General features: G+C 44.1%; 1 protein-coding gene across 3 annotated transcripts; it reads right to left on the reverse strand.

Annotated features, from left to right (window-relative positions):
* Positions 1–10,258: 10,258 nt before the first annotated feature.
* LOC122670635 lies at positions 10,259–48,509 on the reverse strand. Of its 3 annotated transcripts, none has more exons than XM_043867579.1 (4): positions 48,489–48,509; positions 36,814–36,917; positions 34,727–34,958; positions 10,259–10,707 (listed from the first exon to the last, which is right to left on the reverse strand). In XM_043867579.1, the coding sequence occupies exons 2-4, from the start codon at positions 36,903–36,905 to the stop codon at positions 10,408–10,410; spliced, it is 624 nt and encodes a 207-aa protein (XP_043723514.1). In that variant the 5' UTR covers positions 36,906–36,917; positions 48,489–48,509; the 3' UTR covers positions 10,259–10,407. The 3 variants fall into 3 exon arrangements, with proteins under 3 accessions (XP_043723514.1, XP_043723517.1, XP_043723516.1); XM_043867582.1 differs by lacking the exon at positions 48,489–48,509 and adding an exon at positions 48,326–48,333; XM_043867581.1 differs by lacking the exon at positions 48,489–48,509 and adding an exon at positions 48,304–48,327.
* Between the last annotated feature and the right edge of the window lie 23,580 nt (positions 48,510–72,089).

A 72,089-nucleotide genomic window follows, 5' to 3' on the forward strand; every position in this document is an offset into this window, starting at 1 on the left:
GTGGAGTTCTCCGTGGAGAAGCCTTTTAAGATATCTAGAGATTGTAAACGATCATTCGAGTTTGTGAAACTGGTAATCATTCCTGTTCGAGATCCACTTCTGCTGCGCCGATCTCTATTCAGGTAAAACCCTAACAGGTGGTGATTTGTTTACACCCTAGTAATTGTTTGTTACATTCTTCTACTTTATTAAAGAGAGGACCTCTAATTTGGAATTGTATCGCTAAGGTGATCCCTATGCTACAATAATTAGCATGCTGAAAAATGGGAGATGGTTCTAATATCTCAATTTGGTATGATCTTAGATTCCTTATTTGAATGATTTAGAGATCCTGCATGTAATTCGATTAAACCTTTTTATTCAAAGGTGAATGAGTATATTCAAAATGGGAATTGGAATGTTAATCTTATTCACTCACTTTTTCCAGTGCATGTGGCATTGTCCATCCTTCATATTCCTTTAAGCTTTAAGTAAAACAAATGTTTTCTCGACAAAAATTGTTGCTAAATGGTTGCTTAAGATTCAACATGGTATGTATGTGATTTTTTTTTATGAGAAATAAAATATGCATTGAAATTAAGAGAAAATGAAGTCCAAATTATTATGCATACATTCTGTTGGGAATAAACCCAATACGCAGCGGAATATGGATCGGGTCAATACTTGTAGTCCATGATCATGAGTAGGGAAGAAACAATTTCAAAATAACATTAATGGTTACCTTAGAGTCGCAAGTGAAACTCCTCCTATAGATAATAGGTCTTCCAACTTGTGCAAACTTGGAGATTGAAAAATCGTTCAACACTTTGAAGCTTGATCAATCCTTGCAACCTTTTAGAAGAACACAAAAGTCACCAAAGCCTCTTGAGTTCTCTAACTCAAGTCTCACAAACACCACTACAAGAGAGGGGAGAGAGAGAAATCGTGGGAGGGGGAGAAAGCACTGCCAAAATTGTGGGAGGCTCCTCCCTCTCCCTCTTTATAGTTTTGGAGATCCTTGGGTGTCAAGTAGCCTCCTTCCATCTTGACCTTGGCTCAATCTTCCATTTTGATGTTTTGTGAATCTTCTAATTATTGCAACTCCAATTTGCTACTAAAGTGAAGACATAGAATCTCAAAAGGGACATAATCTTTCTAAATTATGGTTCATGAGATATTCTCATAATATCTCTTGTCATAATATAAAAAGATATTTAACCATAAATATTTTGTCCTCCCCTGCAATGCCATGTGTCCAATAAACTCTTTTATTGCACATAAGCCCTTCTACTTTATTAATGTCACATAATGAATTATAGGGTATGTACTTTAATGTTACTAATCCCCAATTCATCATGTACGTTGATCGAGAGAATAAGTGATTGCGATCGGATGACCAAAAAACTTCGAAATCAATTTTCAATATAATTTATATAGTAATTTTATATTGAAAATAAATTAATAAAACATTTTGAATAAACACTGGATCTAGATTTAGCTCCAATCAATCACCTTCTCTCTCTTGGATATTCCCCGCGTACGGGCAGTGGATTCCATTTTGAGAATCCTCTTTGTTTATAATGCGGGATCACAAATCCAGTGTACCGGTTTATAGTCCGATTGGACATCAACCATTGGCTTACCATAATCCGTAATGCCACACTGCAACAAATGGAATCTCTCAGGTCAAAGGGCAATCAAGTGGCGGGTAAGTATATCACACACACACAACCAGTAACAATACATAAGATAAACGTACCAGATTCTCATCTATACACGTTCTCGACGTGTACCCACATCCATGCACCGAAATCACCATTTCTCGTGACATGCGATATGGAAACCATATAAACGGGATGTCCAGTCCCATTCCTAGTTCAGACAAGTTTTAGGTAAAGACCTATGGAACATTCTTATAAGCCCAAAAATAATAAAGTATAAAAAATTAAATTCAATAATTTAATAATTCAGGTTTGTTGGACACATAATTCCAACAATCTCCCACTTGTAAATCAAAGCCAATTGCCAACAAAAGTTACACCCATGCTCTCAATATGTTTTTCAAACACTATAGGAGCTAATCCTTTTGTCATCGCATCTGACACACTGTCAGCAGTGCCAACTTTGGAAACAGCTACATCACCTTGCTGGATTATCTCTCTAATCAGGTGATACTTCCGCTGCACATGTTTGTTCCTCTGATGAGCCCTAGGCTCCTTGGACTGTGCAATCGCCCCCGTGTTATCACACAATAAAGGTATGGGGTTCTTGACTAACTCTGGAACAACCTCCAAGTTGGTAAGAAATTTCTTGAGCCAGACACCTTCCTTGGCTGCATCACCAGCTGTCAGGTACTCTGCCTCGGTAGTAGAATCGGCTGTAGATTTATGTTTGGCACTTCTCCACACAATCGCTCCACCACCCATAAGGTAAACCATACCAGATGTAGACTTTCTATCATCCTTTTCAGTTTGGAAATCCGAATCCGTATATCTAACTACTGACAACTCATCATGCTCATACACCAAAAAATAGTCTTTGGTCTTTCTCAAATACTTGAGAATATTCTTGACCGCAGTCCAATGCTCTTTTCCTGGATTGGATTGAAACCGACTCACTATCCCTACAGCATAGCAGATATCTGACCTTGTACACAACATAGCGTACATCAGACTTCCCACTGCAGAGGCATAGAGAACTCTTTTTATCTCTTTAATGTCCTCTAGAGTCTTGGGGCATTGAGATTTGAAAAGTGAAATTCCATGGCGAAAAGGAACATTTCCTTTCTTAAAATTTTTCATGTTAAACCTTGCCAGTATCTTTTCTATGTATGTGGATTGTGATAAGCCTAGCATCCTTTTCTGGCGATCTCTAATAAGCTTGATCCCAAGGATATAGTTAGCTTCACCCAAATCCTTCATCGAAAAAGTGGTAGACAACCACACCTTTACGAATGAAAGAAACCCAACATTGTTCTCTATTAGTAAAATGTCATCTACGTACAATACGAGAAAACAAACCGCACTCCCATTGAACTTCTTGTAAAAGCAGGGTTCATCCATTTTCTGTTCAAAGCCAAACGATTTGACTGCTTGATCAAAATGGATGTTCCAACTCCTGGAAGCTTGCTTGAGTCCATAAATAGATCTCAACAACTTGCACACTTTGTTCTCTTCACCTTTTGAAGTGAACCCCTCTGACTGTTGCATGTAGATTTCTTCATCAAGAAATCCATTTAGAAATGCAATTTGCACATCCATCTACCAAATTTCATAATTGTGGTGTGCGGCTATTGCCAACAAAATCCTGATGGATTTCATCATAGCTACTGGCAATAAGGTCTCCTCATAGTCTATACCTTCTTATTGGGTATAACCTTTTGCTACCAGTCTTGCCTTGAATCTCTCAACCTTTCCATCTATGCCTCTCTTCCTCTTGAAGATCCACTTATATCCAATGGGGTTTATGCCTTCTGGTGGATCCTCCAGAGTCCAGACATTATTGGAATACATTGAGTCAATTTCAGAGCGCATGGCTTCCTCCCATTTGGGTGCATCTACATCTTGAAGAGCTTATTTATATGTATACGGATCGTCATCCGATTCAATGGTAACCATGTAGAATTCTTCTACGGTCTTAGCTTCTTCAGTAAGAAGTGTATAACGTGTGGGTGGTCTTATGGTCCTCCCACTACGTCGCGGCTCCTGAACTATATCAGGCTCAATGGGGTTGATAGTTGGTTCAATTGATGGATTAGGCGTTTCAGGTATAGAAGACATCTCTTCTCTGACAACAGGGTCGCTTCTCTTAGCAATCAAATCTTCTTCAATGAAAGTAACATGCTTACTAACAATGACTTTCTGATTTGCAGGGTCATATAAGTTGTAACCTATTATGCCTTTTGGGTATCCCAAGAATAAGCATCTAAAAGAACGTGGCTCCAACTTACTATATGTTTGTTGCTTGCGTACATACGCAGGACAACCCCAAACCCTGAAGTGTTTTACGCTGGGCTTGCGCCCATACCATAATTCAAACGGGGTTTTGGGTACAGTTTTAGTAGAAACCCTATTTAATAAATAGATCGTAGTCTCTAGGGCATACCCCCAGAAGGATAATGGTAACTTACTAAAGGTTCGAACCATGTCCAACAAAGTCCGGTTGTGTCTCTCAGATACACCATTTTGTTGAGCTGTACCAGGATTTGATAGTTGTGACACAATCCCCTCGGTTGTGAGATATGCTTTGAATTCATCTGATAAATATTCCCCTCCTCGATCTGATCGAATGGACTTGATGCTTTTATCTAATTGTTTTTCAACCTCAGCCTGAAACTCTTTGAACTTTTTAAAAGTCTCTGACTTCTTACGCATTAAGTAGATATTACCGTATCTAGAATAGTCATCGGTGAATGTCACAAAGTACTCATAACCATACCTAGCTTGGATGTTAATGGGCCCACATACGTCAGTGTGAATTAATTCCAACAAACTGTCGGCTCTCCTGCCTTTATTGGAAAAGGGCTTCTTGGTCATCTTTTCTTGTAGGCATGATTCACAGGTTGGGAATGGTTTGACCTTTAGGCTTTCTAACGGCCCGTCCTTCACCAGCCTGTTAATCCTGGCTACATTGATGTGACCTAATCTGAGATGCCATAGGTAAGTTGGACTCACTGGAACTCTCTTTCGTTTCAAATCGATATTTGAAACCTCATTCGTTATCAAGGGTTGTTCTAGAAAATACAAACCAATTTTTGTAAAAATCCAGAAGCAACAAAGATATTATTATAACGAATTAAAAGTCTAGTACCAAAAATAAATACATAACCGTTTGAAACTAACTTTGAAACGGAAATAATATTTCTTTTAAAAGAAGGAACATAGTAGCAATTATTTAAAACTAAAGATGCAGAATCAAATTCTATGCTATAAGTTCTGACTGCCAACGCCTTGGCCTCTGCTCCAGTGCCCATCTTGAGACACACTTCATTCTTGTCCAGTCTTTTTGTCTCCTTGAACCCCTGCAACATATTACAGACATGGACTGTAGATCCAGTATCCACAAGCCATGAGTTAGATGGTCCAATAGACATATTAGTTTCGAAAAGGACAAAAACATTTAAATTACCTTCTGAAGAGGTATCCTTGTCGTCCGACTTCTTTTTCAAGGAAGCCAGGTATGCACGACAGTTATGTTTTCAATGCCCCTCTTTCCCACAAAAAAAACACTTTCCTTTCTTGGGAAATTTCTTCTTCTAAATTTTTCCATTTTTTCCTTTATGGTTCTTACCCTTCTTTTTCTTTTCCTTGTTCTTGGAAGAACTTTCTTTCACCTCGGTGAGGTGCACTTCTGCCTTTTCCTTTTTAATCGCTCTCTCGGCTTCTTATAACATATTACCCAGCTCGGTCAACTGAACATCTAACTTGTTCATATTGAAGTTGAAAATAAATTAGTTGAATGAGCCAGGGAGAGATTTAAAAACGACGTTCCTCTTATACCTCAAGGAGAACTTTTCAAAACCTAAACCCTCCAATTGTTCGAACAGGTTTCGAATTTTCATCACGTGGTTTAAGACCGGAGTTCCAGGTTCCATCTTGAGACTATGGATCTTATCCACCAGTTCGTACTCTATGTGGGTGTCTTGTTAACTATACAACTCTTTGGTCTTAGCCATCATGTCACCCGCAAAAGATATTCCCTTTACAGACTTGACAATCGATTTGTCAATAGAATTCAAAATATACAGTTGGGTCTTTGAATCCCTTTGATGGTAGGATTTGAAGATGCCCACCCTTTCCTTTAGTTGTTCTGTAGTAAATTCAGTAATATCCTTAGTTCCATCTATGTCAGCGGATGGTATAGTGGGAGATTCTTCCGTTAGGACAGAGTCAAGTCCCTCAGCCTTGAGAATGAGCATAATGTTACGATGCCAATCCTCATAATTTGGTCCGATCAATTTTGATTGGGTGATAAGTGACATAAGGGTATTGTTGATTGAGACAGTCATATCGAAAAAATCTACACATGTACAAGTAAGAACACAATAAATATCGAGACCATTGAATTTTGATTTTGGGCTAAAACAATGGTCCTTCATCTTTTTCATATCCCTCCATAATGAAAAAAATATATTGGAACTCACCAATCATTGCATGTAAAACTTATCCTATCGGAGATTATCCCACATAGGGTGATTGGGTGGACTATTCTGTCCGCCTCCTAAGCTTCCAATGTAATTAGCCACTTGAGTGTCATGTCCATATCCTATCGGCTGACACACACTCAAGTCATGTGTATTCCTAATGATTCGGAATGAATCATGGTATCATGAGAGATGGCCCACTAACGCAGTGCCCTCCCACTATCCATATCCATTTCTTATCCAATAGGAGAAGGTGCAGACCGTATGATAGTAAGATCCTCACAACATCCTATCAGCTCTATTATGAGGACCTCATTACTTACCTCTACATCCATCATCAATAGGGAGCCATGAACAAAAATCTACCGGTTAAGATCTATCCATATCACACATGCTTTTAAAAATGAAGGGTAACCTATTGCGCACAAAATATATCGTCATATATAGAAAATGCAACGCACAAGGTAACATATATATAAATTGTGGTTATGGGATGATAAGTTTAGTGAGAATAATAACGTATTATTACTCCCACTAAATCAATAATTATTTAATTTAATGTGAAAAGAATTATGCATCTAATGCATCAACTGATGTATAACAAAATGCTTGCTCTATCCATTGGCATCTCCATGCTTTGTTCTTTGCATCTTCATGCTCCTTTCTATCTCCTTCCATCATCGTATATTGGTCTCCATCTTTCTTTAAGATCTTCAAAACTCCATCGGTTGAACTTACATAAAATAAATAAAATTACAACCTAGTTCTCTATACACTTTTCTTGACAAAGAAACCCCCTTGGTAAACACAATCCACCATTGGATTGCCCAAGGGATGGAGTACATAATTTTATCAAAAATAAAGGGGGGAGAGAGATAGAGGGGAAAGAGAGCACAACGCACATCACATTCCATATTTCACATAAACAATTATTTATCACCATCCACATAGATTTACATATTAAATCCATTCCCATAACCACCAAGATAAAATAAAAATTTTCCATGATCTAGTCCAATAAAGTAATGATACATGTGATCCCCCTTCAACATATGACAAAAATTGGATGAATGCAAATCACCTACTTAACCATTAAGTGTGAGTGCATTTCAAAAATTGAATTAAAAAGTCTAATAAAAATAACTATTTATTTTTCTTTCCTTTTCATATCAATCATAATATAATCAAATCAAAACATGTATCCTCTTATTGGAAAAACTAACAACTTTATTCTAAGATCATGGAGAACCCTATTCTATCAAAACCATATTCCAACCATGAACGTATAAGCAATGCTCTGATACCAATTGTTGGGAATAAATTTGATACGCAGCAGAATATGGATCGGATTAATACTTGTAGTCCATGATCAAGAGTAGGGAAGAAACAATTTCAAAATAACATTCATGGTTACCTTAGAGTAGTAAGTGAAACTCCTCCTATAGAAATAGGTCTTTTAACTTGTGCAAACTTGGAGATTGAAAATTCATTCAACACTTTGAAGCTTGATCAATCCTTGCAACCTTTTAGAAGAACACAAAAATCACCAAAGCCTCTTGAGTTCTCTAACTCAAGTCTCACACACACCACTACAAGAGAGGGGAGAGAGAGAAATCGTGGGAGGGGGAGAGAGCACTGCCAAAATCGTGGGAGGCTCCTCCCTCTCCCTCTTTTATAATTTTGGAGATCCTTGGGTCTCAAGTAACTTCCTTCCATCTTGGCCTTGGCTCAATCTTCCATTTTGGTGTTTTGTGAATCTTCTAATTTTTACAACTCTAATTTGCTACTAAAGTGAAGACATAGAATCTCAAAAGGGATATAATCTTTCTAAATTATGGTTCATGAGATATTCTCATAATATCTCTTGCCATAATATAAAAAGATATTTAACTATAAATATTTTGTTCTCCCCTACAATGCCATGTGTCCAATAAATTTTTTTATTACACATAAGCCCTTCTACTTTCCTAACATCCCATAATGAATTATAGGGTATGTACTTTAATGCTACTAATCCCCAATTCATCATGTACGTTGATCAAGAGAATATGTGATTGCGATCGGACAGCCGAAAAACTTCGAAATCAATTTTCAATATAATTTATATAGTAATTTTATATTGAAAATAAATTAATAAAGCATTTCGAATAAACACTGGATCTAGATTTAGTTCCGACCAATCACTTTCTCTCTCTTGGATATTTCCCGCATACGGGCAGTGGATTCCATGTTGAGAATCCTCTTTGTTTACAATGCGGGATCACGAATCCAGTGTACCGGTTTATAGTCCGATTGGACATCAACCATTGGCTTACCAAAATTCGTAATGCCATACTGCAACAAATGAAATCTCTCAGGTCAAAGGGCCATCGAGTGGCGGGTAAGTATATCACACACACTCACAACCAGTAGCAATACATAAGATATACGTACCAGATTCTCATCTATACACGTTCTTGACATGTACCTACATCCATGCACCGAAATCACTATTTCTCGTGACATGCGATATGGAAACCATATAAAATGGATGTCCAGTCCCATTCCTAGTTCAGACAAGTTTTAGGTAAAGACCTATGGAACATTCTTATAAACCCAAAAATAATAAAGTGTAAAAAATTAAATTCAATAATTTAATAATTCGGGTTTGATGGACACATAATTCCAACACATTCTATATGTGGCTCCTAATTCTAGGTTTTAGTAGCTAGATTATGAACAACACTGATTATTGTCCTATCCATTTTCTTAATGCAAAAAAGACTTACGATGTTACTTCTAGAAAACTGAAGAATTTTGTGTGGCATTTGAAAATCTATCCTAAATTTTGTCTATTCCTATGGAAAGTCCTAGTGGTTGCATCAAATAATAAGAGTCAATTTTCATATTTTCTTCCCATTAATCCCTATTGTAAGTTTTTTGAATAAAGAATTAAAAACCAAGTGGCATATATTTCTATCTTATGAATTTTCTAAAAGAAATTTGGTTGCTGGACCTTTAGGTTTAAAAACTGAATATCTTCTTTCTTCATCTCTGTGAGAACTGTTTAAATCCCTTGTTTCTAACCCTTCTTTGTTAAAAGTAGAGAAGCATAACCTTTTATTAATTCTTGTTATATCTTTTTATTTGGATGACTCGTAATCCTATCGTCTATAGCAAATCAAATCCTAATCCTATAATGATTGTCTAACATTTGCTTTATTCATCAGCAAATGTTATAAATCTTTCTTACAATAATGATTCCTTACTACCATGATTTTCGAAAGTTGTCGGATGGGGGATTTGGTGTTCTTATATATTCCACCCCTCCCACCCACCCCCCAAAAAAAAGTCCATTGTAAGGGCCTCCAGCTCAACGACTGGTTGAGAACCCTGTTTGCAAAAACACGCTCTCGTTTTTTACCATTTTGGAAACATATGGAAAAAAGGCAAACGACAAACATTCCCGTTTTAAATACGTTTAAAACACTTTCCCATTTTTTTAGCATTTTTTAAGACCTTGAATTGTTGAACAGTGGTTGATTTAACTGACCATATCTCTCTCTCTCTCTCTCTCTCTCTCTCTCTCTCTCTCTCTAATTGTTCTAATTCTTTCATTGACTTAAAGATGACTTGAAGTACTATATTTCTCATGATATGACCTACAACTCTAGGTCAATGCACAGACCAAAAAATTGAACTACAAACTTATGCAACTATTGAAAAGGGTTTATAAAGTTATGACTCTCAACTCCAATTGAATATGCATCACTCCATGAGTGTATTGGTTGTGTTAACAACAATTAGCAACACCATATCCAAGCCACATTGCTCAACAAGACTTTGGACATTATGGTGTATGAATTGGGAATTGATATTGGAAAATAGATCTTAAATGATATTAGATGACATGTCTTGTAACTTACAATGGGTTGTGGAAGATTTACGGATTAAATTTGGATGTTACAGTTGTTTTAAAAACCTGTACCATCCATTTTCCCATTTTTATCGTTCTGTTTTTTTTTTTTAACCGTTTTATTTGACCGTTCATTGAAAAATTTTTACCGTTTAAAACCGGTACCATTCGTTTCCCTTTTTTTACAGTTCCCGTTTTTGCTATGGTTGGGAACACCCACAAAAGATCATGGCGCAAAAAATTGACAATAAAGCTCATAAAATGGATGGGCTAATTTTACACCTCACAGAGAATGCAACACAATGTTCAGGCATGAAACTTCAGCACCAAAACAAAAGAGCTTCAACTGTTAAAAAAAATTGCTTTGGATGATAAATTTTGTAACTCCAACTCATTTCAGCTTTGACTTTGCAGAGCTTTGCAGAGGTTTCGCAATAGGGCGGACCGCTGGTGCACTTCTGGTTATCTTCTTCGCATCGTACTTTACAGATGCAAATGCACAAACCAGAGCAATAACCATTGTTGGATATACATAAACGGCCTTTGTAGGATCAGTGTTGATGGGTTTTCCAAGGATCCCTTCCTTTACAAGACCCCAAATGACCAGAAGAGTCCCAAACATGCTCATCCTCCCAGGCTTCAACAGACAAACAAGAGCTCCTGCCACAGAAAAATAGCTGCCTGCAAGGACCTGGTAAAAGAACCAAAGAACACTGAGGGAAATAGAAAGGGGAACTCTAAGGCACTCTCATATGGAAAAAGCAGCTAGACTGGTTTTAATTCAATCTGTATTGTCCTCCATTCCAACCTATCTCTTGTATGTTTATATACTCCCCTCAAGATTTGCAGAGAATTTAACTCAATCAATGGCCACTTCTGGAGAGGGAATTTTGATAAAAATATGCTAACCAAAAAATCATAAGAGAATTGGGTCTCAGAGATGCAACCACACACAATAATGCATTATTGCTCACCCTGGGTTGGAGACTGCTAGTCAACCCATCCACTCTATGGGCTTCAGTTTTGAAGTCAGCTAGTCAACCCATCCACTCTATGGGCTTCAGTTTTGAAGTCAAGATACTTTCCAAATGAATCCCTGTTGGATCCTTCTTTATCTCTAATAAAGGTTCTTAGATTAGAACATCATTTTGAGCATTTTGCAGCCATTAAAATAAACTTGTTTGTAGGAGGGTGGGTGATGGTAAATCCATGATGCAGGGCAGGAGCACATCACCAACTCCCACAAGAAGAAAAAGGGCCATCAACAGGCCCAGCTCAATGGGGATTTGATTCCATAGGCTTAGTTATTTATTTAGCTTTCTGTCTAGTAGTTTAAGTTTTCCTATTACTACTATATGTTCTTCTTCAGTAATGAATTGTAATTAGCAATAGGATTTGAATTCATAGTGTTACTAAGATTTGATTTCATAGTTATAGTAGCATTAAGTTCTAGCTTTTCTATATAAGTTTGTAGAGCCAAGAGATCCAGAGTTTAACCGAAGCTGATTTCTTGGCAAGTGTACTATGTGATTCAACCATGAGTTGAAGCTTGGACAGTGGGAGTCTGATCCTTTGGTGGGAAGCCATTCTTATCTTTTTATACTCTGTTTTCTGCTAGTGCGATACTGATCTGGTTTTCTTCATTAATTGATCTTATTGTTCTTGAAAGTTTATTCTGTGTGAACTAGAATAGTGGTCATCAAGTTAACCTATTAATCTGCATATTCCGTTCTGCTGTTTAACATCATTCAAGACTGAGGCATACTATTTGCGATACCCTGTCTATGAACTGTTTTCTGCCATATCTGTTGTATCACCTGAAACAGATTTAAACCTCTGTTAGGGGTGTTAAAGGGTGTTCTACAACTGACCTTCAACCAGGGTATCTCCCTGATCTGAGGCTTGGTGCTGCCGCTGATTTAAGAAATCTCCTGTTTTTTTTTTTTTATTTATTTTTTTTAACTTTTTATATTTTGATTTCAAGTTACTTTTAATCTAACCATTAGATCTGTTTCATATTTTGGGAATTGGTTAATCCAGTTCAAATGGAAACTTGATTTGAGTTCTATGCTGATCTGACCTTTGATTTGGTTTAATTTGAGATCTCCTACTTATATTTGAATTTCAAATTTGACTAAATCTTCAATTATTTTTAATCTGTTTCATTATTATTTTCTAAAGGACATCTCTATTATTTATTTGTGATTGATTGTCAAAGTTTGATCTTCATCTGAGAAGGTTGATTTTTCTGTTCCATTTTTGGATTTGGGTTTGCTTGGGATCTTGCAAGGGTGTTTAGTCTGAACCTAGGGTTCATCCTACCTAACCCCCACCAAATTCATTTTAGAGTTATGGCTACTCCAAGTACTAACTCTACAGGAGATCAAGGATCAAAACAACAATTACTTGATATGACCAAGAGTGTCTGATACAGTGAATTCTATGGATCAACAGCTGAACAGTGTCCCAGCAAGTTAATACAACGTCATCACAACATCCTACTCCTGGGTACATCTAAAAACACCAATCGACACCAGGCACCATCGGGTACGTTTGAGGATCACATGAGGGCATACTTTGACAACAACACTGGTTTTCCACTAAGGCGACATGATGATTCACAGAAGGTGAAGCTGGAGTTGAAGGAGTATAACGGAAAGCTTGATCTACAACTGTTTCTTAACTAGGTCAATACGATTGATGACTACTTCGACTGGTATGATATGGCAAAAGCTAGAAAGATCAACTTAATCAAAACAAAACTTGTTGGACTGGTCAGAGAGTGGTGGAGATTACAGGAGTAGAGGAATCGGGAGAGAGGCACACATATTGCTACCTGGAATAATATGAAAGCTGATCTCAAGAGCAAAGTACCGTCAACTGTTCTTTGTGTTTCGTCTGTATGATCAACTGAACAAACAAACTACATCAAGGTGCATTGTCTGTGTCTGAATACACAGACAAGTTTGATGGTATGTTGTCACGGCTAGGAAAGGAAGAAGAACCTATGCAGCTGATTATCGGTACAAACTTGGGCTACGACCAGAGGTCAGAAGAGCAATAAGAACTATTGTTATTTGTGATCTTCATGTGTGTTATGATAGGGCATTAAAGGCAGGAGATATACTGAAGATTTCTGTCAGATCTTATGGAAATCAAGCCTGGGACTACAGGTGACCACCAGCTACCACAATATCATCCCAATTCACAAGTAGAACGAGCAACACTTCGTCATATGTTGATAAAGGAAAAGCTCCAATGAATGCAAACAGCGACCCAAAGTGCTATCACTACAAGTATGGACACTTCGCCAAATTCTGTATACAGAAGGAACAAACTACAAGCTGTCCAAGATACTGAGGAAGATGTTAAAATCAATGATGAACTTCTCCTCGAGGATGATATTGACGACCAGCCATCAGATAAAGTATGACGGTGCTATGACAGTTTATGAAGTTAACATGGTTACTCTTATTCTAATTGCTGAAGAAAAGGAAAAAGACTGGTGACGTCATTGTATATTCTACAGCAGAATGGCCAGTGGCTCCAAGGTGGGATCAGATAACAGTGGACAACAGCAGTTGTGTGAACGTTGTTTCACATCTCTTCGCAGAGAAAGCAAAGCTTCGAAAAGAGAAACATCCACAGCCTTATACAGTTTCACTCAATAGAAACACCTTAGAAGTCAACCGAAGGTGTTCAATTCCATTGAAACTGGGTTATTATGATGAAGAAGTCTGGTGCAACGCCATTCCTATGCATTTGACAAACGTACTTCTTGGTAGATCGTTGCTCTATGACAACAATGTCCTAATTGGAGGCAAATCAAACCAGTGCTGATGTAGATTTATTACCAAACTGGGCTTCTTTGCTTATGAATAAGTCTAGGGTTCGTTTATATACATGTTGGGCCTTTGATCCCATGGGTTTCTATGTAATGAGCCACTTTCATGGGCCTAAAACATGGGTAATTCGGTTGCATACGGGATTAGTTGTTTCAGTTTCATACTCAGTATTATTTTGGTGTTTTTGTTCATAAATTGAACCGGTTCAACCAATGGTTCAATATAAGTGATTTTAGTAGTTTTCTTTTAAGTGTTTAGTGGGGCTGGATTATGACTTTGTTTCGAGTCTAATTCAATTTCCTAGTCAGTCTATATTATCGGGTACAATGGGTGGTACCCAAGTCACGTACAACCATCTTCCCTCTATTTTTTTTCTCTTTTGTTTCCTTCTCAAAGTGTAACTCTAAGTTCCCTTTGTAACTATATCTCTTCTCACAACTGATCCCAATATGAATGGGATTTTATCTCTGTAATCTATATATATTGTCAGATTCATTAAATGCAAAATACGCAGGAAAGTATTCTGTAAGCAGATTTTTATATGGTATCAGTTTTTTCTTTTCTTTCAAGCAACACCGTCCTCTATTCATTCCAGCACCACCGTGCTCTACATCTTCATCATGCCTGACGAATCCAACATCAGTGGCATCTCTTCCACCGCCTCTGAACCGATTGATTCTAGTTCTCCATACTATCTCCACTCCTCCGACAACCCTGGCGCAGTTCTCGTGTCGACCCCTTTGAATGGGGATAACTACTAGACATGGCGGCATGCCATGAGGATGGCTCTCTTTGACAAAAATAAATGCAATTTGTGGATGGTTCTCTCCCCAGACCAACAGCTCCTCCTCCTGCTGTTCAGGTTTGGGAACGCTGCAACATGATGGTTCTCTCTTGGATTTTAAATGTCCTTTCTCCCACACTCACTGGTAGTGTTATCTATGCCGATACGGCATCCTCTGTCTGGACCAATCTTGAAGAGCGCTTCTCGCGCAGTAACGCTCTGTGTGTGTTCCATCTTAAGCGATCCATCTCCACTAGTCAACAAGGGACGGATTCGCTTGCTGCCTAGTTTACTCGATTGAAGGTCTTATGGGATGAATTAGCAACCTACATTGCTGTCCCTACTTGCTCCTGTGGTGCCCAGGCCGCGCTCCATTCTGCCGTTCAACAAGAGCGTATTTATCAGTTCTTAATGGGGCTCTCTGATGATATGCTGCCATTCGATCTCATATCCTTTCCATCGAGCCTCTTCTCGACGTCAATCGCAGTTATCATCTCCTGCTTTAAGAGGAGCAGCAGTGTGCCCTCTCTATCATGTCGCTTCCTGACACTGCTGCTATGGTAGCCACACCCGAACAGTGATCCATGTTGCGGATGAAAACCTCCGATGCCCGGTTCGCCCACGGATGAGCCTGCAAAAACCGAGTGAGCGCAAGAGAGCCGGTGTGGCTCCGGCCTGAGACTCTCCGACGCTCAAGTCAGGTCTACAATGCAATAGCGTAACGGCATAGTGAAAGTGAGATGAGCGTTTGAGCTCCGTACCTGAGTATTTATAGAATGGGATGAGGCAGTTGGGAGAGTCCTCTATTGGTAGGGCTCTTCCACGCAGAGCGGAGTAGAGAGTTATTTTCGGAGTCGGACTCTTAATAAGGCAAGAGACTTTGAGGGAGTGTGACTTGATTCTATTGTGGGATCGCGACCGGATTCGTATCCCGTGATTGTCGGGGTGTGCTGATGTGGCCCCGTGATTCCGGGGAGTCGATGTTTACTGCTTCTGGTGAGGCCTCGGCCTCGGACAGCCGTGTCCTCAGGGCTCGGCCTCGTGCTCGGCATATGTGGTGGGGGAGCTCGACTGAGCCCAGCCCATGGCCGATTTGTGGGGGCTCGGCTCAGGGCTCGACAGGTCTGACGCTCGGCCACGGAGCCCGACCAAGCTAGGGGGATCGCCTTCTTTGTTCTGTGTTTGGTGTAGCGCCGCGTACCGAGAGCTCGGCTAGGTCCTCGGCGGGGCAGGTGCTCAGTCACGGTGCTCGGCCAGGCGGGGGAATGAGGTGATGCTTTTCTCCGGGTGGCCGATTTGGCACGGTCCAAAACACCTCGGCTCGGTCCTCGGGTTTGGCATAGGTACGTCCACGTGGCAACTTCTGGTTGGTTGAGGATTCTATGACTCATCACAGGCCCCCCACTCATCAAGGCTCGGCTCGACCTTGATGAGTTCAATCTTCAGGCGTGTGGACTGTTCCTTCCCGAGGCCGAGTCCGAGCTCTTGCCCTGCAGCTACAAGATGTCATAAGGACTGACAGTTGGGGTGTCAGCATGTCACCTCCTGTCATAATGGCTCCGGAATTCGAACCGTCCTTGGATCAGGACCATTGGATCTCCCTCTCTAAGCTCTTCTCGGCCGTTAGATCTGAGCCATTCAGCGGCCATAAATGGGCGAAGGCTTTTCCCCCATTTCTCACTGTTTTAAATCTTCAGAGCGCTCAGCTAGCTCAGAGTTCTCAGCTCTTCCAGTGCTTGGTGCCTTCTAGCTTTTTAGCTCGTCAAGTGCTCAGCTCTCGTTTAAGCTTCATCAACCAGTAAGTCTTCTCTCTTCAACATGTCAGTTGGTAGTGGCCACGAGGGTGCAGTGCTCGCCAGGATGGGCGAGGGTATGAGTCCGAGCCGAGAGCTCACCACCCATTCTCCCATAATAGACTTGCTAGGCTCGACCTCGGATGAGCCAGCTGTGGTGGAACCCCGTCGGGGCGACGATGCCAAAGCCCCTTTGCCCCCAGAGTCCGGCCATGAGCCTCAGCCTATTGCTGAAGACCGAGCCGAGAGCTCGGGATTGTCCTCGACGGACGATGAAGAATCGGATGATGAGAAATCTTCTGAAGCATGGGTCAATTCGGTTGACTCCTCCACGGACGCCCCCAAGCCAGCTGAGGGAAGCGTCGGCACAGTCGAGAGCACGGTCATCGAGGCCGACCTCCGACGATTGAGGGAGACTTTTGCCATCCCCGAGGATATCCAGCTCTGAGCCCCCAACCCCGGGGAGATGGCCTGCTTCATTCGGCCCAGCGAGGTGGCTCTGTATGAGATCGCCTTTAGGTATGCCTTCAGGTTCCCGGTACTTTCGTTGGTAGACCAAATCTTGGACCGCTTCCACCTCTCCCCGGGTCAGCTGACGCCAAACGCGTGGTTGCTGATGTACGGCTTCCACGTTTTCTTCCGTCAGATGGACCGAGCTGCGACCGTGAACCTCTTCTCTCGGCTCTACTATTTGAAGAAGTCCACCGAGAAGGGGTGGTACTATTTCAACCGCCGAAAGCAACATTGCCAGGCGTTGGACAAGTACAAGTTCCTGGACCAGGTGCCGACCTCCAATAAGCACTGGAAGCCTCGGTTCTTCTTTGCCTCCATTCCAAACTGTCCCTTCAGAGCCCAGTGGAAGGAGATAAAGTTGAGTTATGTCAACAGGGTGCTGCCCCTCAACGAGTACAAGCAGGCCTCGTACGACCTGATTTGTTAGTACCCGCCCCTCGACGTCCTGCAACTCCAGGATGAGGGGTTTCTACAGAGGTGGAATCTCACACTGGGTAAAGAATCCAAGTCGAGCTCGCTACTTATGATTTTCCTTAGCCAGATTCTAACTTCTCCTTTTTGCAGTGGTCGGCAAGGTCCCCCAGATGGACCAGGCTCGGCTCAGGGCCGAGCTCCTTGAGGATAGGAGGAAGAAAGCAGCCGATAGGAAGGCCAAAGCCAAGGCCTTGAAGTCGGCGAAGGGCAAGGCCGTCATGCCAAGCCCTAAGGACGCGGTTGTAGGCCTCGAGGCAGAGAAGGGCAAGGACCCGGCGGCCCACCGAGGAAGGGGAAAGGCCGAAGGGAGAAGGGCGAGATGAGCCTGCCGAGGGATCCGAAATGGCCCAAGCTCTCCATCAACCTCACAGGTGGCCACCCTCCCGGAGTCGCCTCGAACTTGGGGATTGCTTGGCTGGCTCTGGGGAGGGCCTCAACCAGCAACACTCCGATCCAGCCGAGTTGGCGCCTCTTCCCAGGGGACTCGGCCTTAACTTCTACCTCGCACGCCAAGGAGTGGCTCGACACGGGTCGGCTCCCCCAGGATAAAGCCATGCTGGAGGGGGTGACCGACCCCAAGCTCCTCTCCACTCTCTTCCAAGATTTTGCTAAGGTGAGTTTCTGCTCGTCTCTTATTAGGTAACATACCTTTTTGGGCTCGGCCTTACTCATGCTCGGCCTGTTCTTCAGGGGTTCTCCAAGGCGGTGGAGACTATGCTGCGGTTCGAGCGAATCCTTAACGAAAATGACTCCCTCGAAGCCCAGTGTTTGCAGGCCAGGAAGGAGGCCAGCGCGGCTATCGTGGGGAGCCGCGAGGCCGTGGCGCAGCTCGAGGCTGCCGAGGCTGACCTCAAGGATCTCAAGGATGCGGCAGCGAAGCACATAGAGGAGATGGAGGTCCTGAAGGGTCAGCTCAGGCAGGCCAAGAAGAAGGCCGAGGCCGACCTAGCGCGTGCCCGTGTTGAGGCAGTGGACGAGTATCTCGTGTCCAAGGAGTACGAGGAGATATGCCACAATCTGCGGAAGCCCTCGTACGAGTCTGGGTACGATGGGGGCCGAGCTGATCTTTTAGCCGAGCTCAGAGCTACCTACCCCGACCTCAACCTCTCTCAGTTCGACGATGATGCGGCCACAGTGGTTAAGGAATTGGGAGACGAGGAGGGAGTGGAGGGAGTGGAGGTCGTGCAGACCATCCCGACTCGCGTCGCTGCCCGAGCCATCTGCCTTGGCCAAGGACCCAAAAGGCTCGCCCACGAAGCTCCCGACTGAAGACACTGTCGAGATCGCCACCAAGGACTCCGCCGAGGAAGCTTCCCCTTGAAAACCTTTTTTCTTTTTACTCTCTGATGTATGTCCCCATGCTCGGGGTTTGAACAGAAACTTCTTTTTTCTCTTCTTTTTTTTTTTTTTGTACTGAGCAGAAAAGGCCTTTTTTGTACCATGCTGAGCTTTTCGACCCTGAATGAATTAAAAGAAACAATTTCTAGAGTTTTGTCTAAGTACTTTTATTCGGTAGTTCTCTTTTCTTTATCTCATTAACGCTACTCTTTACGTCCGAGCGCCGAGGCCGAGCAGTTGACCTGTTCTCTTAGCCGAGGTCAGGGACTTGGCAGTTTTTTGACCATGTTGTACTTGGTTGTCGGCTCAGCCTGGGCGTTCGACTATGCGATGTGAGGAAGGGTCGAGGCCGAGCTCTTGTCCGCCCCCGAACCCTTAATCAGTTCACTGGCTTTAGTTTCCAGCTCGGGTCGGGTGCTATGTTTGGCTATATAGCCGAGCCGTCTTCTTGGCCGAGCTTAATGACGGGAGTTTTTTGTTTGATTTCGGCCTCCGTTCTGCCCTGCCATGGTGGAAGTTAGCTTTGGTCGGCCTGCCAGCCTATGAGGGCTGGTCTTATGACCTTGTTACCGACCTATAAGGGTCGGTCTAAGTGGTCAGCCAATTTATGAGGATTGGTCTTACGGCTTAGTTGCCGATCTATAAGGATCGGTCCTTGACGTCGGCCAATCTATGAGGACTGGTCTTACGACTCGGCTGCTGACCTATGGGGTCGGTCTTCAACATTGGCCAGTCTATGAGGACTGGTCTAACAACTCGGCTGCCGACATATGAGGATCGGTCTTCAACGTCAGCCAGTCTATGAGGACTGGTCTTATGACTCAGCATGTTTTTTACTCGAAACAAACTATAGAATGTGAGAGGAGTCTCAATTTATTGAATTTCAAACTTCAAAGCATTGTCTGAGCTGATTCATAAAAGTGGAGGCCGAAGCTAAGTACATAGTTGCCCGACCAAAGCCAAGCTAAACAAAACACTTTATTGAAAAAATTTCTTCAAATTTTCCGAGTTCCAGGGCCTCAGTACCTTCTTGCTCCTCGGAGTCTGCAAGCGATACGTCCCTGAGCGGATTTGCTTGGAGGCTATGTACGGTCCTTCTCAATTTGGCGCTAGTTTTCCTTTTTGCCTTAGCTGAGATGCGCTGAGTTTTCTGAGGTCTCCTAGGCAAAAGTGTCGTTCCTTCACCCTTTAGTCGTAGTATCCCGCTGTCTTTTGCTGGTATGCTGTGTTCCGTAGTAGAGCATTCTCTCTTACCTCGTCGAGGAAGTCAAGGTTAGCTCTCAGCCCATCTTCATAGGTCTTTCCGTCGAAATTGAGCACTCGATACGACGAGGCCTTGACCTCGACAGGAGTGAAGGCTTCAGTTCCGTACGCCAGCCGAAACGGGCTTTCTCCCATGGGTTTTCTAACTGTCATCCGATAGGCCTAAAGGACGCTCGGGAGCTCCTTCACCCATCTTCCTTTGGCCTCATCCAATCTTCTCTTGATCCCTGCTAGCAGCGTTCAGTTCGACACTTCCACTTGCCCATTGGCTTGTAGATGAGCTACTGACACTAAGCGAAAATCGATGTAGAAGTGTTTACAAAATTCCCGAAAGTTCAGATTGTTGAATTGCGCGCCGTTGTCCGTGATGAGCACCTTGGGTAGCCCGAATCGATAGATGACTTTATCTCGGAAGAACTTCTCCATGTTTTTCTCCGTAATAGTGGCCAAGGGCTTAGCCTCGACCTACTTGGTGAAGTAGTCGGTCGCAACCACCAAGTACTTCCGATTTCTGAACACCGGGGTGAAATCTCAGAGAATATCCATCCCCCACATGGCAAATGGAATGAGGCTCAGCATCAGGGTCAGCTTTGTCGCAGGTCGGCTCGGGACAGGCGCGAACAGCTGACACTTCTCACAAGCCTTTACATACTTCATAGCTTCTTCTTGCATTCTCAGCCAGTAGAACCCTTGTCGAAGTATCTTGTATGCTAATGCTCGGCCCCCCATGTGGCTGCCGCATATTCCCTCGTGTACTTCTGCCAAGGCGTACTCGGCTCCTTTTGGTCCGAGGCACCGGAGGAGGGGAGCCGAGATAGCTCTCTTGTACAGTACTCCGTCGATCATTGTGTACTTCGCGGCTCGGATCTTGACTTTCCTTGCTTCATCTCGACTCTCCAGGAATTAATCGTTCTCCAAGTAGTTGACGATCGGGTCCATCCAGGTTAGCCCGTCTTCTTCAATGTGCTTGTCACTTTCTTCTTGTAGGGAAGGCCTTTCCAAAATTTCAATGTAGACCAATCGGCTCAGATTTGGGAGGTCGGCTTCGGCTAGCCGTGAGAGGGAGTCGACCACTACACTCTCTTGTCTTGGTACTCGGAACATCTCAAAGTGCTCGAGCTCAGAGATCAGTACTCGGGCTCGGCTCAAGTATGTGATCATTCTTTCATCTTAGGCTTCGTACTCACCGTTTACTTGGTTGACAACAAGTTGCGAGTTACGAGTCGCTCCGTAGTTTCAGTCGGTTGACCCCTATAGCTTTGCTAACTCGGAGTCCGGCTAGGAGGGCTTCGTACTAGGCCTCGTTGTTGGAGGCTGGAAACTTGAATCTCAAGGCGTATTGTATACAAAAGCCCTCAGGGCTGACCAAGATCAGCCCAGCTCCACACCCGCCGAAATTACTCGAGCCATTAACGTTCATAACCCATGAATGTTCGGCCTCGAGCTCGGCTTCGGTGTCTTTCGTTGATTCAACATCCCGCACCTCGGGGTCGGGTATAGTGCATTCCGCAATGAAGTCGGCCAATGCTTGTCCTTTTATCGCGGTCCTCGGGCGATAGCTTATATCATATTCGCTCAGCTCTACCGCCTAAGCGATCAAACGACCCGATACGTCGGGCTTATGTAATATCTTCTTAAGGGGCTGATCCGTTAACACGGCTATCGGATGAGCTTGAAAATCAGGCCTCAGCTTTCTTGCAGCCGTTACTAGGGCAAGGGCTACCTTCTCGAACTTCAAGTACCTTGTCTCAGCGTCGACGAGGACGTGGCTGATGTAGTATATGGGCTTTTGTGCTCAGCCCTTCTCCTTGATCAATGAGCGCTGACTGCCACCGAAGTAGCGGCTAAGTAAATTTGGAGCTCTTCCTTCAGCTCAGGTCGGGAGAGGAGGGGTGGATTCTCCAAGTATTTCTTCAAGTCTTCAAAAGCTTGCTGGCATTCTTCGGTCCATTTGAAATCCTTCGGGCTTCGAATGTTCTTCACAGTTTTGAAGAATGGGAGACATTTGTCGCCCAATCTCGACATGAACCGTGTCAGCGCCGCGACTCTTCCGTTCAGCCTTTGTACTTCTCGGATCGTCCTTGGAGGGCTCATCTCTTAAATTGCCTTGATTTTTGCTGGGTTGGCCTCGATGCCTCACATGGAGACCATGAAGCCAAGGAATTTATCCGAGGTTACGCCGAAAGCGCACTTGGAGGGGTTCAGCTTCATTTGGTTCTTCCTCAGCACGCCGAAGGCCTCTTCCAGGTCGGCCAAGTGGTGCTCGGCCTTCAAACTCTTTACTAACATGTCGTCCACGTAGACTTCCATGTTTCTACCGATTTGTTCGCGGAATATGTGGTTTACCAACCGCTGGTACGTTACTCCGGCGTTCTTCAATCCGAATGGCATAACTTTACAACAAAAACTTTCTTGGTCAGTTCGGAAAGCCGTGAAGGACTCGTCCTCCTCATGCAGGAGAATTTGGTAATAGCCGGAGTACGCATCCATAAAGCTCAGCATTTCGTACCCAGCCGTGGCATCTATTAACAAGTCGATCCGAGGCAGTGGGTATTCATCCTTCGGACATGCCTTGTTGAGGTTGGTATAATCAACGCACATCCTCCACTTCTCGTTCGGCTTGGGAACCATAAAGACGCTCGCCAACCAACTCGGGAACTTCTCTTCTCGGATGAACCCCGATCGTTGGAGCTTCTCTACTTCCTCCTTGATCGCGGCTTACCGATCGAGGGCGTAGTTTCTTCTTTTCTGTTGGATCGGTTTTCGGCTCGGATCTACATGGAGTCTATGCTCGGCTATATGCCTCGGTATGCCCGGCATGTCGGCAGCTGACCAGGCAAAGACATCGGCATTTATCTTCAAGAAGTTTTCAAGCCGAGTTCTTTGCTCTTCGCTCAGCAGTGACCCAAGCTGGACCGTCCTCAATGGATCTTTGTCACTTAGGGAGAATGGGACGAGGTCTTCCACAGGCCTTCCTCGTCTCTCAATAAGCTCATCCCGCTGATCCTCAAGGAGGTGCTCAGCACACATTGCCATTCCTCGGACGTTTCCCTTATTTTGCTTGACGAAGGCGGCGTAACACTCTTAGGCCTTCTTTTGATCACCTCGGATTTCTCCGATGCCATTTTCTGTAGGGAACTTCATCTTCAAATGCATCAGCGAGATGATGGCTTAGAGGGCGGTCAGTGATGGGCGGCCTAGTATGGCGTTGAAAGCCACCACCGACCGCACCACCATAAACTTGACTTGGATCGTCGCTTGACATGGAGCTTGCCCGAACATGACTAGTAGGTCTATGAGCCCTTGATTATGGCGGCGGCCCCTGAAAATCCATAGAGGGAGGTTCCTTTCGGCTTAAGGGCGTTGTCACCGAAGCCGAACTGTCGATACGCGTCAAATGACATAAGATCCATAGACGGCCCCGTATCGACCAATACCCGGTGAACGGGTCTTCTCGTTATTTCTACCTGCACCACCAAAACATCATCGTGAGGTAAACTTATACCTTCGAGGTCAACTTTGGTGAAGGAGATCGTCATCTCAGACTTCGGCCTTTTGCTCGGCATTTCCTCAACTCCGACGAACCGCGCATTCGCCTTGGCCTTCTGAGTGGATTCTTGTCCGGGCCCTCCGAGGATGGTGTATATGGGAGCTCCTTTCTCATTTCTCGGCCCGGACCCGTCATCTTTCTTTTTGACTCGGACCTTGTCCTCGTCGCGCTCGGCCCTGCGACTCTCGGACCTCGGCTCAGACTTGTGATCGCGGTGTTCGAGACATTGACTTCCACGTTCCTCCCGGCTCCCCTTGATGTACCGCTTCAAGTGTCCTGCTTTGATCAGCTCAATTTCTCTTTTCAACTGATAACAGTCTTCGGTGTCATGTCCGGTGTCTTCGTGGAATAAACAGTATTTGTTGGGGTTCCGAGATGACCCGGCTTGCATCGGCCGAGGTCGGGGCGGATGTATCCATCGTCTTGAATTTGCATCAAGATCTCCTTGCGCGACGTGTGTTCAAAGGGGTATACTCGGGACTCCGAGCTCGGTCTGACCTTTCGGCTCAGCGATCAGTCCTGGTCCGCTTCTCATATTTTCGGTCATCGGTTGCTGACCTTTTCTTCTCCGCCTTGTTCTCGCTCATCTTCCGTGCTTGGAGCACCTCCGTCATGTTTGCAAACTCGTTGCACCTCTCCAAGAGCTCGACCATGTTTTTGGTTGGCTTCTGGGCCAAGTCCTTGATGAGGTCCATATCTGTGAGTCCATTGCTCATCGTCGTGTGCGCCGTGGCCTCGTCCAAATTCTTGATGTCTAAGGATTCTTTATTAAATCGGGAGACGAATTCTCAGATTGACTCGTCGGGCCTCTGTTTCACGCTGAGGAGATTGACCGTCGTCTTCTTGTGCTTCATACTACTTTGGAACCGCGTGACGAAGGCTCGGCAGAGTTGAGCGTAGCTTGTGATAGGTTCGACGGCAGCCACGAGAACCATGAGGTCGCCGCGCCTTTAAGGTATGACAGGAAAGCTCAGCAAGATACAACTTCAGATCCTCCGTACATGGTCATCATCGTATTGAAGTAGTTTATGTAATCCGTCGGGTCCGTGGTCCCATCATATCGGTCGAATGGGGGTGGCTTGAACCCTGCTGACAATGGCAGGGTCATGATCTCGGGAGGATAAGGGTGCCGCAGACCATCGAATAGGCGTCCAGGGCTGCCTGTTTCTTCAGTTCTTCGACCTGCTCTGCCAGCTGCTGCAGCCTTCTTTCCATTTCGGACTCGGGGGCTCGGCCATTCTGCTCCCCAGCTTGGTGTTGGTCTTCTACTTCCTTCGATCGAAGTCAGCCATTTTGGCCTTCGGCTTAGTGCAAGTTATCCTGTTCAATTGGCCGAGGTCAACCATTGTGCTCCTCGGCTTGGGATCGGCTCGTGCGGTCATCCCTCTAAGGTCGGCCATCGTGGTCGGCTCGGTCAGTCTCTCCCCTTCTTGTCCTTCCTCCCCCTTAGAAGTTGGACCCGCGAGGGCTTCTCTACTGCTCTTCTCGGGGAGGTGGGCTTCGACGCCAGGGGCTATGGCGAGATCTTTCTCCATTCCTCGCTGTCCGTCCTCTCCGAGCCGGTCGAAAAATACCGATCTGCTTGGTCTGCCGCTGGTTCAATCTCTCGCCCTGCTCTTGGGCTCCGACGATGCTCCAGCTCATCCCGTCGAGCGCTCTTGTTGGGGTGCGGGGGAGGAGTTTTCTAACGGGGTGGATAAGACGATGCTGCTCGGCTCGGCCCGATGCTGGCCGCCATTCTGCTGCAAATTCCCCTCAATGAGTGTTAGTGCCAAGGGGGGTGCCGCCGACGGCTGGCCCAGCAACCCACCCTGGGCCATCTATCCCATGAGAGTTCGCAACATCTCATTGGTGCAAAGCACTTGTAGCTGAAGGTCTATAACTTGTCGATTGTTTGTCGGAGCCTCCGGATCCAAATTCTCCGGTAAGGGGGGTGGCGGTGGCAAGTTCAGCCCGTTCGGCTCGACTTGAGTCCGGTCCACTGCCGCCGTGTCTAACACGCTTCCTCCGTTTCCTCCGTTTATCGACGGTACCGGGTTGGCTACGACACCTGCGCTGTGTTGAGTTCCTCCTCGTGGGGGTCTTCCCGTTGCTCCTTGTCGTGAAGTTTCAGGGGGTAGGGTCGCACGCCTTGCTTGCCTGTCAGGTTGCGGCTCATCCCCACGGGAGGCAGAGCCGTGTTGCCCCAATCTTGTTTGCATAACCATTGTTCTTGCTCTTGGGATTGGTAGAAACGACGATGACTAGCTGAAGTCGTTCCCACAGACAACGCAAAAATCTGTTGCGGTTAAAAACCTCCGATGCCCGGTTCGCCCACGGATGAGCCTGCAAAAACCGAGTGAGCGCAAGAGAGCCGGTGTGGCTCCAACCTGGGACTCTCCGACGCTCAAGTCAGGTCTACAATGCAATAGCGTAACGGCGTAGTGAAAGTGAGATGAGTGTTTAAGCTCTGTACCTGAGTATTTATAGAATGGGATGAGGCGGTTGGGAGAGTCCTTGTATGGTAAGAGTCCTCTGTTGGTAGGGCTCTTCCACTCGGAGCAGAGTGGAGAGTTATTTTCGGAGTTGAAATCTCAATGAGGCAAGAGTCCTTGTGGGAGTGTCACTTGATTCTATTGCGGGATCTGGACCGGATTCATATCCCATGATTGTCGGGGCGTGCTGTTGTGGCCCCATGATTTTGGGGAGTCGATGTTACTGCTTATGGTGAGGCCTCGGCCACGGACAGCTGTGTCCTCAGGGCTCGGCCTCGTGCTCGGCATATGTGGTGGGGGAGCTCGACTAAGCCCAGCCCATAGCCGATTTGTGGGGGCTCGGTTCAGGGCTCGGCAGGTCTGAAGCTCGGCCACAGAGCCCGACCAAGCTAGGGGATCGCCTTTTTTGTTCTGTGTTTGGTGTAGCGCCGCGTACCGGGTGCTCGACTCTGTCCTCAGCGGGACAGGTGCTCAGTCACGGTGCTCGGCCAGGCAGGGGAATGAGGTGATGCTTTTCTCCGGGTGGCCGGTTCAGCACAGTCCAAAATACCTCGGCTCGGTCCTCGGGTTTGGCATAGGAACGTCCAAGTGGCAACTTCTGATTGGTTTGGGATTCTATGACTCAACCCACACCCATGCCCAGTACCTCGCGTCCAACATCAAGCACTCCTACCGCCGCTACTGCTACTAGTCCTTCACGGCGTCGCCCTTAGTGCGACCACTGCAAGGTTCATGGCCATTATCGTTCCACCTACTGGATTCTTCATGGCTACCCCCCAGGACAGCAACCGCGCCCTCGTCGCTTGAATTAGCAAGCTCCTCATGGCTGTGACACCTCTGTCTCCCAGGCTCCCACGGCCCCTACTGCCACTGCTGCCTCTACGCCTACTCTCACGCCTGTCCAGATACAGCAGCTCCTCAGCCTTTTAGGCACTGATTCTTCAAGTGCCAATCTCGCAGATACTTCGACCAGTCTCTCCATTTCAGATATGCACTCCCCTTCATGGATCCTCGACAGTGGGGCCTCGGATCACATGACCTCCGATCTCTCTACCCTGGATCACCCTTCCCCCACCCCCACGGCTTCCCCTATTCGCTTGCCTAACGGACAGACCCTACCCTTCACTCACCTCGGTGCCACACGGCTTGGCCCCGATCTCCCCTTATCACCTGTTCTCCATGTTCCCTCTTTTCAATATAATTCAATTTCTGTAAGTAAACTAACTGCCTCACTTAACTGTGCTATCATATTTTTTTCCCATTTTCTGTGTTTTTCAAGACCTGTCTACGAAGAAGCTGATTGGGGCGGGAACGATGCATAATGGCCTCTAATATTTTTCGCCGCCAACCACCTCACCCCTGGTCCTCCCTGTCGTTCGTGATTCTTCTTCTCTCTGGCACCTGCGCCTTGGGTACCCGTCCTCAAACCGTCTCTCTCATTTGTCACCTCTACTTTCTCCTTCCACTTCTAATAAATTAATTACCCCATCCCCATGTGATGTTTGCCATTTATCACGCCAAACACGGCTTTCTTTTCCTTTAAGTACTGGTCGTAGCACTGCACCTTTTGCTTTAGTTCATTGTGACATTTGGGGTGGTTATCGCACCCCCTCTTTGCCTGGGGCACATTATTTTTTAACCTTGGTTGATGATTTTTCCCGTAGTGTTTGGGTCTATCTCATGCGCCATAAATTTGAAGTTTTTTCATTATTTACTAGTTTTTCTCATATAGTGAACACTCAATTTCAATGCCATATTAAGTCTATTCGTCCAAATGATGGTTTAGAATTTTTTTCTCACCCCATGCACCAATTTTTATCCACCAACGGGATTCTCCATCAGCATTCTTATGTTGGCACCCCTCAACAAAACGGGGTCGTCGAACGCAAGCATTGCTATCTCCTTAAGGTTGCCCGTGCCTAACGCTTTCAGGCTCATCTACCTCTCCTTTTCTAGGGCGATTGTGTTTTGACTGCTGCTTACATCATCAACCGTTTCACATTTGTTCTCGGTGGGAAAACCGTCATGAACTTCTCTTTAACCAGGTCCCCTCTTATACCTACCTCCGTGTGTTTGGCTCCTTGTGTTTCGCCCACAACCATAAACCTGGTTGTCACAAGTTCGACCCCCGTGCTATTCGCTGCGTCTTTCTTGGCTATCCTTTTGGTCAGAAAGGGTACCGCTGATATGATCTCCAAACCCACCAAGTGTTTGTTTCCCGTGATGTGGTGTTTCATGAGTCCATTTTTCCTTTTGCTATCATCCCCGCCACCCCTCCGAGTACGGTATTGCCCCTTCCCATTCCAGATCTTCTCCCCGATCCCCTACCCACCCTCCCTCCTACCACCCCTACCGTACCCTCTCCTATCCCTTCCCCTCAATCACCACCCCCCTCTACCCTCTCTACGATGTTCTATTCGTCCTCACACCGCCCCTGTCCATCTCAACGACTATATTTGCACTACGGCATCCGCATTTGTTCCCCGCCTTGTCATGCCTCTTCAACCAGGTACCACGCCCTACCCCCTTCATCACTCTCTTTCATATGCAAATTTATCCCCTTCTCATTTTGCTTTTATTACTACATTATCTACTGACCATGAACCCAGTTCCTATACTGAGGCATGTAAACACCCCCACTAGCGTAAAGCCATGGAGGCCGAGATCCATGCTCTTGAACAGAATCAGACTTTGTCCCTTCAATCTCTTCCTATAGGCAAGAAACCCATCGGCTGTAAATGGGTCTACAAGATTAAGTGCTATACTGATGGCAATATTGAACGTTACAAGGCCCGCTTGGTTGCCAAAGGTTATACCCAACAGGAAGGTCTTGACTATACCGATACTTTTGCTCCTGTTGCCAAATTAGTCACTATCCGCAGCCTCCTTGCTGTCGCTGCTGTGCGTGGTTGGCATCTTCATCAATTGGATGTCAACAACGCTTTTCTTCATGGTGACCTTCACGAAGAAGTCTACATGCGTCTTCCCCCTGGGTATGCGAAGCAGGGGTAGACTCGTTTTTGCAAACTTCAAAAGTCCTTGTACGGTCTCAAACAGGCTTCCCGGAATTTGTTTTCGACCCTGACTCGGTCCCTCCTTGATGCCGGTTACAATCAATCTACGGCGGATTATTCCTTGTTTGTTAAAGCTTAAACCATTACCTACACAACAGTCCTGGTTTACGTCGATGACATCATTGTCGTTGGGTCTGATCCACAGGCAATTCAGGCTCTCATCACCTTTTTACATGATCATTTTCGTCTCAAGGATCTTGGCCGCCTCAAGTATTTACTAGGCATCGAGGTTGCTTGCAACTCGACTAGTATTTTTCTCAGTCAACCGAAGTACTCATTGGACATTTTATCTGATTCTGGTCTCCTTGGCGCCAAACTAGTCAGTTTTCCTTTGGAACAGAATATTCGGTTAAGTGCAGACACAGGTGACGTTATGGTTGATCCTTCTCCTTATCGGCGCCTCATTGGTCGCCTCATCTACTTGACTATTACCCGATCGGACATTTCCTATGCCGTCAACACTCTCAGTCAGTTCATGCACACACTCCGCCAAACCCATATGGATGCTGCTCTTCGTATTCTCCGTTATCTGGAGTCTTTCCCAGGCACTGGCATTCTCCTTTCAGGTTCAAGTTCTCTATAACTTGCTGCATTTTGTGATTCTGATTGGGCCGCCTGTCCTACCACACGCCGCTTTGTCACCGGCTATGTCACTTTCTTGGAGAATAGCCCCTTGTCTTGGAAATCCAAGAAGCAACCAATGGTCTCTCACTCCTCTACCGAAGCCGAATACCGTTCCATGGCTACCGCTACCTGTGAATTGGTTTGGTTATGTGCTTTACTTCTCGACCTTGGCATGCCTTATCCATCTCCTATGCGCCTTTATTGCGATAGTCAAGCTGCCCTCCACATTGCAGCTAACCCAGTCTATCATGAGCGCAGGAAACATATTGAGATTGATTGCCATGTTGTCCGTGAATGCATTCAATCCAGGTGCATCTCTACCTCTCATGTCCCCTCGCGCATGCAACTTGCAGAAATTCTGACCAAACGTCTCGGTTCGAGATACCTATCAGTTTTTAATTTCCAAGTTGGGCAGTCAAGATATTCACGCTCCACCTTGAGGGGGAGTATTATCGAGTACAATGGGTGGTACCCAAGTCACGCATGACTCCCATATCTTCCCTCTATTTTTTTTCTCTTTTATTTCCTTCTCAAAGTGTAACTCTAAGTTCCCAATATGAATGGGATTCTATCTCTGTAATCTATATATATTCTTAGATTCATTCAATGCAAAATACGCAGGAAAGTATTCTGTAATCAGATTTTTATAGTCTAAGTTACCTAATAGGTTAAGGATTGGGTTAGGTCTTTCCTTTTAGTGTAAGAGCCTATTTTTGAGTCTTTTATATAAGATTGTAACGGGGGCAAGAATTGAACACGAATTTTGATATTAATGAAAAGCCTTTGCTGCTCTTCTTCTCCATTGAAGATTTTTGTCTTGTGTTTGATCAAGGCTGGTGGGATCGGTGTTTGATCCGATTGACACCGTGGGTGGTTCGTTGGTGGGATCAGTGTTTGATCTAATCGATACCTTGTGGTGTGAAGCCCGGGTGGTTCTTTTGAAGTTTTCTTCTGGTGTTCTTCGTGCAAGATTCAATTTTTATTCAAGTTTCTCCATTCAAACAAGCTACTGCCAAGGATTCCCTGCAACAACTCATCCCATCCCCAACCTTTCTTCTTCTATTCCTCTTACAGCCCAAACCTAGGATTCCCCCTTTTGTTTTCAATTTTCCCAATACCTAAATTCTGCCCAGACCAAACCAGCCAGCCAAATCGCACCAAACTATGATCAAATTCTCCTCTCATACTAGGGAAAACTCGATCCAAGTTGCTCCCTCATCTGACCATCATAAACCCTGAAAATCCATCTTTTCCACTTTTCCAAAACCCGAAACCCTAACCCTAACCTTGCTGCCGATTCTAATTAAAAGGCCTAGACTTGTTAAACTAACGAAGCCTTCACTGATAGGCTCCCCTACATCAACTTGCCCTAACCCTACCATCAAACCCTACCCCTAATTTCAGAATTTTCACCTATTTCGACATAGCTGGATTACCCTATTCATAGCAGATCCTGGTTATTGGCTTCTAGTTGGTCTCCTACCAATCTAGAACTACATTATGTGCACTTTCACATTTAAGGGTAAAGGAATTGTGTTCAACCCTATAAATATCTCAGCTGAGAAGAGAAAGCAAGTGGCTAAAGCCACCACCAAGGCTGTGAAGAAGTAAGACAAGAAGCTGGAAAAAGGAGAACCTAATAGAACTAAGCTATTAGCACTACCACAGCAAGAGTTCGTACCAGCCTTATCTTGGCATTGATCACAAAGGAAGTTACCCCTACACTAATGTTTGCAAAGCGCATTTGGGGTTTGTTATCTAATTTTGCAGATTTGGTACATGAGGAGCTTCCAGATAAGCTGCCCCCGACGCAAGATATTCAACAAGCTATTGATCTCGTATCTGGATCAGTGCTACCAAACTTGCCCACCTATCGTCTCAGTCTCACAGATCATACAGAGTTATGCGACAAGTAGACTAGTTGCTGCCAAAGGGTTTCATATGGGAGAGCATGAGCCCTTGTGTCATACCAGCCCTCTTTACTCCAAAGAAAGATCATACATGGAGATTGTGTAACGACAGTCGAGCTATCAACAAAATCATAGTGAAGTACAAGTCCCCAATTCCACAACTCGATGATATGAACCCTTGTGTCGTATCAGCCCTCTTTACTCCAAAGAAAGATCATACATGGAGAATGTGTCACGACAATCGAGCTATCAACAAAATCATATTGAAGTACATGTCCCCAATTCCACAACTCGATGATATGCTTGATATGTTATCTGACGCACAGACCTTCTCAAAGATCTATCTAAGGAGCGGAAAACACCAAATCTGCATTCATTTTGGCGATGAATGAAGACAGTATTAAAGACGAAAGATGGCTGTGAGGATCCGCTCTTAGCGCATCGCCGCGTGGAGGGGGTTTGTTGCTGCTCGGTTGGAGAGAGAAGGAAGGCGTCTTCTCGATGTCAATTTATCCAAGGGATGGGGGTTATGCAATTATATAGAATGGAGTTGCAACCTAGGGTTAGGGCCTAGGATCCACTTGGTGTAGCCCTGTGAAGGACTACGAGATTCCGTTTGGTCTGGTCAGAGATTCGGGATAAGTGGTCAGGTTACGAGAGTGGGAAGGTGTTAGGCACCCACCTCGCCCGGGTAAACCGGTCTTTCTACTACATGCTTGTTTTCGAATATTCTCCCTTTTAGAATGTCCTATACCCACATGCTTGGCTAAATAATGATGCACAAACTATTTAAATAAATTAAACTACATTACAATAACTACTATGTACACTACTCAGGAATACTTGAAGTACTACATTGTGATGAAATAAAAAATTAATAGTAGAAATGTATACTTGTACGCTTGAAACCAATGCAACAATGGAAAATGCAATGTGAAAGACGTCTCCCGGCTCAAGTGGAGACAAATGACTGACTTTGCCCTCTGTCGGACAAAGTAATGGCTTTCGGAAACTAATTCAGGATGATTTCAGCAAAGTAAGGACGTCACGGGAATTTAGGAGTTGAGTACTTGGTTCTTGGACAAAACAGCTATGCCATGGAGGGTTTCTGAGAATAGGACGGAAAAGGGGTCGAAGAAGTTGGGTTCGGATAACCCGGACGTCAGACAAGGGGACTAGACTTGAAGGCTCGGAAACGGGATGGGGGAAGGGCCCCGAAACAAGGAAACTGGAAAAAAGGGCAAAAATTGGGCTCTGGGGAGCTCCCCTCTCTCCGAAACTTGGAATGTGCAAATGAGGGGGAAGAGGGGCCATTTATAGGCAAAAATGGGCTCCGCGGTGCCGTGGCGGGGCTCCTGGGTGCGCATCTGCGGTGCCACGTGGCGGGGTCTGCCGCGCACATCTGATTCAGCTTGGGTGAAAATTCTGGGCAGGAATCGATCACCCAAATCTTCCCCACCTGTGTCCAATCCCAGCCAAGCTTTTGTGGGTTTGTTGCCCCCCCCCCCCCACCCACAAGAGGGACACTCAACCAGGGCACTAGTGCCTTTGAAGGCCTGTGCTTGGAGTTATTCAACTTCTCCCAATTCAGCCCTGATTTGCCCCAACTCTACTTGGAGTATATCTCTGCAACCTCTGACTGACAAGCTGCTATTTGGGGGATTTAATAGGCTTTTATTCAGGCAGCCTTCAATCAGAAGAACAGCACTTTAGGGCCAGGTTTTGTGAGTTGCTTATTTTTCTTATTCCAAGCCTAATTCTTAGTTCTGTCAACAATAAATTGAACTTAAGTTGCTGTGATTGTTTGGAGAATTATTTGTTGGGGTTTATCTTATTATTGGGGTTGATTATTTCTGTAGTCAGCCTTACATTAAAAAGTTTGATGATAGAGATTCATATGTATCATATCTTCCTTTACACTTCTACACTGATACCTACTAGTGGGCATCCACTTGTGATTTCTGATGGAAGTTTTGATTCCCAAACAAAGGAAGCTCAATGGGCAGCAGTGATTATCTTCAATAATATATTAATATGTTTTTTTCAGCTATTATGGATAATGCGCATGCAGGATCTCCAGTAGAAGCTGAGGCCAGGGGGCTTCAACAAGGAATTTGTGGAGCAAAGTCGCTGGGTAGTAACGCCATAGAAGGATTGACAGACTCACAAAATCTGCTGGACTGGCTTCCAAAGAGGGATAATGTATCTTGGCCATGGGAAAGTTTATTATTTTGTTAGTATTCATACTCTTTTGAGCTCTTCTAATTCTGTAACTATCAAGAAACAAAGTATGGTAGTTATTGGAGTGGCCCATAAGTTAGCTATATGGGCTCGAAAAAAAAACATTGCGAGGCAATTTCTCAGAGAACACTTTGGATGTATTATCATGTTTTAAGTTTTTATAATTTCATTTAAAAAAAAAAAAACCAAAGCAGCGCACAAAGTGCATATTGATAGAGTTATGAGTCACCATGTGCTGGTAGGATCTCCTATGCCTAGGTCTTTATAAGCCATCTATTCCATCTAATTAAGTTGGAAAACAAATACTGAAAGTTTTACAAGAGTAAATGCTAAGTTGGGTTATTTAGACATCATCATAATAATAATAAGTGTAGTGGAGATGAGGAAGTTGAGATGGATGTGTAGCAAAACTAGGAAGGATAAAGTAAGGAATGACCATATTAGAGTTGAGTCGGGAGTTAACCCAATACATGATATGCTTCGACAAAGTCGTTTGAGGTGGCATGGTCATGTTCAACGGACGGCTTGGGACGCTCTAGTGTGGAAGAGTGATTTGATTCAAATTGAAGGAACTAAAAGAGCTAGGGGCAGGCCAAAATGACCCTAGGAGAAGTAGTGAAAAAAGACATGCATAATTTAGGCCTTGTATCAGTTATGACCTCAAATAGAGCTCATTGGAGGGTGAGAATCCATGTAGCCGACCCCATTTAGTTGGGATAGGCCTTGTATTCTTTTTCCTTTTTGCATAAAAGATCAGTGTATGGCCTGTTCAGTACCTTGGATTTCCTCAAATTAAAATGGAAGAGTGAAAAGTTGAGATGTCAAACCTCAAGGCGCTGGAGTTCAGTCAATGGCGAGGCTTCCTTCACATTTGTCAGGTTGTAGATATTTAGTATGTTATCCCATCTAGGGATGGTCATATTGTTGATCATACCATTAGCAACAGCCCCAGGGTAGAGAAGAGCCTTCATTACAACTACAGGGAAAATATCGTTTGCTACCAACTGTGAAGATGTCACCTCTAATGGTGTGGTACACATTCCTGATCGACATGGGACCCTGTGAAGTGAAAAGAACCAAATTTCATCATTAATCCAAACAAGTAGAACCAAGTTGTGCATCATTTTCCAAATAAATATAAGTTTGTAATAAGAACAAAAAAATTGGCAGGCTTAATGGTATTATCCCCGGGCAGACAGATATTCTAATTGTACTCGATTAGACTAGACTAACTACTAAATACAAACAAGGAAGTCGGTGCATTAACTCTACAGCCAAGGTCAAATAACAATTCATCAAATTGTGAAGCCAAAAGATCCAAGGATAAGGCCGATATGGATTTCATCCAGGAAAATAACTTCTACAAACAAAAGTTGCATTAAGAAAGGTTAACATAATTTTGTGTGGATCAAATAGATGTTTATAGCCACTGGATGGATCAAACCAAGGTACACAACAGGGGAAAGAAAATTTTCTATTATTGAATTAAGATCAATATAAGTGAAAATTTTATGAGTAGAGGAAGCCCATATCTTGGACCGGAAGTGAAACAAACTGGGTAATTTGTTCCATCAAGAAGCATTATATTGCCATGCCTTGCCTAGGATCGGTCAGTGATCAGTTGATGTGGATTTCCAAGATAGGAAGCCTGAATCATAAGGAATGAAGCAAAGTAGCTATATAGTTTGTTTCAGTGATGAATAATGAGAGTTACATCTTGGATCAACTTAAAACTGGTAGGGATGACATTTTCAAAGATAAAAAGGAAGCCAAATCTAAAACAGGAAGGGAAACATTTGTACAGTTAATTTTCAAGAAGATGCTCCACGCTCTACTAATCTGATCCACAAGACCATTATAAACGGAAACCCCAAGAACAAAATCTGCAACCTCGAAATGAAGTCAAGAGATTTCTGCTGCTGGTCCCAACAGAAGGTACTACAGTCCTACAGTTGGTTAACTTAAAGAGCACCAAAGCTGCTGGTCCCCTTCACTTTTCGTTCAAGAAATGATAGAACTTCATTAAGTAGAGAAAAACATGACATAGTTGCTTCGTCGTTTAATTATGTGTTAAATTTCAAACCCAAAAGCCTAAGCTATTATGTGAAGTGGCCCAACTGGTATAAGTCATCTAAGGTCCTGGTTAATCCATAGGGGATTATTCTCAACTCTATGTTGTAGTATTATAGGTGAAAATGAATACACAAACACCCAAATTTTTTGAGAAGGAATGCGACCGGAACAATTTGTGACAATATTTTCACGAAAATGCAGTACATTGGTACTTATAGATGAATCGAATTACAAATAGAGGCACCAATGCAAGGTATCACATACGAAGGAATTCTATTACTTGTGGAGAAGCATGGTTTAACGCTCCTTGCCATCAAAATAGGACCAAAGATGGTAGCTTTCTTAGTCACCTAAGTCGATGGGTAACTGGGTATTGATGGTACTGCACGGAAACTGTACAAGTTAATTGAAACACAATTAATCAAAGAATTAGGAGAATAACCCACAATGCTTGGCTCCGTAAAAATTATTGTCTCGGCGTGAGGGACGTACTTGGTTAACCTGTGTTTTTTCCCGAAATTTAAAGGAAACACAAATCCTCCAAGATGATGGGCACACGGAGTGTATGAAATTAAGAAGCATAGTTATTTTCTAAGTTTCAACAGACAAAATAAAGTAGAATTACAAACTCCGAAGAACAAAGCAGAGGCCCAGATCGTAGAATTTTCGAACTAAAGAATTTCACTATCATGGATTTCAAGGCAGAGTGAAGAAATTCCAAGAGAAAAAGATACTCAGATCAAAGAACAGACAATTATTTGGTTCGGTTTTGTGGATTAAATGCATTCACCATAGAGACAAAGCAAGTCAATGAAGACTAAAGAGAGACAGTGAGACTCACCTGAAGAGAGGTATCTGAAGGATGATGAGGAAGAAATAGATGCGAGAAGCAATCGAGGACATGTTGCCCGCCCATCCCCATGAAGAAGCCATTGAGAGAGAGAGCTTTCTTCCTCTTCTTCGAAGAGACGACCACGATTTGGGAAAGGAAATGATCAACATCTAATAGAAACGATCAATGTCGACTCGGTTTCCTCTAATGCCCGTAATGCCCTTCTCAGTCAAATATTTTCCTGCCGGTCGACTTGCTTAGGTGGAGTAAATAATGGGCGTTCTTGATCAGAAACGTTCTTTGGTGTATCTGGTCTGGAACATTGTTCTATGTATGAAAATGACAGTTTGGTAGGGCTCTCAAGAACTTGTTCAGAACGAAATGATGTTTGGTAAAACCTGTTTTTCTAAATTTGATACTAATTACAATATTGTCATTTTCTTTTAAATTATATAAAAAAATACTTGTAAAACCTTTTTCTCTCTTACCAACCTTAGCATAAGGGCCTTAGTGGATTTGAACCACCATCCCCTTAAAACATGCTCATGTGCCAAGTGCTCTACCAATTTGGGCAAAAGTGATGATAACAGTGAAATATGTACTAGAAATTTATCCTGTTCCTTGAGCCATAGTTCATATTGTTGGTCAAACAACGGTCCAGGGATAAAAACATGGTTCCCTAGGGAAACCAATTAACTGAAAAATTAGGATATTGCACGCCGTGGGTTATCCCATGGTGTCTCATGGTTGTCCCATTTTAATTTTAGGGTTTTCCATGGTCTCCCATGGGAACCCTGGTGCATCCCTAATAGGGTTTCTCCTTCTCTCATGTGTCCCACGCAATTATAGAACACATTAGGGACAGAGAAAATACATCTCTAGTCATCACATGGCAAGAGGGATCATCCCATACTCAAATACGCAGCGGAAATAAATCGATTCGAGTTTCTTTCACATCCTATGAATATTAATAATCAATGAACAGAAGGAATTAATAGAGAACTACTAACCTGGTGAGCCTCAAGTGTTGCTCCTCCAACAGACAGTGGTTCTTCCTCCAATGAGCGTTCCAAGCAAACAGATCTAAACCTCCAATAGTGCTACCAAGGTTCTACACGCCAATCCCAGATGCCCTCAAATTCCTCAGCACAGATCTAAGGTTTCACAAACCCTAACTCTCAAACACAGGTGAGAGAGCAAGAAGAAGAAGAAAGATCACAAGAGGGAGAGAGAGAAACCAAAAACGTAGGAGAGAGAGTGTCCACTCCAAAAACGTGGAGAGCTCTTCTCTTCTGCATTTTATGGTCCCCTATTTATAATAATAGGGTTTAATTAAATCCTAGATAGATTTAATAGAGCCCTAGTGAGAGTCTGACTCTCTCTCTCTCAGTCTGATAGTTCTGTTTAAACTTAAAGTGCTACACATGTGAAGAAGCAGAATCTAATAGGGAAAGTATTAATTAGATTCTTTATTTAATTATTAATGAATAATTACAATTAGCACCAAATCCATTAATTAAATAAAGAGCCAATTAAATTAGCAAATTCCAAATAACTCCCTATATGATAACAATTTATCATATACAACCCCCCCCACTAATCAACACCATCATTATGGAATCTAGGGCATGTACACATATACTGCCAAACCCCAATCCATAGTACATGTCCATATAAGAGCGCCTGTGCATCCGATCGGGTCCCACAAAACTCGATAAAACACTTTATTTGAAATAACTATAAATAATGTATCATTTTATGTAAAATAAATTTTGCAAAACCATTTCCAAAGCAGTCTTGGATCTAGATTCCGATCCGACCATGCCTGACAGTCTCTATCTTGGTGTTCCCCAATCGGGCAGTGGTGATGTGTTGGATAACTCCTTCACTCACAAAGTGTTCACGCATTCCCAGAACACCGACTTTGACTCGCTTGAGTCTCAGTCATTGATGAACTAAAGAATGCGATCACACTTTGCAGTGACAGGGTTCTCTCAGGTACAGGGTGTCGGTGACACATGTCTATCCCTTCCTACATCTGGCAGTAATACATGAGGGAATCAACAAAGTAGATTCTTCGCCAATGCACACATTAAACATGTGAGCACTCGCATTCGTACCCTGACATCACATGTCTAGGCATACCCAATGCGACGACCATATGATAAGGGTGCCCAGCCCAAACCCTAGTCGTGACTACCATTTTAAGTATAACTTACGGACAAATAATGCTCAAAAATTTTATATCGCATGTGACAATATTAAACTAAAATGTATAAATGGTCAATACAAAGGTGAACCGGGTTGAACCGGACTGAACCAGGTTTGATGGACACACACTTGTCCAATAATCTCCTACTTGTACATCAAAGCCAATTCCCCATACATTTTAAACCCATGCCCTCCATGTGTTTCTCAAACACTCCTGGTAACAAACCCTTTGTCATGGCATCAGACACATTTTCAGTTGTGTCCACTTTGGAGATACTCACGTCACCCTACTGGATAATCTCTCTAATGAGGTGATACTTCCGCTGCACGTGCTTGTTCCTCTGATGAGCCCTAGGCTCCTTAGCTTGGGCAATGGCCCCTCTGTTGTCACATAACAAGGGAATAGGGCCCTTGACAAGATCAGGGACTACTCCAAAAATGTTAGGAACTTCCTAACCCAAACACCTTATTAGCCGCATCACATGATGCAAGGTGTTCCTAAAAATAGGGATCGGCTGTAGATTTCTATTTTGTACTCCTCTATATAATGGCACCTCCACTCATTAGACTCGTAACGACTCACAATACCTACTGTATAGCAAACGTCCGACCTCGTACGCAACATAGCGTACATTAGGCTTCCTACTGCTGAGGCATAGGGAATCCTCTTTATCTCTTCAATGTCTGTCTGAGACTGAGAACATTGAGATCTAGAAAGACTGACTCCATGCCTGAAGGGAACACTTCCCCTCTTGGAGTTCTCCATACTAAATCTGTCCAGGACTTTGTCTATATAGGTAGCCTGTGACAAGCCTAGCATCCTTTTTTGGCGATCTCTTATGAGTTTGATCCCAAGGATATAGCTAGCTTCACCAAGGTCTTTCATCGAAAACGTTGTGGATAACCCGCTTTTCTTGATGAAAGGAATCCTACATCGTTACCAATCAGCAATATGTCATCTACGTATAAAACAAGAAAACATACTGCCCTCCCACTGATCTTCTTGTAAATGCATGGTTCATCCAAGTTTTGATCAAAACCAAATGATTTGATTGATTGATCAAACCTGATGTTCCAGCTCCTGGAAGCCTGCTTCAGCCCATAAATGGACCTCTGCAATTTGCATACCTTTCTTTCTTCCTCCAAGGAAGAGAACCCCGCTGGCTGATCCATGTAGATTTCCTCTTGAAGGAACCCATTTAGAAATGCAGTCTACACATCCATCTACCAGATCTCATAATCAAAGTGTGCTGCGATAGCCAATAAAATCTTGATGGATTTCATCATCGCTACTGGTGAAAAGGTTTCTTCATAGTCTATACCCTCTTTCTGGGTATAACCCTTTGCCACCAGTCTCACTTTGAATCTCTCGACCTTTCCATCTGCGCCCTTCTTCCTCTTGAAGATCCATTTACATCCAATCGGCTTGACGCCAAGTGGTGGATCGACTAGAGTCCAGACCTTGTTGGAATGGATCGAATCAATTTTAGAGCACATTCCTTCCAGCCACATAGTGGCATCAACATCCTTTAGAGCCTCAGAGTATGTCATCGGATCATCATCCGATTCAACCGATACCATGTGGAACTCTTCCACTGTTTCCTCTTCGATTAGAAGAGTTAGCCTGGTGGGTGGTCTAATAGTCCTCCCACTGCGTTGAGGTTCCTCAGGTGTTGGTATTTCAGCGGGTATGTCAGTTGGTCTCACTTCTGAAAATGACGTTTCTGAGCCATCTGATAGCTCTTTTATGACTACTGGTTCGGACCTCTGGGTCATCATTTCTTCCTCCAAAAATGTGATATGTTTACTTACAATGACCTTTTGGTCAACTGGGTCATAGAAATAATAGCCTATCGTGCCTTTGGGGTAGCCTAAGAAATAGCATCTCGAAGTCCTGGATTCTAACTTGTCTGTCTGTTGCTTTCACACATGTGCTATGCAACCCCATACCCTAAGGTGTTGAATACTGGGCTTTCGCCCTTTTCACAACTCAAAGGGTGTCTTGGCTACAGACTTAGATGGAACCCTATTCAAGATATATATCGCCGTCTCTAAAGCGTACCCCCAGAAAGAAAGCGGCAGCCCACTATAAGTGAGCATCGTCCTGACCATATCCAATAGGGTCTGATTGCGTCGTTCGGATACACCATTTTGTTGTGGTGTGCCTAGATTAGTTAGCTGACTAACTATCCCTTGGGATATGAGATGTTCTTTAAACTCATCCGATAGATACTCCCCTCCACGATCTGATCATAAGGACTTAACGCGTTTATCGAGCTATCTTTCGACCTCGGCTTGGAATTCTTTGAATTTGTCAAAGGCTTTCGATTTCCTACGCATCAAGTATATGTAATCATATCTAGAGTAATCATCGGTGAACGTGATAAAGTACTCATACCCATATCTTGCTTGTATGTTTATGGGTCCACACATGTCAGTGTGTATCAACTCCAATAGATTTGTGGCTCTAGCACCTTTATTGCTAAAGGGTTTCTTGGTCATTTTGCCCTGAAGGCATGACTCACAGGTGGGAAATGGTTCCACCCTCAGACTCTCTAAGGGCCCATCCCTCACCAATCTACTGATTTGGTCCACATTAATATGACCCAATCTTAGATGCCACAGATATGTTGAGTTCACTGGAGCTGCTTTCCGTTTCAAATCAACATTTGAAACAACATTCGTTCTAATAGGGCAATCTAGAAAATACAAACCACTTTGCATATATCCGGATGCCACAAAGGAATTATTAAAACGAATAATCAATTTAGAATTAAAGAAAAAACTATATCCGTCCAAAACAAGTTTTGAAACTGAAATTATCTTCCTCTTGAAAGGGGGTACATAATAGCAATCCTTTAAAACTAAACTAGCAGAACTAAAATTTAAAATAAAAGTTCCCACAACCAATGCCATGGTCTTAGCTCCAGTGCCCATCCGAAGACGCACTTCATTTCTTTCCAGGTTCCTTGTCTCCTTGAACCCCTACAAATCATTGCAAATGTGAACAGTGGATCCACTATCCACCAACCAAGAATTGGTCGGTTCAAAAGACAAATTAGACTTATAAAGAACGTGAACATCACATGTACCTTCTTTAGCAACCTCTGTTTCATCCGGCTTCTTATCTTTCAAAGTTGCCAGGTAAGCACGACAGTTTCTTTTCCAGTGACCCTCCTTCTTGCAATAGAAGCACTTGCCTTTGCCTTTATTGCCAGACTTCCCACCCTTGGCTTTCAGGGTCTTATCCTTACTTCCCTTTTTCTTCTTCTTCCCATTTGAAGAAGGCTTTGCCTCAGTTGCATTGACCTCAGCCTTGTCCTTTTTCAAGGACGCTTCAGCCTCTACCAGTGCATTAGCGAGTTCGGTGAGCTCCATCTCCTTCTCGGACATCTTGTAGGACATCCTAAAAGGTGCGTAGGCAGAAGTGAGTGACGCTAAGATCACATCAGTCTTGTATCGCAGGCTGAAATCAGTCCCCATGGATTCCAGTTTTTCAAACAGATTGATCATTTTTATTACATGATCCATCACTGGAGTCCCCTGGGACATCTTGGAGTTATGGATTTGACTCACCGCATCAGAATATGCGTATGTCAACTGCCTGTTGAACAATTCAGCAAGCTTATCCCTTTTATCCCCCAGCAGTGCGTATATCCTTTACTAAGTCTACAACTGACTTTTCCAACGATCCTAGGATATAGAGTGATGCCTTGGAATCCCGCATGAGAAACTCTTGCATCTCTTCATTTGCCTCAAAATCGTTCGGGTCAGGTTGAGGAGGAACTTGTTCATCTAGAAGCGTGCTGATCCTTCAGGATCGGGAGCAACTTAATGCTCCGTACCAATCGACATAGTTTGTACCATTAAGTTTGTATTCACTAATTAGTGTTAACAGGTTAGAATTAACGGCAACCATCGTATATTAATCTACACATGCACAAGTAAATAACCACATGCTAATTAATGACCATTAAAAATAATAAATTGAGCACACACACATCAATGGTCTTTCATGATTTGGGTTTCCCTCATAACCCAAAAGATGAATTGGATACCTACAACCCTTGCATGCATAACTTACCCTATCGGGAGTCATTATACACACCATGGTAGTGTGGACTAAGCTGTCCGCCTCATGGGCTTCCAATATTTTTGGCCACCTGGGTGTCATGTCCAGATCCTGTCGGCTGACATACACCCAAGTCATGTACTTACCTATTGCATTAGTTAGAATCATGGAATCATAAAAGATGGCCCACTGTCGCAGTGCCCTCTCACTATCCACACCCTAACGTATCTAGATAGAGGTAAATATAGATAAATGCGTGACAGAGGTCCTGGCTATGTCCTGTCGGCTTATGCGGGGTTATGTCACACACTTTCTACATTTATCTTCGATAGGAGGCCATGGACATGTCTACCGATTAAGACTAGTCCATATCATACATGTATTGTGAATAAAGAGGGATTAATTAACTCTCACATACATGGATAGATTTAAACAACATAATTAATCAACATTAATTAAAAGTGATTATGGGATGGCGGCATTTTTATCAGAAGCAATTAAAGAACCCTCCCAATAAAAATAAAACTAATAACTTTGGGTGCATTTATCATGCCATGGATGCCACGCGTCGATCATCTCCTCCGCCCGATCACGTCTTCAAAGTAGGTGACTTGCATCTCCATAAGCTTTAAGCGCCACATGTGGATCACCATCTACATGCCCTGGGAGTCCTAACTCTTCTAAAATTACAATGGAAATCTAGAAAAATTCTATACACTTTCCTTTCCATAATAATAAAGAAACCCCGCATGGAGAAACCAACACACCATTTGGGCTACCCATGGGGTGGAGTACATTTGTTTATAAAAAAGAAAGGGGGAAAGAGAGAAAGAGAGAGAAGCATCACATCCACCCATAACCCCATGTATCACATACATAAACAATCCATCCATTTATTAGAATGCCATTCCCATAATCACATCATAATATAATTTTATGTATGGGCATTAAAGTAAGTGAACCAAAAATTAAAACATGGATTCCTTCAATTATTGAACCACCACATCGCATGTGATAACATGTATCCAAGCCCATAAAATTAAAATCGCATTTTAATTGCAAGTGGGTAAAGAGGGAATCTCATCACTCATCATCATCCTCCAAAAACAAAACAAAATAATAAAATTCTGTTTTGAAAAATCTATTTTTTTATTTTTATTGTTAAACTGGAGGGAAAACAAGGGGTAATGTCTTCACTCATCATCATCCTCCAAAAACAAAACAAAATAATAAAATTCTATTTTGAAAAATCTATTTTTTTTTTATTGTTAAACTGGAGGGAAAACAAGGGGGTGCATGCAACCCACTTGCGCAGGCTGCAGTACTGCGCAGCCCATAGGCACAGGCCCACGGACAGCAGGCTGCGCAGCCCACGTACCGCAAGCTTGCGCCTGCAGCAGCAGCCCGCAAGGGGATGCGCACAAGGGTAGGTTCATGGGGAAGGGCGTGCGCAGAGGCTTGCGGCGTGCGCTCCCCACATATAGAACATGATTAAAAAATTTTAAAATAAAAATTAGTAATCACAACCTAATTGGATACATGCTTCAATAATTGGAATAAACAAAACAAACCAAATCCATCATCACATGGGTAGGTTGTTACACTAACAACCTTGTAACTACCCATATGCACATGGGAAGGTTGTTACAACAACCATATCCTAACCACCTATGTGCCAACTTGCATCCCACTCATGATAATCATATTAACCATTAATTATCTAATATTCATGGGTGGGAAAGGTGGCTCTGATACCACACTGTTGGTCAAACAACGGTCCAGGGATAAAAATATGGTTCCCTAGGGAAACCAATTAACTGAAAAATTAGGGTATTGCATGCCCTGGGTTATCCCATGGTGTCCCATGGGTGCCCCATTTTAATTTTAGGATTTTCCATGGTCTCCCATGGGAACCCTGGTGCATCCCTAATAGGGTTTCTCCTTTCCTCATGTGTCCCACACAATTATAGAACACATTAGGGACAGAGAAAATACATCTCTAGTCATCACATGGCAAGAGGGATCATCCCATACTCGAATACACAGCGGAAATAAATTGATTTGAGTTTCTTTCGCATCCCATGAATATTAATAATCAATGAACAGAAAGAATTAATAAAGAACTGCTAACCTGGTGAGCCTCAAGTGTTGCTCCTCCAATAGACAGTGGTTCTTCCTCCAATGAGCGCTCCAAGCAAACAGATCTGAACCTCCAATGGTGCTACCAAGGTTCTACACGCCAATCCTAGATGCCCTCAAACTCCTCAGCACAGATCTAGGGTTTCACAAACCCTAACTCTCAAACACAGGTGAGAGAAGCAAGAAGAAGAAGAGAGATCACAAGAGGGAGAGAGAGAAACCAAAAACGTAGGAGAGAGAGTGTCTACTCCAAAAACGTGGAGAGCTCTTCTCTTCTGCGTTTTATGGTCCCCTATTTATAATAATATGGTTTAATTAAATCTTAGATAGATTTAATAGAGCTCTAGTGAGAGTCTGACTCTCTCTCTCTCAGTCTGGCAGTTCTGTTTAAACTCAAAGTGCTACATAGGTGAAGAAGCAGAATCTAATAGGGAAAGTATTAATTAGATTCTTTATTTAATTATTAATGGATAATTACAATTAGCATCAAATCCATTAATTAAATAAAGAGCCAATTAAATTAGCAAATTCTAAATAACTCCTTATATGATAACAATTTATCATATACAACCCCCCCACTAATCAACACCATCATTATGGAATCTAGGGCATGTACACATGTACTGCCAAACCCCAATCCATAGTACATGTCTATATAAGAGTGTCTGTGCATCCGATCGGGTCCCACAAAACTCGATAAAACACTTTATTTGAAATAACTATAAATAATGTATCATTTTATGTAAAATAAATTTTACAAAACCATTTTCAAAACGGTACTGGATCCAGATTCTGATCTGACCATGCACAAACGGTCTCTATCTTGGTGTTCTCCAATCGGGCAGTGGTGACCGTGTTGGATAACTCCTTCACTCACAAAGTGTTCACGCATTCCCAGAACACCGACTTTGACTCGCTTGAGTCTCAGTCATTGATGAACCAAAGAATGCGATCACACTTTGCAGTGACAGGGTTCTCTCAGGTACAGGGTGTCGGTGACACATGTCTATCCCTTCCTACATCTGGCAGTAATACATGAGGGAATCGACAAAGTAGATTCTTCGCCAATGCACACATTAAACATGTGAGCACTCGCATTCGTACCCTGACATCACATGTCTAGGCATACCCAATGCGACGACCATATGATAAGGGCGCCCAGCCCAAACCCTAGTCGTGACTACCATTTTAAGTATAACTTACGGACACATAATGCTCAAAAAGTTTATATCGCATGTGACAATATTAAACTAAAATGTATAAATGTTCAATACAAAGGTGAACCGGGTTTGATGGACACACACTTGTCCAACAGATATCTGATAAATGGTGATACAAACATCAACCTAGTAAACAGTATTCATCACTCAACTGTCTCAAAAGGCACTACAAGCCCAGGCAGTCTCTTGAGGATCTGAAATTCTAGTTATCCTCCTAAGTCATAACTCCTAAACTTCTATTAGAGGAGGTATCTTTTTCACAAATGGTGTTACAAGTAATCAGCATAAATGTCATAAAAATTGTAGCAAAAAAAGAAGATAGGGAAAAAGAATATAATACTTGCATAATGTTTGAAGATAACTCTGTTTTGAATTTTCAAAAGGATCCAACAGCTCAATCTTGAAAACCACATTGACCCCATCTATACACAATAAAAATTGCTTAAATAACAGATTTCAAAGAACATAACAAAACAGTGCAGCTCAATCTCACAATGAATCTTGGCTTTCTATCTCTCTTCCTCATCACATCTCCATTACTAAAGGATATCTCAAAAATAAAATAAATAAATAACCCTTTAAAAACCAGGAAATGGTAGTGGGTTTTCTTTGGAGTTACCTCAGGTGATGTTGTCTTGTTGGCTATCATGTCCCCATATGGGAAAGTGAAGCCGGAATTCAATCTTTCCACATCAGAAAAACCAAGAAAAGGCAAAAAGGGAAGATCATGTGGGTGGGAGAATGGGACTTTCAATTTGAAAGATTGGATTGCAGTCCCTTCTTTTGGGTCTTTGCCATAACCTCCAATAATGAAGTCTTACAGTTGCAGTACCAGTACCATGGTCACTTTCTTCTCTGTCCATATCTTTCCAGTAAAACCACCACCATTTACAGGTAGTAACAATCTCCCATGTCAATTTGAATTGCATATTTTGGTTTGGATAAAAAAAAATTTTAAAAAAAATCCAAAGACTCTTTGTAGTAGCTATATGATCTAATTTGCATGTCAATAGATTGCTTACATGTTTATGTACATTCTTGGGTTTTTTGATGGAGATGTAAAAGGGTAAGGCGTAGCTTTGTTGGGTTCATTATATAAGACTTCTCTAGACCCTTGGCACCTACTATTGCCACAACTGTTAGGGCAAGAGACTGAAATTTGCTTAGTATCTTGCAAACTATGGGAGATTGTGTAATATTGAAACTTACCTTTTCATGTAAATCCTTGAAATGTATTTTCTCTCCAAGCAAATTAAGGACAATGTAGTACACATAATGAGTGAATTCTATTCAGTCCAAGCATACATAACCAATGAAAAGACACCTTTGCTTTGTATTTCAATTCTATTGAGTTCAAGCATACATAACCAATGTGTTCTTTTAGGACATTGAATTCTTCTATCATTTCCTCACCCAAACACACGCACAAATTTAATCTTGCAGCAAATCATGAACAACATACCCATCACAAAATAAAGCACAGATGTCCCTATTTTTCTGGTTGATTGTTCTACTTGGACAGGTGAATAAAACTATGAAAGAATCTTGAAGATCAGATGAGGGGATCTAGTAGATACTGATAATCAGAGCTAATAGGTTGATTAAATTTGAGAGAGAGAGAGAGAGAGAGAGAGAGAGAGAGAGAGAGAGAGAGAGAGAGAGAGAGAGAGAGAACCAGAATACCTAAAAATCAATTTTGGTCAAGAAAATGGGTAAAATCCACACCTTTTGGGCTGATTCCTTTGAATTTTAGTGATGGTGATCCAATTCCTGAGAAAAATTGGGAGTAAAAGGAATGATTATGTCAGATCTTGGCTATTAAAAACCAAAAACAAACATTCACACAACATAGACGACCGAGAGAGAGAGAGAGTGAGACAGAGAGATAGAGAGCCAGAGAGAGTTGCAGAGACTGAGGGACAAACCCTTGAGGCTGCGATAGAGAGAGAAGAAGAGAGCGAGACAGAGAGAGACAGATAGAAAGAGATAGCGAGAGAGCGCGCGCGCGAGAGAGAGAGAGAGAGAGAGAGAGAGAGAGAGAGAGAGAGAGAGAGAGAGAGACATCAGTGGACATGGCCTCACCTTGAGAGGAAGCTCCTGTAGTTGCAGGTCTCCTTCTCTTCCCCTTCTAACCACAGCGCCCTCTGTAGTTTGAACTTCACAATGCTAAAAAGCCAAGAAGAAATCACGGGTTTTACTCAATTTTTTCCCAAATAAGTTGTTCTTTTTCTTTACAGACCGTGTCTGAGATGGTCTGTAAAGAACGTTCTTTTCATCAAGATTCCCTCCGGTTCATTCTTAAAGACCAAAAGAACGAACCGATTACCCAAACACGATTTTGCACTTTTTTTGTTCTTAAAGAATGAAAAAAATACTAAAGAATTTTCTTGAGACTGTTACCAAATGTAGCCTTATTGAAAGGGGTAAAATACGTCCACCACTCATAACACGACACGTGGACTCAAGGATAATAAGGAATGAAAAGGATATCCCAATATATCCCCAGCCAGCTCATCCTTCCCAAAGTAGAAACCTTATACAAGCCAAACACCTAATAAGGAAATCATACTCGAAATAGGAAACTAGACTACCTGTCACGCCCCTATCCCAAGCTTATGCCATAAGCACAGTCAAGAGGGTGATTAGGATGACACACGTCACCCTAATACCTACTAGGATCAATGACACAGTGTCCCAATGCACAATCACCACCAAGGGCCCACCCAAATAAATACATTTGAGCAAAAAAGAATTAAAATATATTCCAAATCATCATTAGAGTTATAAAGAGCGAAAGCATTTAATTACATAAACAGTTATAGTATGTTCAGTTGTCTAGGTGATAGTATAATAGTTAGTACTGACGTCAGTTGATCATGACATAACTACTCAAAACTATAATAGGTTATTACAGAAAGGGTTTGAAACGGGCACAACGCCCCCAAAAGAATCAAAAGTAGGGGTCAACACCCCAGCAACATCAGTGCCCATAAGCACAATCATCGTAGGGGCAACCATCGCCGTGTTCCTCTGACACGTACTCAGGTTCCTCTGTCCCAATACCATCATACTCCGCCGACTGTACATCTAGACCGGCCAAGTAACCATCACTTGCATCAGAATCTAAAAGTTGTGTACATAAGGGGTTAGCTCCACTGAGCCAGTGAGGGGAAAGGGGAATGCACATACACACAATTACGTATAGTCTATGATGCATGGGATGTTAAATTCATATTTTTCCACCTAGCAAACAGTCTAAGTCATGGTATATGCAACTGTGATAACTCGGGAGACACTGAGGGTCACTTATCCTATCGCCCCAGTGAAGCCTCAATTATCACAAGGGACCTACGCTGGTAGAAGCCATCATGACCACCCAGTGGCAGACCCCGATAGTCGTTACTACCCCTAATCTGGCTTCTCCCACCTTCACAGTCCTCAGGTGCTTCGACTATCCAACACATAAACCCCTGTTGGCAAGGGTCGTAGCATAAGGGAGTATAAACCCTAACCACAGATATACTACATGCATTTCTATTGTCCCGAGAGGTATTCTGGGTGAATCAATGTCCCATTCCATCCAGCACCTGGGTACCAGCACGGCACGATGCATACAGACCAGGAGGGCAAGCATTAATAATAATAAGAATTTTTGGGGCCCCGGTCCTGACAATACTGGCACCGTAACCCGATATAACCAAGTAAAGCATCACATCAACATTACATCAATCATATCCGACAGGGTTTTATATGCAATGCAACATGGCAAGAATGACTGCAAGCACATAAATCATTATATATTCCCTACGATTACACCTATATATGCAAATGCTAAACCCAATGATCACCCAAAACCCACTCACTATTTGCTTAATTGTTGTTTGGCGAAGTTTGGTCAAGTGCATGCACTCCCGTATAGATTCTAAGGTCTGAGAATGCGTGAAAGTACCGTTAGGAGCATATAGCTGGGTCCCACAAAGGGTCCCAACAAAATAAATGAAGTTTGGGTTAAGACAGCAGGAGCGGATGAAGGAACAGAGTCAGACAGTTGAGTCCGGTCGTTGATCCATCCAGGTCATGCCCAAAAATATATATGGAACGGACTCACAGGCGGATGCAGAATATGGATCCGCTCGTGCATCCGTCCCAACCCTGAGACACACCCGAGAGCAATCTAAGCATTCTGGGTTTCGGGCGAATTCATCTTAGGTGGGTCTGCTCGTAACTCCGTCTAGAGGAACAGCCAGGTTAGGCTGAACGGACTAACGGACGGATACACGATAGTGAGTTCGATCGTTCATCCGCTGCCCTCCTTTGAAAAGCTGCGAGGAGCATCACCTCCAACCCTTCATTCATGGATCCATAAGGGTCTTAGGGTTGGGGAGGTGAGCTCAGACCTTCGTTGGAGGTCCAATACCTATGGCTCTTCAAGGAGGTAAGGGGATTTTAAAGATTTAAATCTATTCCCAAGGTCATTCCCAAACCCAAGCTAGGTTTAGATGTTTGAACAACAAGAGAACCATTCAAAGCCATAAATGCATCTAGAACAGGGACTGTGAATCTCCAAGGGCATTATCTAGGGTTTATTGGGTTTTTATGAGAAATCCCCAAGCTAGGTTTCGATCCCAAGAGGATCTTCGAACCCAAAAATGGAAGAGAGGGAGAGGTAGGTGAGGTCATCTACCTCAAGGTTGGACCAATTAATGTCTTCCACCTCCACAGCCTCTCCAAGTTCTTCTCCAAGCCTTTAATGCTCCCACAGCTCCAACGGTTTGGGGGGTAGGTGAATGGAGAAGTAAAAGAGACTTGAGAGTATTAGGCTTGGTTTAAAGACTAATCTCCCCTACTAAGGTCTGTTTGGATTTGGGCTTTTAAGGTTAAAACCCATTAAAGGTTTATTTAGACAACGGGTCCACCCAAATGGCAAACCCATAAACCAAGGGAACCAAGGATGAGACCAACCTCGTCCAAAAGGCTAAAATAGAGTGTCCGAGGCACGGGGTGTGGGTCCCACTCAAGGAAAATACACAAAGTCCAAAGACAGCACGGGCGGACTAATGGGTGGATTCAGTCTTGGTGAGTCCGTTCGTGCATCCGTTGCTGCTGCAAGGGCAAAAACAAAAGGAATTCGATCAGGCTTTGGCCCACACTTCAAGGTCAACTGGAGTAAGGTACAATATCATTCACAAGGTTAATATCTTACCCTTCGGCCATCACAACGCGTCCTTCGTGATCTTGAATAGTTTCCTGATCGTGATACTAAGCTCATCACTGAAGGAGGTATCTAACTATGGGGACACATGGTACACCTTTTGGTACTCCTCACTTCGTGGACTCGTGCTAGGGGGATGATCGATAAAATCACCATCAATAAATCTTCCCCACTGCCCGTTAAGGAACCTCTCCTCCACAAGCAGGCCCGTGAACTGGTCAATGATCTTGTGGCTAGATTTGACCACAAGTGAAAACAACTTGCCAGCGTACACGACAGTAGAATCTACACTTCACACAAGAGAGAAAACATTATTAAATAGTAAATCCGGGCACAGGTGTAACACTACCCATGTTAGTGGCAGAGGAGATCTACTATAACAAGAACTCAGCTCCCTATTAAGAAAAGGAATCCACGCATAGCCATGGGAATTAGAAGTTTTCCACAATCGGACTCTACATATATATTCATCCACTCTCCCAAAAGGAAACTACTATCTTGGGAAGAAGATGTATCAAAGAGGGACTCTCATCACCCCCTTAGACTACCAGACACTCCAGTATAAATAAAGCCTCCTCCATGGAGTAAGGTATGATCAATTAGCTCAATTATTGTAGACTCTTATGAGTTTTCTCTATTATTACTTTTAGCTGCCAGAAAGCTAACTTAGCCATCAGAGAGTTCTCGCCGAAGTCCGCTTCGGCCCTCTTATGGTGTTCTATTCTTTGAGATCCACAAGTTCCTCAACCAGTGTAGCTCGTATCAACCAGAAGACAGTTTTCTGTAGCAACAATTGGTGCCGTCTGTGGGAATGATTGCAGGGCAATTCCATAATCAACAATGATAAATACCAAATCCATCTCTGCGACACCCCCCTGAAGAAGAACCCTCTCAGGGGTGACACTACCACCGGTGAAGGTCTTCGATGTAATGACCCCATCCCAATGGACCATTCAGTGGGGTGCATAACACCGGTGCCATCCAGGATTGTTGACAGAGTCATGATATAAAACATATTAATATCCATATCTTAAATGCAAAGAACATCATCAAAGTAACATTAGCGAAAACATAAAGTAAGGATAGGATCAAAACCTTAAACATTCATCATGTTCATAATATCGTCATGTACATATTGCCAACTATGCAAAGTTATCAATAAGAGATCCCAACCTAAAACACATATAAAAGGGTAACACTGATGGCGAAACTAGGTTCAAAGCCTTACGTACAGTCTATGTCCATAAAGGGTAAACTGTACTAAAAAATTCATTAATTACATCATAAGGTCACAAGGACAACCTTCAAAATGAGAGTTCTTTTTTTATAAAATAGGAGTAAACTCTCGATCAAGTCTGCTCTGGATCTGTGGGTCCCTTTCCTTTGTCCTTGCTAACTTCCTCTGTAATATAAAAATGCATATATCATGGTATAAGCTATAAAGCCCAATGAGCATAATTAAACAATATGTCGTTAATTTACTGAAAGTTGACAGCGTACCCAACCCTCTTTATGAACAATTGTGGCTCTGTAACTTTTATTATATAGACTTGATCTTACATTTCAGCTGCTCTGTAATACCCCAAAATTTGATCATGTGATTGATGCCTTGTAGGAATTCGAGGAGCAGAGAGGTTTATGCTTTCAAATAGTAGTACAGGATTCGAGGGACCGTTAGTACCAAAAGTAAATCATAACACTCAATAAATCCTATTTTTTATGGTCCAATGTGGTTGTTGTGGTATTTATGATTTTAAAATCTTTGGATAACTTTTGAGATAAATTTGTGAAGAATTGTATGTTAAGGGTAGTTTTGTAATTTATCCATTTGGTGATATGAGATTTCCTCAGTAAATTAGGAATTTTATTTTAGAAACAAGATCTAGGCTCCATCATTTGTTACGAAGATTTCTTTTATATATATATACTAGTAAACTTTCATGTGGAGATGCACGTGGGTTTTTGTTTTCATTGTAGAGAGAAAATTTACGCAATGCAGGATGAATCCTAGTACATTTTCCCCCCCAAATAGAATATTTTCATCAAAATATTAGTAAGTGTAGTGTGTTGTAACTGAACCACACATGCAAATTATTTGTTGATAGTACAACCAACGTATGAAGTTGTGTTCAGTTGTGCCCTTTTAAATTTTTACCCAGCAAACATTTCAAATTAATTGAGTAGTTAAAATTTAAGTTTTGCATGAATAATCCATAAGTATGATAATTTGTTACTAATGGTTGCATAACATATAAAAGAGTAAAAAATTCCGTACAACTTGAAATAGGGTGTATGTTGGAATTTTTTCAATAATTGTGTGGACGGTTTTGAGTCATTCTTTGGTTCAATGTTGGCCTGGTTTTTTTGACGGTTTTGGGTCATTCTTTGGTTCAATGTTGGCCTGGTGTTGTGTCAGGAAATCATTCGATGGTCCCTCGAGTGCCGTAACCTGAAAAAGGACCAGGGTGACAAAGGAGAACCAGTGTGGTTCTGGCCTAAGACTCTCCGATGCCTAAGTTAGATCTCTCTGAGCAAACAGATGAATAGTTAGAATTTAAGATGAGTTTTGATAGATTGTTGGGGGTTGATTACCTTCCCTTTTATAGTGGAATGTGGCGGTGTGGAGAGTCCCAGTCGAGGGCGAGTGATTCGTGTAGTTGATAGAGTCCTTAGGTAGCAGGGCTCTTCCTTGGTTGGTGGCCTCCTTAAGGGAGGTAGTGTCCCAGTGGTGTTGGTATCCTTAGCAGATAAACGCTTGTGTGTGGTGATAAGGTCTTTGATGTTTAAGTCCGTTAGGATGACGTGACTCGTAGGCGGTGGCCTAGAGTCCTTGGGATGGTGGATATCTTATTGATGGCCGTGGTAGTGGCTTAGTATTAGATCAGGGTCTAATGTGTGGGTCCGCTCTGCACCCGAGGTCCGTGCCCATAGGGGGTCTATGTCCGTAGGCCATACCTATAAGGCCGGGCCTGTCAGGCCGCGCCATTGAGATTGCGTTCGTGCTGAGGCCACGTCCGTGATGAGGCCACACCCGTGATGAGGCCGCGCCCCTGATGAGGCCAAGCCAGTGGGGCCACGCCTGGAGGTCGCGCCTATTGAGGCTGCGCTCATGAGGCCACTCTTGGAGGCCGCGCCAGTGTGCGTGTTTACGGTTCATGTCTAAGCTGTTTCTCCTCTGGGCCTGGGACAGCCCACCCCTTGGACTGGGACATGTGGCAGCTCATGATTGGTCCGTATGAACTTTGGTTCATCATTTTCCCTCCACTCTCTTGGAATGAAGTGCTTAAGAGAGTAACGTTTTCATATGGTGAGGGGCTCATCGCGAATAAGCTTCTCTTGAAGGGTGTACCTGTGAGTCCTTTGGTGAAGTGGGAGACGTCATGGGTTCAAACCCCTCTCTTTACACCTTTTTGTTTGTTTTTTGTAGGTATATATATATCTTCGTTCCTCTCTCTTCCTTTTACACTTTTCACTTCTTACTTTTTCTCATCATCTCTTTCTTGCTTTTTGCTTTTCACCTTTTTTGAAACCTTTTCTCTTTATTGCATTTAGCCTTTGCATTTTAGTGCCCCCCAAGTGTTTACTTTTGGGTGGCTAAAGGATAGTGTGGCCTCTTGTTGGCCTTCTTGTTCTCTCTTGGCCATTAGCCTTTGCTTGGCTTGGTAGCCTGCCCACTGTTGCCTTTGGTGCTTGTGCTCATTGCTTGTGTCTCAATGTCACGTCCATCATGGCCACGCTTATAGCCCGTGCCTGTTCAAGGTCTCACCCGAGGCCGTGCCCCGTTCGAGTCTGCGCCTACTCTACCCATCCAAGTCTACGCCCGAGGCCGCACTTATTTGTGTCTGGGCCTGAGGTCGCACCCGAGGCCTCGCCTGTCCGCCTGCTTAAGGCCACGCCCGAGATCGAGTCCGCGCCTACTTGAGGCTGCGCTCGAGGTCGAGTCCGCACCTGCTCGAGGCCTTGCCCGAGGTTGCACCCGTGGTCCTCCTTCTTCTCGTGTGGAAGCCTTCTTCTCTATCATCATCATTTTTTTTATCCTTCTCATGTATTTGCTTGTTGATTGTTGCAGCTTGTCTTCTCCCTTTTAGCGCTAGCCACTTGTCTTTGGGAGATCACTCTTTGAGTAAGTAACCTATTCCATTATTGTTCATGTCATCTTTTAGGGATTCTGATCTTGCCACGGTCGTGGTTGGGTCTTCTAAGGAGCCTTCCTCGGGGTCACCTTCCCCTGTGGGTACCTCGCCCTCATTGCCTTCCCCTACTGCTAGTGATGGGGAAGAGGGACCTTCCAGCGACCCTAACCTTAGCAGAGGTCCTAGCACTTCTGGGGTGGCGCCTTCTGCCGTTGACCCTGCTAATAGATTGGGTCATATCTCCAGTGTTATGACCCCCCTCGAATTTGGCCTCCCTTCGTCAGGAGTTCCATATTCCTTATGAGGTCATACTTTGTGTCCTCGGGCCCGATGATCGTGCCTTCTCTCATTGAGGGAATAAGATATGTCTTTACCACATTTTCTTCTCCCATGGCCTTCGTTTTCCTATTCCCTGTTTTGTTGAGTTGGTGTTAGACTACTGGCATCTCACCCCCGAGCAGGTATAGCCCAACTCCTGGAGGGTTATTTTGGGCTTTTATGTATTCTTTGCTCAGATGGGGCGTGCCGCCACCGTTCCCCTGTTCTCGTACTTTTACATGTTGAAGAAGGGGGATGGCGGATGTTACCATTTTGCTTGTCGCACCCTTAAGGGACCCTATACCAATTTTGAGCTCCTCGAGGGGATCACCAGTTCGGTGAAGTCTTGGAGGGATCGCTTCTTTTGTGCTATGGTCCCCCGATGTTCACTACAGACCACCTGGGAGGTTATTGACCTCAAGAGGTGAATCGTGGTCTTAAGTTGAGTAACTTTGAGGGCGACTCCCTCAAACGATGTCTGGGACATGATCCATTCAACGTCTAGGAGCTGGACTCGGAGGCCTTCCTGTTTCTTTGGAAGCTGAGTCCTGGTAAGATTATTGACTTCTGTACCCTATCTCTATGCTTATATCTTTCTTTTAGTGTATTCGCTGCTGACCTTGTTTGTTGTCTTTATTTGGCATTACTATGCAGTGGAACTGCGACTAGATATTGGCGTCTTCCGCGCCAACCTGCAGAGGAGAGCTGCTCAGGGTGGTTCATCTATTGGTGCTACGGGTGCGGGCACTCTCGCGATTCCTAGACCTTCCTCTGCTACGGCTGTGGGTGCCGAGCAGAAGTGGATCCTGACCCTCCTGGTACTACGAGGACCTCTTCGTGAGTTAGGATCCCCAGACTGGGTCTCGCTGCTGCAGTGCTGAGGCCTTCCACCCCCCATCTACCACAGTACAGGGGGTGGCTTCTTCTTCTACCGGTATAACCGTCGATCCGCCGACTCCATCTCCTTTGGTGCTTCCCTGGGAGCTCCAGGAGGGTGCAGTCTTGACATGTCGGGGTGTCTCCCAAGAGTGGCTAGACTTGAGGAGGCTTCTAGCAGAGCATTCGGCCTTGCAGGGGATGAGTCACTCGGTTCTGGTGCAGTCCCTTTACCAGGACTTGGCTTCGGTAAGTCACGCCTTCCAATCTATTACTTTCCATGTTATTGTGTGTCGGAGGGCTTCTAATTATCTTACTGTTTACAGGTCCATCATCGCACTACGGAGGCGGTACTTCATCTCAAGAGTTTTACCTTCCAGGAGATCCAGCAGACTCACAGGCTGCGTAGTATGGAGAGGGAGCTCCTGAAGCATAGGGTCGCCAGCGAGGAGGCCGCTGCTCGTAAGAGGAGGTTAGTTGATGAGCTCAGTATCATGTCTTCTCAGAGTGCGACCATGGAGGCTGAGAGTTCAGCTAGGATCAATGCTTTGGAGGACAAGCTCCAAGGTTTGAGGCAGAGTCATGAGGCGGATTTGGTCGAGGCTGGCAGGCGAGCCATGGTAGAGTATCAGAGGTCCTCGAAGCTCATGGATCTGTTCTATGAGCAGAACCAACGGATAAATGATGCGGGGATCCAGGACTTGGCTGCCTACGTGCTTGAGGAGACCCCAGGTTATGACTTCTCTTGGTTTGCAGGTGTAGCGGTGTTGACCTCAGTTGCTGCTGTGGCTATCAGAGCCCCTACGAGGGAGAGCACTGTGACGCCTAAGGAGGGTGTTACTCGGCCTAATGAGGGCATTGTTCTTGCAGAGGAGGGCGTGGCACACCCGCCTGAGGCTGAGATGGCTTCTCCTCCCGAGGAGGATGTGACTCCTCCAGCGGAGGTTTCTTGACTTTTTGTATATATAGCATGTTGAATTTATGAATTCTGAACTTTGTGATTATTGCGACCTTCTTCTCTTATTATGTGCAGTTGAATTCATATCTTCTTTATGTACTGTTCCTTGTAGTGGATATGTATGGTCTATCAACCTCAGTAGTTATTTGATCTTGGTGACCTAGAACTTTAATGATTCTCAGATTTGGTTGATCTGTGGGCCTCACGCCTTGGTGGTCTACGGACCTCGGTGGTCTACGGACCTTTATGGCATTACGCCTTGGTGTGGTGGAAGTGATCTGATTGATGGGTAGGAGTAGACGAGTATACCCAAAATCAACTATTTACTTCAAATCATAAAATTTCAAATTATCCTTGAAAACTGTAATGTAACGAGTGTATCATGGCTGACATCTAACTATGCTACTGCTACTACTGGTGATATTGCTGCTACTGGTGATACTGCTGCTTTTACTGGTAGTACTTCTTCAAGTGTTCTGAGTTTCAAGTACAGTCTACCTTCTTGCCCCCCGAGTTTTCAAGCGGTAGGTCCCTGGACGTATCTGCTTGGAAACTATGTACGGTCCTTCCCAGTTGGCAGACAACTTCCCTTCTTTTCGTGGCTATGATGCACTTGCCCTCCTTAGGACTAGATCTCCCTGGTGGAATAGCCTTTCTCTTACTCTGGCGTTATAGTACTTGGCTATTCACTGCTGATACGCCACGTTCTTTAGGAGTGCCTTCTCATAGTCCTCATCTAAGAAATCCAGGTTTGCTCGTGGTCCGTCATTGTAGGTGCGCTCGTTATGGTGCAGTACCTTATGGGACATTGCGAGGACTTCCACTGGTGCCAGTGCCTCTGTCCCGTATGCTAGGTGGAATGGGCTCTCTCCTGTGGGTGTCCTTACTGTGGTTTGGTACGCCCACAGAACACTTGGTAGTTCCTTGACCCATTTTCCTTTAGCTCCTTCTAGCCTTTTCTTAATTCTGGTAACATTCTGTTTGCCACCTCCACCTGACCATTGACCTATGGGTAGGCTACTGAAATAGGCCGATAGTCAATATTGTAGCTCTGGTAGAATGCTCTGAACTTGGGGTTGTTGAACTGCTTCCCATTGTTTAAGACTAGTATCCTTGGTACCCCAACCCTATAGATGACATCGTCATGGACGAACTTCTCTATTTCATTCTCTGTTATCTTGGCCAATGGTTTGGCCTCAACCCATTTGGTGAAGTAGTCTATGGTGACCACCAAGTACTTGCGGTTCCCAGATGCTACTGTGAAGTCGCCTAGGATGTCCACCCCCCATATGGCAAAGGGAATGGGGTTGAGGATCGATGTCAACTTGGTGGCGGGTAGATGGGGTACTGGGGCAACCAATTGACATTGCTCACAAGTCTTGGCATATTGTATTGCCTCTTCTTGTATCCGTGGCCAATAGAACCCTTGACGGAGGACTTTATAGGCTAGAGCTCTTCCTCCCATGTGGCTTCCGCATATCCTCTTATGGACCTCTACTAGGGCATACTTGGCTCCCTTGGGTCTTAGGCACCGGAGTAGTGGTGCTGTGACCCCTCTCTTGTACAGTACTTCATCCAGGATGGTGTACTTTGTAGCTCTCATCCTTATCTTTCATACTTCGATCTTGTCTTCTAGTAAGGCATCATTTTGTAGGTAGTTAAGTATAGGGTCCATCCAGCTAGGCCCCTCCTTGATCTCATTGACCTGGTTCTCCTGATATGTTGGCTCATGTAGTACTTCAACTTAGACGACACTGGCCAGGTTTCGGAGCTCATCATTGGCTAGCCTAGACAGGGCATCGACGGTGGCATTCTTAATCCTGGGAACCCGAACCATCTAAAACTTCACGAACTCCACGATCAATGCTCAAGCACGTGCTAGATATGATGCCATTTGGTCGACCTTCGCCTCATACTCTCCATTCACTTGGTTAACTATAAGCTGGGAGTCACTCCGGATGGATAGGTGCGTGACTTGGATGGCTTTGGCCACCCGGAGTCCAGCCAGTAATATCTCATACTCTGCTTCATTATTGGATGCTGGGAAGGTGAATTGGAGAGCATACTAGATTCAAAATCCTTCGGGGCTAGTAAGTATGAAGCTAGCCCCACTTCCTGTTGTGTTACTTTAACCATCCACGTACATCTCCCACGATCCTCGACCATGCTCCTCTGGTTCTTCTACTTCTGGCTCAATCTCAGATAGGGTGTACTCAGCGATGAAGTCTGCCAGGGCCTGGCCTTTGATGGGCATTTGTGGCTGGAACCTGATGTCATGCTCACTCAATTCTATTGCCCAGGCAATCAATCGTCTGGAGATGTCAGGCTTGTGTAGCACCTTCTTCAGTGGTAGGTCAGAGTGTACTATGATAGTATGGGCTTGGAAGTAGGGCCGTAACTTTCTAGCTGTGATCACCAGTGCATAGGCTACCTTCTCAATCCTTGTGTACCTGGTCTCTGCATCAATTAGGACATGGGTGACATAATAGATGGGTCTCTGTATCTTACCCTCTTCCTTTAATAGTACTGCATTCACAGCGATCGGGGTGGCGGCTAGGTAGATCTGTAGCTCTTCATTAGGTTTTGGTCGCCCAAGCAATGGTGGATTCTCCAGGTACTCCTTCAACTCCTCAAATGCTTTCTGGTAGTCCTCCGTCCATGCAAAGTCTTTTGGGCTTCGGAGGTTCTTCAATGTCTTGAAGAATGGTAGGCACTTGTCTCCTGACTGTGACACGAACCTTGAAAGGGCTGCGATCCTTCCATTCAACCTCTGTACTTCTCTGACCGTCCGAGGTGGTGCCATCTCTTGGATGGCCTTGATCTTGGATGGGTTGGCTTCTATTCTGCATACTGAGACCATGAACCCTAGGAACTTCCCTGACATGACTCCGAAGGTGTATTTTGCGGGGTTTAGTCTCATCTGGTTCTTTCTTAGTACTGTGAATGCTTCTTCTAGGTCGGTCAGGTGTTGGTGGCCTTGGATGCTTTTCACGAGCATGTCATCCACATACACCTCCATGTTGCGCCCAATCTATTCCTCAAACATCTTATTGACCATCCTCTGATAGGTGGCCCCTGCGTTTTTCAATCTGAACGACATAACGCAATAGCAGTAGTTCTCCTTGTCCGTCCAGAATGCAGTGTAAGACTCATCATCCTCATGCATGAGGATCTGGTTATACTAAGAGTAGGCGTCCATAAAGCTTAGCATCTCATGGTCGACAGTCGCATCGATCAGTAGGTCGATCCTGGGGAGTGGGTACTCATCTTTTAGGCATGCATTATTCAAGTCGGTGTAATCGACGCACATTCTCCACTTCCCATTGGGCTCGGTACCATTACCACATATGCGAGTTAGGTGGGGAACTTCTCTTCTCTGATGAACCCCAATCGGCTCAACTTCTCAACCTCTTCCTTGATAGCTGCCTGTTGGTCCAGGGTAAAATTTTGCCGCTTCTGTTGAACAAGCTTCCTGGTTGGGTCGATGTGTAGTCGGTGCTCTACTATGGATCTGGGTATGCCTGGCATGTCAGAGGTCGACCATGCGAAGACATCCATGTTTGCATGGAGGAGGTGCCCCAGCTCTTCCTCTTATTCATTGCTCAATAATGAGCCAACCTGTACGACTTTAGAAGGGTTGTCCTTGCTGAGTAGCCATTAGACGAGGTCCTCCACCAGTCTCCCTCTCTTCTCTGTCAGTTCATCTCTCTGGTCGCTGACCAGGTTCTCCATGCACAGTGTCATTCCTCGGGTGTTACCATTGTTTTTCTTGATGAAGGTGGCGTAGCACTCTCTGGCCTTCTTCTGATCGCCTCGGACTTCGCCTACCCTGTTATCAGTGGAGAATTTCATCTTTAAATGGAGTGGTGATACGAATCCTCTAAGGGCTATCAGAGACGGTCGCCCTAAAAGGCCATTGAATGATACCACGGACCTGACGACCATGAAGTTCACTATGATAGTCACTTGTCGAGGATGTTCTCCAAAGGTGACGGGCAGCTCTATAGTACCTCTGATGGAGGTGGTGGCACTTGAAAACCCATGGTAGTAAGTTGGCTCTGGTTTGAGTTGATGGTCCCTGAACCCGAATTGGCTGTAGGTTTCTAATGAGAGCACGTCCACGGACGCCCTTATATCTATCAGAACCCTGTGTACTGGTCGGTTGGCTATCTCCACCTGTACCACTAGGGCATCTTCATGTGGAAAGCTCACACCTTTCAGGTCTGCATCCGAGAAGGAGATTACCGTCTCGGTCTTAGCTATCTTGCTCAGCTTCTCTGCTACTCCCACAAACCTGGCATGGGCTTTGGCCTTCCTGATAGACTCTTGCCCCGGTCCTCCTATTATGGTGAGGATTGGGGCTCCCTTGGTGCCGCTTAGCTCTAGTACATCTCTCCTCTCCTTTGTGGCTGTCTCTCTCCCTATCTCGATCCACCTTCCTTCCTTCCCTTCTTGGTTCTTCTCTTTCTCAATCACGACCTCGATCTCCTTGGCCATCACGTCTCCCTTTTATGTATTTGTTCAAGCTCCCTGCCCTCACAAGTTGGTCTATCTCCCTCTTCAGTTGGTAGCAATCTTCTGTGTCATGCCCGTTCTCCTTGTGGAAGAGATAGTAGTTGTTGGGGTTGTGCTTCTCAGGTCCTGCTAGCATGGGTCGTGGCCAACGGAGTAGGTCATGATCTTGGATCTGCATAAGGATCTGGGACCTAGTGGTATTTAGGGGTGTAAACTCTGGGCTGCTTGCTCGTTCACTCCTTTCTGGGCGACGGTCGCTCTTTCCTGAAGGGCGATCACCCTTCTCCTGTTGATGCTCGGTCTTTGACCTCTTACTTTCTTTGCGATCATCCGGTGCTGACCTCTTGTTATCCTATGGCTTGGCCTCGATCACCTTCTTTCGAGCTTGCAGTACCTCGGCCATGTTGGCGAACTCATTACATTGCTCCAGAAGCTCTTTCATGGTCTTGGTCTCATGATGTGCCAGGTCTTTGATCAAGTCCAGGTCCCTGATGCCCCTAGCCAAGGCTGCATGCTGGGTCTGGTCGTCTAAGTCTCGGACCTCCAGGGACTCCCTAGTGAACCTGCTGACATACTCCCTGAGGGACTCCCCCAGGTTCTGTATCACATTCAGTAGATTGATTGTGGTCTTCTTCTGCTTGACATTGCTCTGGAAGTGGGTGATAAACTGCTCGCATAATTCTGCGAACGAGCCTATTGACCTCGGTCGTAGTCGAGAGAACCATGATGTAGCTGTACCCTTAAAGGATGCAGGGAACGCTCGGTAGGAGACCACATCCGATCCCCCATATAAGGTCATCATCCCATTGAAGTAGTTGATGTGATCATTGGGGTCTGTGGTTCCACTGTAGAGTTTAGAGGTGGGTAACCTGAACCTGGATGGGAGTGAGGCAGACATGATCTCTTCCAAGAATGGGTGTGGTCCAGGGATTGAGTGTGTCTCACGCTTGGTCTGCTTCTTCAATCCTTCCAATTTCTCATCCAACTCTCAGAGTCTCTTGTCTAGTTCTTCATCCTGTGACTGTCCCTCACGTCTGGCTGGTCGTTCACTGTGATCTCGTTCTCGTCCTCTTCTTGAAGTCCCCTCCCGCTTTGAGTGTTGACGGGATGGTGAATGGTCACGTCGTGAGGAGTCCTGGCATGAACGTGAGGGGCTTTCTTCTTGGAAGGATTGGCTCTACCCTGGCACGTAACTCCCCCTAGTCGACCTTGGAACACCGATCTCCTAATTGAGCCTTCTGGACTGGGTACCACAGATTGGTGCGATTGTGTTCTCCCACGGTCTGACCGTACTGAAAGGTCCTCTATTCTCCTGGGATGTTGGGAGGGGTCCCCCTGCTGCATGGTGTGCCTCTCTGACCTATCACCCCTAGGAGGTGACCTCCTAGGGCTCTGCTCTTGTTGAGGGTTAGGATATGCCCTACGATGATGGGATGTTGCGCACTGCCTCAGGTAGTCATGGAAGAGTCGTTGGTCATTGAGGATCTACTGTTGCAGGTCATTGATCTGACCCACAACCGCTAGTGCATTAGGATCATGTGCTGGCTCCACGGTTGTTTCCACAGCTGCTTCAGGGTTGAGGTTGACTACCTCAACTTGTTGGTTCTCTGGGACCTCCCTCTCCTGAGAAACAGGGTCATTGGCTCTGCGATGTGAGCTCTCTAGAGGAGGTGATCCATTCCCTCGTAGCATTGTTGGTAGAGGGAGCGGTCTACTTACCCCGTGGTGCCATTGAGTTGTGGTGATATTGAGCTAGTAGGTACGATGGCTAGCATCATTCCCACAGATGGCGCCAATCTGTTGCTTCAGGAAATCATTCGGTGGTCCCTCGAGTACCGTAACCTACAAAAGGACCAGGGTGACAAAGGAAAACCAGTGTGATTCCGGCCTAAGACTCTCTGATGCCTAAGTTAGATCTATCTGAGCAAACAGATGAATAGTTAGAATTCAAGATGAGTTTTGATAGATCATTGGGGGTTGAGTACCTTCCCTTTTATAGTGGAATGTGGCGATGTGGAGAGTCCCAGTCGATGGCAAGTGATCTATGTAGTTGATAGAGTCCCTGGGTAGTAGGGCTCTTCTTTTGTTGGTGGCCTCCCTAAGGGAGGTAGTGTCCCTGTGGTGTTGGTGTCCTTAGCAGATAGACGCTTGCATGTGGTGATAAGGTCTTTGATGTTTGAGTCCGTCAGGATGACGTGACTTATAGGTGGTGGCCTAGAGTCCTTGGGACGATGGATGTCTTGCTGATGGCCGCGGTAGTGGCTTAGTCTTAGATCAGGGTCTAATGTCTGGGTCCGCTCTGCACCTGAGGTCCGTGCCTATGGGGGTCTGTGTCCGTAGGCCATGCTTGAGGCCATGCTCATGAGGCCGCACCCCTACTGAGGCCATGCCCGTGATGAGGCCACACCAGTGATGAGGCCATGCTTGGAGGCCACGCCTGTGATGAGGCCACGCCCGTGAGGCCATGCTTGGAGGCCCTGCCTATTGAGGTCACGCCCGTGGGTGCGTTTGTGGTTCATGTCTGAGCTGGTTCTCCTTCGGGCCTGGGATGGCCCACCCCTTAGACTGGGACACGTGGCAGCTCCCGATTGGTCCGTATGAACTTTGGTTTATCACCTGGTTTTTTGGCTAAGGGACATGTATCTTTGAAGAGACATATCCAAGGGACATGTATCTTCAAAGAGACATATCCATTTAGTATAGGTGCATTCATAGCACTTGGATTGGAATCTTTTAAATCTAATCCATTGAACCAAGAGACACACCTACACCATGAGGTATCTTCAAGAGACACACCTACACCATGGGGTATCTTCAAGAGACACTTACATATAAGTGCTTGGATTAGAATCTTTTAATCCTATCCACTCATGTCAATGGACACACCCATTCCATGAGGTGTCTTGAAGGGATACATCCACCACTATAAATCGAGGTGAAATAGACAGCCCAAATCATTCAATTTTTGTGGTACGATTTTAGTCAGTTAGGCATTAACAAATTCTCAATTCTCTGATAGTTTCAAGTGATTACTGTCTCTGCAAATCAGTAATCAGCCTAGCCTATTTTATCTTGGGAGGCAGATTTGCTACAACCTAGTGCAGTAATAGGGTGTAAATACTATCTTAGGGACAGAGCATTCTTGTTCGACTCAGGCTATCTCTTTGTCCTCTTCTTTTGATATCAGTGTTTTTCTAACAATCTTAAGACAGTATTTGTCAAACGGAGGAGACTACAATAATGAAGATACCTAGGAACGAGATCACCAAACTGAAAAAGTTTGATGGTTCGTTCTTCAAACGATGGAAAGGGAAGATGTATGTCTTCCTCACTGCTTTGAAGCTTGCTCATGTCCTAAATGAAGAGAAGCCAAAAGCACCTGCAAGCACCACTGGAGAAGCTTCAAGTGGAGAGACACCGGTACAGAAACAACAACGCCAAAAGTGGGAACAAGATGACTTCATGTGCAAAGGTTACATTCTCAATGGGTTATCAAACATACTTTACGATGTGTATGAGCCCAAATTTGTAGACAGTACGTCGAGAGAACTATGGGAGGATCTCGATAAAAAGTATAAGATTGAAGATACTAGCAACAAGAAGTTTCTTGTAAGTAAATTATTTGATTACAGAATGGTAGGTGATAAATCCATTATTTCACGAACCTATGAGTTGTAAGATCTCATGAATCAAATAATCTCTGAGGGCCATACTCTTGATGAATCTTTCCAAGTATATCCAATTATATCAAAATTACCTCTTGTTTGGAAAGATTGTTGGAAAGAGTTGAAGCAAAAGAAAGATGCAATGACTATGCAAGAGCTGATAAAGTATATCCAAGTTGAAGAGAATTCTCATAAATTGGATAAACTCGAATTGGAGGAAAAATCTCCAAAGGCTCATGTTATAGAAAATACATCTTCTAAGGGCAGAAAGAGAAAGTTTGATGGGAAAGGATCCATTTCGGAAAAGAAGAAAGGTAGTTTTACTAACCCTAAAGTGGCTTGCTGGAAATGCGGGAAAGTCTGTCATTTCAAGAAACAGTGTCGAGTTTATCTCAAGGAGAAGCAACAAAAGGAATAAACCAACATAGTTGACAATGATGATTAGGCTGCTATGATATCTGAAGCATTCAGAGTTGGTGATGATGAGGAATGGTGGATAGATTCTGGTGCAACAAAACATATTTCTAAGAAAAAAATTTGTTCAAAGTTTATGAACCTATAGCAGATGGACAAAATCTCTTTATGGGAAATTCTTCAACTGCTAAGGTCATAGGTAAAGGCACAGTGGTTCTGAATCTTACATAAAAAAATAAGCTTACTTTGAAGTTTGAATGATGTACTTCATGTTCCTGATATTAGGAAGAATTTAATGTTTGTAAGCTTGCTTGACAAATATGGATTTAAAATCCTGTTTGAGTCAGGGAACATCTTCGTGTTCAAAGGGGGAATTTATGTTGGGAAAGGTTATGCATCGAATGGGATGTATAAGTTCAATATAATTAATGGAAATCCATCTTCTGCTTGTATTGTTTCTACTTTTGATATTTGACATTCTAGACTTGGGCATATTAATAATAAGTGCATGAAAAATTTGGTTAAATTTGATTTAATACCGGATTGTAGTTCTTCTAGTCAAGACAAATGTTCTGTATGCATCAAGTCTAAGATTGCTAGGAAATCTTTTAATCTTTTAAGAAAGTAGAAAGGAATACACAACTCTTAGAATTAATACATTCTTATTTGTGTAAGTTAGAAGGTATTCTAACTAGAGGTGGTAAAAGATATTTCATCACTTTAATAGATGATTGTTCAAAATATACATATGTATACTTATTAAGGACTAAAGATGAGGCTTTGGAGAAATTCAAAATCTACAAAGCTGAAGTGGAAAATCAATTAGATCGTAAGATTAAAATCTTACAAACTAATAGAGGAAAAGAATATTTCTCTACTGATGAGTTTTGTGAAGTTTATGGAATTATCCATCAAACAATGACTCCCTATAGTCCTCAACAAAATGATGTAGCAGAAAGGAAAAACAGGACTCTCACAAAAATTATGAATACATTTTTACTAACTTCTGACTTACCAAAGAATTTATGGGGGGAAGCATTAATGACTGCTTATCATATACTTAATCATATACCCCATAAAAAGACTAATATCACTCCCTATGAATATTGGATGAAGAGAAAACCTTCTGTCAAACCAGCCCCTAACTGGCTGGGATTTGATTGAAGGATAGGAACCCTTGACATTACATCCAAACACACTATGGAGCATTACTCCAGTGATGAATTTAATGGAGAACCCCTGAGGATGTCCTCCCACATACTTGTCAGAAGATGGATTGCAGACCCCTGCAGCTGCACTTCTCACTGCATAATGTACAACTTGAACTCCAATATTCTCTCTCCTCCTCATAAGTATGGGGCTCGCACCAGTCCCCAACTTGATAGTGCTGCAGGACCATCATAGACAGGGTTTCTAAGCCCTGCGGGGCCCACTTGGGTACCCGAGGTGTTCATTTATGTGGACAGATGTGGGTAGGGGTGTTTTGGTCATTTACCACCTCCCAACACTGATTTATGGCCCATGGGTGAAGATCCCCAGGTCAGATCAACATTTCAGTGAAATTTCATTCACTGGGCGATGTCTGCATCGCCCAGAGATTGCAAAACCAGAGTCAGGCTGAGATTCCAAGGTTTTTGATTCTGGGCAGTGCATGGATCCTCCCCCATGCATGTTAGGTCATCTTGGACCCCCAGGGGTATACTTTGCATTGATCCTTGTGGATTTTCACTTGGGCCCACCACTTGGCTGTCAGGAACTGCCCAAACAGCCCAGTAAATAGTAACCCAACATATCTTTGGTTGCAAATCAGGGTTTTGACTGCATGCAAGGCTGGATTCATGTGTAAAACAAATATCTATGACTACTACAACCTAGGGTTAGGTTTCATGCAGCCAGAACACACAATCTGGGCCCCAGACTACCTGTTCTTAGTATAATAGGGCAGTGCAGTTTGGCACAGCCTAGGTTTCAGTCTCAGGCTGAAGAACAGTAGCAAAAATACCTAAAAATGCTCAGATCCTTTATGCATCAGGTTTGTATGGTGGATCTGAGATGGTTCATGGCAGCCCCCAGCTGTTCTGGGCTGCCAATGGCTAGAAATCCATCAAAAACACAGAGAATCATGGAGGAAAATAGAGAACAACAGCATAACAGTATGAGGAATATGATGCTTATACCTTGCAGCAGGTCTGGTGGCAAATTCAAGCCAAGGTGAGGTCTCCTCCTCCTCCTTCTCTTTCCTTCTTCTTCTCCTTCTCTTTTCTTTCTTCTCCTTCCCTCCACGGTTTCAAGTGCCAAGAGCTCTAAATGAGCCTAAGGCAGACCTATTTATAGCCTAGCCCATAACTAGGGTATGTTTGGCTGTTAAGGCCCCTTTTGAAAATGCATTTTTGACTGCATTCTCAGTCATTCTGGGCACTCAGGTGGGGTCTACAGTGATCCAAGGGTATGAGGTGGTCCCTCAGACTCCCCTCAACCTATGGAGGGTGCCCATGTCTAATATGGGTGGTCCCCACAGATCAAAACATTAAAATAATGAGTTTTTCCACTCTAGGCGATGTCTCTGGGTGATGTCTACATCGCCCAGTGCATCGCCCAAAGATTTCAGCAAGGCTGATTCTCTGTGGGCTTGCACAGGGGTTTGACCCAGGCTTAGGGTCTTGCACCCACATGTCACTTAGGGTCTTTTGCACTCATTTCCAGGGGTGGGACCCACATTTATGGAGAGGAGAGAGAATACCTGGAGTCCAGGCAGTACATTATGCTATGAGCTATGCATTTGCAGGGGTCAGTGATCCATCTTCTAATAGGTATGTAGGAGGTCATCCTCAGGGTTTCTTCATCAATTTCAATCACTGGAGTGATACTCCACAATGTGCTTGGATGCCATGTCAGGGGTTCCTGTCCTTCAGTCAAGATTCCAGTCAGTCAGGGGCAGGGTTTGACAATGATTGTACAATCCATTACCACCCTAGCAAGGTAAATGTGGTAGTGGATGCCCTTAGCCAGAAATCCCAGACTGCATCCTTAGCGGCACTGACTTCATGATAGCAGTTGATTGAGGAAGCTCGACAAATGGATTTCGAAGTATTGATTGATGATACTATGTTGTCCTTAGTAGCCCTCATTGTGCAACCATATTTGATTGAGAGAATCAAGGAGGCCTAGCATACTGATTCGGAGTTACAGGAGTCGATGGATAGAGTTCAAACCAATAATCATTCGGATGCAGACTTCACCATATCTGAGGATGGTATACTTAGATTCTATGTCAGGATTTACTTACCTAATGATGAGGAGTTAAGGAAAGAGGTGTTGAGCGAGGCTCACAGTTCACCATACTCTGTGCATCCTGGTGGTACCAAGATGTACAAGGATCTGAAGAGGAACTATTGGTGGAACGGCATGAAGGCGGATGTGGCCACCCATGTTTTGAGATGCCTTATTTGCTAGCAAGCTAAGGCAAAGAGACAGCGATCGCATGGGTTACTTCAGTCCATACCTATCCCGGAGTGGAAGTGGGATAACATCACCATGGATTTTATTATAGGCTTGCCCCGTACGGCCAGGGGTATGGATTCCATTAGGGTTATAGTTGATCGACTGACCAAGATAGTACACTTTATTCCCATGAAGTTGACATTTACCATGGACAGATTAGCCAAGCTCTACATTGATAATGTTGTTTGCCTACATAGAGTGCCTATGAGAATTATTTTAGACCGAGACCCAAGGTTCACATCGAGATTTTGGGAAGGCTTCCAGAAGCCTATGGGTTCTCTGCTGAACTTTATCATGGCTTTCCATCCACGGACCGACGGACAGTCAGAGCATACTATTCAGACCCTAGAGGACATGCTTAGGGTGCTTGCTATTGATATGAAGGGAAGTTGGAATGAGCATATCTCTCTCATTGAGTTTGCCTACTACAACAATTATCAAGCATCCATTGGCATGGCACCATTTGAGGCTCAATATGGTAGGAAATATCGTATGCCACTATATTGGGATGTGGTAGGCGAGCGATGTATACTGGGACCCGAGATGATTCAAGCTACTTGTGAGAAGGTAGATTTGATACGCGTGCATATCAAGGAGGCTCAGTCAAGGTAGAAGAGTTTATGCCGATGTTAGACGGAAGGACCTAGAGTTTGCAGTTGGAGACAAAGTGTTCCTTCGTGTGTCACCCACTAAAGGGATGATGAGATTCGAAAAGAAAGGGAAATTGAGTTCAAGATTTATTGGACCTTATGAGATCTTGGCACATATTGGGCAGGTGGCTTAAAGGTTGGCATTGCCTCCAACCTTAGCAGGAGTGCACAATGAATTTCATGTATCCATGTTGAGGAGGTATGTGTCAGATCCAGCACACGTCTTGTCCTCGAAATTATCTGAACTTGCTGAAGACATGACATATGAAGAGAAACCTGAGGAGGTTTTGAAGATCTTCGAGCATACACTTCGCAACCGCATCATCCCTTATGCGGAAGTGCAATGGAGCAAACTAATCAGAAGGCGACTTGGGAGCTCGAGAGCGAAACACCTTCACTTGTTCGGACTATCAGGTATGTCAAATTTCGAGGACAAAATTCTTATAAGGTGGGGGGAAATTTATACCCACACCCAAACCTCTACCTTATAGTACTTCATTCATGTCCATTAATACCCCTCTCTTATGCATATACACCCATGATCATAAGGCCCAAACCATTGGGATCAAACCTGACCAAAATCACCTTGGTGGAGGATGATATGGGAAGCCTGCAGAGGCAGTAGGGAGCCTTCGTAGAGGCTAAATCAGCCCAGATCCGAATGGATTTGTCTTGGACCACTTGGGCTCGAGCCTAGGACTCCACCCTCCATTGAACCAACCTATTTAAGACCTAAGGGACCCAACTAAAACCTAAGACTTTAACCTTAAGCCCTATTTGGGGTTCCATGAGTTTTGAAACCTATTCTATGTCTTAAAACACCCCAACCAAACACACCTTAGGATACTTAGCTAAACCACCCCAAAACCCAATCCTTTTCCTCATTTCTCTCATTTCTAACATTCAAGAGAGGAGAGAAAACGTGAGAGGCTGAGGAAGAAGGAAGAGAAGGAGGAGCCCTAATCTTATTGGAGCCCCTCTTATGTGCAAACCTCACCCAACCAGCTGGAGATCCAAGCTAGGAGCTAGGAGCCCATGGGGAAGAGAGGTTTCAGCCCATTTCTAACCTTGGACTAGCTCCCCCTTGCTGTCCTAAGCTAACCCTTTTGTAAGTATGTCAAATCCTATCAATTTTATGTCAACTTCACTTGGATTTGATTATAAATCCATCCAATCTTTAGCCAAACCATAGGGCTTCTTACCCTACTGTGGTTAGACCTTCTATTGGATGCTATTAATGATAATTAGTGGCCTTAATATACTATAAAGCCATTCCATGGCCAAACCACCATGGTAGGCCCATTATAGGAGCTCAATTGGGGAGTTCTTGATGCTAGGACTTGATCCAATGCATAGAACTCATTGGGGATTGAATTCCTATGCTATTAGGAGTTTAAAGAG

Source organism: Telopea speciosissima, chromosome 8 (assembly GCF_018873765.1).
Source record: "Telopea speciosissima isolate NSW1024214 ecotype Mountain lineage chromosome 8, Tspe_v1, whole genome shotgun sequence".
NCBI classification, from domain to species: domain Eukaryota; kingdom Viridiplantae; phylum Streptophyta; class Magnoliopsida; order Proteales; family Proteaceae; genus Telopea; species Telopea speciosissima.

Coding starts and splice junctions, on each gene's coding strand:
- LOC122670635 (XM_043867579.1), bottom strand. CDS start 36,905: ATGGCTTCTTCATGGGGATGGGCGGGCAACATGTCCTCGATTGCTTCT. Junction 34,959..36,813: donor CTTCAGATACCTCTCTTCAG/GTGAGTCTCACT, acceptor TTCACTTCACAG/GGTCCCATGTCGATCAGGAA. Junction 10,708..34,726: donor CTGAACTCCAGCGCCTTGAG/GTTTGACATCTC, acceptor TTCTTTTACCAG/GTCCTTGCAGGCAGCTATTT.